The sequence below is a fragment of the Solanum pennellii genome, chromosome 4 (assembly GCF_001406875.1).
Source record: "Solanum pennellii chromosome 4, SPENNV200".
In the NCBI taxonomy this organism is placed as follows: domain Eukaryota; kingdom Viridiplantae; phylum Streptophyta; class Magnoliopsida; order Solanales; family Solanaceae; genus Solanum; species Solanum pennellii.
Genome location: NC_028640.1, coordinates 62,032,230 through 62,088,056, shown reverse-complemented (window position 1 = coordinate 62,088,056; position 55,827 = coordinate 62,032,230). Strand labels below are relative to the sequence as shown.

General features: G+C 34.5%; 3 protein-coding genes and 1 pseudogene across 3 annotated transcripts in view; 3 read left to right on the top strand and 1 right to left on the bottom strand.

Annotated features, from left to right (window-relative positions):
• The first annotated feature begins 7,585 nt into the window (after positions 1-7,585).
• Positions 7,586-12,894, top strand: LOC107017653 (ABC transporter F family member 5). The gene is made up of 9 exons (XM_015217852.2): positions 7,586-8,709; positions 9,193-9,534; positions 10,027-10,167; positions 10,287-10,466; positions 10,583-10,738; positions 11,506-11,607; positions 11,755-11,883; positions 12,252-12,356; positions 12,588-12,894. The coding sequence occupies exons 1-9, from the start codon at positions 7,873-7,875 to the stop codon at positions 12,681-12,683; spliced, it is 2,088 nt and encodes a 695-aa protein (XP_015073338.1). The 5' UTR covers positions 7,586-7,872; the 3' UTR covers positions 12,684-12,894.
• A 3,342-nt stretch (positions 12,895-16,236) lies between these two features.
• LOC107016892 (stress protein DDR48-like) lies at positions 16,237-17,310 on the bottom strand. The gene is made up of 3 exons (XM_015217212.1): positions 17,110-17,310; positions 16,604-16,760; positions 16,237-16,445 (listed from the first exon to the last, which is right to left on the bottom strand). The coding sequence occupies exons 1-3, from the start codon at positions 17,308-17,310 to the stop codon at positions 16,237-16,239; spliced, it is 567 nt and encodes a 188-aa protein (XP_015072698.1).
• A 25,814-nt stretch (positions 17,311-43,124) lies between these two features.
• Positions 43,125-44,370, top strand: LOC107016890 (annotated as a pseudogene).
• A 5,912-nt stretch (positions 44,371-50,282) lies between these two features.
• LOC107015759 (probable 20S rRNA accumulation protein 4) overlaps positions 50,283-55,827 on the top strand; it is a 6,458-nt gene continuing 913 nt past the window's right edge. The window contains exons 1-7 of the mRNA XM_015216159.2: positions 50,283-50,528; positions 51,788-51,880; positions 51,970-52,053; positions 52,160-52,257; positions 52,453-52,733; positions 53,757-53,985; positions 55,501-55,705. Coding sequence (XP_015071645.1) covers positions 51,788-51,880; positions 51,970-52,053; positions 52,160-52,257; positions 52,453-52,733; positions 53,757-53,985; positions 55,501-55,705 — 990 coding nt within the window. The 5' untranslated portion in view covers positions 50,283-50,528. The remainder of the gene's footprint in view (positions 50,529-51,787; positions 51,881-51,969; positions 52,054-52,159; positions 52,258-52,452; positions 52,734-53,756; positions 53,986-55,500; positions 55,706-55,827) is intronic.

The following is a 55,827-nucleotide window of genomic DNA, read 5'->3' as shown; positions in this document are numbered from 1 at the left end:
GGAATGTGACACCCGATCCATTACTATCCTGGTGTCGGAACGTGACACTCCGATCCCCTAATACTACCTGTCGGTTTGTGACACCCGAACCCATTAACCTCATTCTTTTAGTTCATCAAGTCTTCTTTTATGCGAAGACATCATCATTAACAAAGAGGTTTTAAGGTTTTAGATTTAACAGCCTCATCATGCTAATTCATTACAATTATATAATCACATCATGCATGCACACAATTAAGCATATAGGAGACTTTACATTACTACCCAATACATATCATTCGCTATTAAGAGTTTACTATGAATAGCATAAACCATAACCTACCTCCACCGAAGAATCGCGATCAAACAAGCTATCTTCCCAAAACCTTTGCTTTCCTCTGCGTTCTTCTCTTTCTCTCGTTCGTTTCTCCCTTTTCTCTCTGTTCTTTCTATTTTTCTTATTTCAAAACCCTCTTTCTTTTACCCTAATTAGCATATAATTAAGTATAAAAGATGATAAAAATAACCCACTATTTATTTCAAGGTTATCTCCTTTAACCCCCAAGTATTTGAGTTATTAACATTTAACCACTAACTTTATAATTATAAGCAGGAATAGTCCAAAACGCCCCTTTAAAAACTTTAACAGAAATCCGACCCAGTCAGGGTTACGCAGCCTGTGACGGCCCGTCGTGCCTGCGACGGTCCGTCCTGCTGCTTTCGTCACAAAGTTCAGAGACTAAATTTCACTAAAGGGTCTGTGACGGTCCGTCGTGCCCACGACGTTCCGTCCTGCCATGTCGTCGCGAAGTTCAGAGAGTTGTTCTCAGTACCCAAATTTTCATAATCTAAGTGTTTTGGAACGAGACCCCCTCGACGGTCCGTCGTGCCCATGACGGTCCGTCGTGGGATCCGTCGACCCAGACAGTTATTACCAGAATAAACTCTACTGCTCAAAACGACTAAACAGGTCGTTACATTGAAGAAATCATACTCATCTTAATTAATTTAATTATTAATGAAGTGTTGTAATATTGTTGTCTTGATCCTTTTTATGTCACGTCCTACAACTAATCACTTTTTGTAAGCATTTGAAGTTAATAAACAGTATATCTTGACTTATTTTTTTTAGCAATACTATATTATTCCAAAAAGGGAGAGAAGAAATTTAAAAAAGAGAAAGAAGAAGAAGAATAAAGTCGTAATTGATAGTTGATGAATATTAATATCTTCTGAATAATTTGTAAATATTTCTTTCAAAACAAGTATGAAATGTAATGTTTGTAAAAAAATGAACATTTCGAGCCAGACGTATACGACATTTAGGGGCCGAGACTTCTTTATTGTAAGGTGTTTAGATGCCTAAATAAGTACTAGTACATGTTGCTCATTTTTACAGCTATCTAGACAGGTTCAATAGATGAAATATTTATTCATCACAAAGACCGGAGCTAAAAGCACGGGTGTGGGTTGAGTCAAATTTTATCAACTTTTACTCAAATAATATATTTATATTGAAAAAATTATTATTTTTTATATATATAGAAATACTAAATTTAAAACGTTGATTACTAATTTTTGGGAAAAAAGGACAAATATATCCCAAACTTTCACAGATGGTATGTGTATATCCCTCGTTATACTTTTAGAACACCAGGACCCTTACCGTTCAAATTTCGGAACATATATATCATTTACACTAACGGAGATACACGTGTCTCAATCTTAACGGCAGACCCGGTATTTGTTGAACTTCTATCTAAAATTGAAAAATCCACCCAAAATTAAAGTAAAAATCCACACAAATACATATACCCACAACCCAAAAATATTAATTCAAATCTCCCAAATTAATTCACTTAATATCAGATTAAGCAATTTAAACATTTTTTAAAAATAACATCTTTCCCCCAATCTTCATCCCCAAATCATCCTCAACAGTCAACACTAAATCCTCCAATTTCTCATCAATTTCATGAGAGGAAGACCCATCCAACCATCTTCATCCCCAAATCATCCTCCATTTTCTCTTGAACTTTCTCACATATTTCTTGACTCATTTAACCTTTTCTTTGACTAAATCAATTATTTACTCATTACCATCATTATACTTTTGTATTAAATTTGATCATATCTCACCGGAAGCACTGTTGGAAGACTTTTTTTTTAAGAACACAACAAAGAATATAGATAGCAACATGAAACATGATTAAATATCAATTCTTTTTCGCAAAATGCAGAAGAAAGACGTAAACAACTTCAATTTCAGTTACCAAATACACCTACATACATTACAACAAAAATTTTATTTTTCAATCTCCATTAATTGCTTGTGCATCTTAAGCTTTGGCTAATGAAGTTATCCTTGTCTTCAATTTTTTCTTCTCAACTTGAAATCCTTTACCATCTTTCTTCTTCTTGTCCTTACCATCCACCTTCATCTTGTTAGATTTGTAGGAAATTTATTTGGGGAAGAGATAAAGGAGAAAGAGAAGAAATTAAGAGAATTGTTGATATGGGTTTTTTTGGGTGGGTATTATGTATTTGGGTGGGTTTTGAAATTAATATGGGTGAGTCTTTTAATTTTGGATAGGAGATTTAACAAATATTAGATGGACGGTTAAGATTGAGACACGTATATCTCCGTTAGTGTAAATGATATATATGTTCAAAAATTTGGACAGTAAGGATACTGATGTCCTAAAAGTATAACGAGGGGTATACACATACCATTTACGAAAGTTCGGGGGTATATTTATCTTTTTTCTCTTAAATTTTTATGTAGCCATTCATTTTAAATAGAGCTATTTTATGCCAATTAGTGAGCCAAGTTGATATGTCGTACCAATTTCTCTAAGTTTGTATGTTAAAAGGTCAAAGTCATGGAAGATTATATATAATGACAAACTAATAAATCAAATTAAATGCTATAACTATACTTTGATTTAATTGTGCCCTGTAACAAACTGTTTGCCAATCACCTCTCTCCCTCAAACTCTCGTTCGCCACTCTCCCTCTCTCGCTTGCTCCCTCTCGCTTTTATACAAACACAAATGTATAAAATGCATTTGTGTTTGTATAAAGCGAGAAAAAAAATCATATATATACATATATTTTCGTTCCACTCTCTCCCTCTCCCAGATCTCGCTCGTCACTCTCCCAGATGTCGCTCGCCACCGTCGTCTCTATCGCTTATACAAACATAAACAAAATATATAAATTGTGTTTCTATTTGTATAAAGCGAGAGAAAATTGTATATACACATGCAAATACATATATCTTAGTCATATACACTTATAATTATACAATACAAATATTTCCCTGCCCAATTTTCTTTTTTTCTTTTTCTTTTTCTCGTTTTATACATACACAAATTATACAATTGATTTGTATACATCTACTTTCTTTTGTATATATATAGCGAATTATACAATTGGTTTCTTTGTATATGTATAGCGAATTATACAATTGTTTTTTTTATATCTATAGTTAAATATACATATTTATGTTTGTTATGAAGCACAATTATACAAACTTTATTATAACATACAAATATAATTTTTGTGTTTGCTATATGTGAAAGTTGCCCAAATATCAATGGGCTATTAACATTTCCATTTGAGTTGGGCCAAAATTTGTTGTCTACATTATGCAAAACTTGGTTAACTAACGTATTAATACCAACTTGACTTTTGTTCTAGGAGAAACTAGCGATATTTTTAAAATATTATTCAACATTGCTATACTTAGAATTTTATAGAAAAAAGTTCTTCTCTTCCTCTCGCGCTCTCACTTGCCATTTTCTTCTCTCCTCTCACAGTTCCTTTTTGCCCTTTCTTTCTCTCTTTATAATTCATTGTGTGAATCTCTCTTCTTTTACTTCTCTATTTTCAATATTAATACGATACACATTGATTCATTTTTATTGAATTAATGTCAGATATATAGAATATTTTCATTTTGGGTGATTTAGTGTTCAATGTTTGAATCATAAAACTTAATACGTAACCAATATCCTAAATGTATATGTGGATCACAAAAATTGATACACCTGTTATCAAATGTGGCTTCTCTAATTGATACAATCAATTATATTTAATTATAAAATAAATTGTATCTATGTATCATAATAACTAATACAACTATTATCAAACATTATTTGTGTATAAAAAAATGGAAGGATACAAATATTATCAGAACAAGCTGTATATGTATATTTATTTTAGGAGTGATACAACATTTTTATGTATATTTATTTATTTTAGGAGTAGTGCACTACATGTAATGTTATCAATCAGCTGACTATTATTACTATCAGATTCAGAATTTGAATAACGTATGTTTCCACGTCGATTTTAAATTATAATAACAATAAGAATCAGCGAAATTTCACATTAAGTAATCGATCCGAGGATCAGGGTAGAATATATGTATTCCATATTAGTATTTTGTAGAGATAGAGAGAGTTGTTTTTGGAAAACTCTTGACTCATTATAAAAAAAGAAGAAGCCAATGAAGAGAAATATAGAATATATAAATAACAAGAAACATTGCAGAAATAGCTAAAACTACAATAAAATCAGGTGGTTAATGAAATACTCCCTCTGTTTCTATTTAATTGTCTACTTTAGAAGTGACACACATATTAATGCACCAATTATTATCATATATTAGTTACAATTTTACCCTTTAACTTAAAAGATTATGCAAATTCTCAAGTATAATAAATGTATTTTCTGGTTCCAAAAAACATACATTACAACTTAGTAGTACTAGAAATTTTCTAGAATTAAATAAGGACATATAAGGAAAAAAATTATTGTCTTTTCTTGATTTGTTAAAATGGACAAGTAAAGAGGAATAGATATAAAAGGAAATATAGACAAGTAAATAAGGACAGAGGGAGTACCATAAGCAACATTCTATTTTAAAATAATAAACAAAAATAAAAATTATAGTAATACAACTAGTTATACTTCATAAACACCAGTCACCATAAGCAAGACAACACTACACTACATATTACCCTAATACGTGTCCTTCACACTCTTGTATCTAGGGTCATGTCATCGGTAACTTGAAGTTGCATCATATCATGTCTTAATATTGCCTTTCTCAAATTCTTCTTTGGTCTACCTTTACCTCTCCTCGTAACCTCTACAACCAACCTCTCGCATCTTTTGAGTAATATGTATGCTTTCATTGTCTATTAAATAGTTAAATTTGCCACATAAAATATGACATCTCCTATAATTATACACATCTCATGACTTATTGAGATGAATGCATATAATTAAATGAAATATCATATTTTATATGGTCAACTTAACTATCGAATAGATAAATGAGAAGATATTAAAAATTAGTCTAAATTATTTAATTACACACTTTATATATTATAAGTTCAAGGTATTTAATTGAATCAAAACTTAATTCAGAATACTTATACGAGACATCCCAAAAAACTTGGGATATTAGTTAGGTATTAAGCTTTTAACAAAATTATAAAATTAGATAGTTAATTTGACCATATAAAATGTTGATTGCGTATGGTGACCAATAACCAATCATAAAAAATTAGATAGTTAAGTTTGACCATACAACCAATTATATCTATGTATCATAAAAATGTATATGTGTATAAAAAAATTTATACACCTGTTATCAAATGTGTCTTCTCTAATTGATACATATTGATACAATCAATTGTATTTATGTATAAAAGAAATTGTATCTATGTATCATAATAACTACTACAACTATTATCAAACATTATTTGTGTATCAAAAAAACTGGAAGGATACAAATATCATCAGAACAAACTGTATATGTATATTTATTTTAGGAGTGAAACAATATTCAAACACTGCATTAGTATTTTTTTAATTTGTGTATTACGAAAATTTTTACAACCTATATGTATTTATTTTAGGGGGTGATACAATGTATATCCATGTATCTATATTTCAGTTTCAGAGCTATTTTGTGTGTCCCTATGCTTATGTGAGTGAGAGATGCGAGTGAAATTTGAGATATAAGATTATATATATATATGTGTATATATCGATTTTGATTGAGATATAAGTTGTATCTAAGATATAACATGCTCGCTTCTCTCCTGTACATTCGTTAATCTCACTGGCTTCTCTCTTCTCTCTAAAATTATTTCTATAAATTTATTTATAATTATAATCCATACTACAAACTATTTATGAAAATTCTTCTTGATTTTAGTGAGAAAGAAAGACAAATAGTGGCCTTTGTTTGACTTATTATAAGCCCAAAAAAATAAGCCAATGTAGGAAAAATGTTAAATGGCCATGAACCACACACTTGGATATTCTCATTCACATAAGTTTGTCAAAAAAATTGATGTCTTTATTTAATTAAAATTATTATTATTCATATCTATAACTGCGTGGTCGATGCACCATCTTGCATTTTTTTCTCCACGTGGCACAAAATGACAGGAGGAAATCATTGTCTTTGGCTTTGGAGAATAGTCTCTATGTGTTTATGTACCACAAATTCCTTTCTTCCCAAAATCCAAATTTTATCTCATCCCACACCTTTAGGTTTTTTTCTCCAAATATACCACACATTTATTTATTATTTGTATAATATATATATAAAAAAAACAATTCAATTCGTACCCTTTTCGTGTTCCAACTTTTCTCAATTTTATTTTTATATTAAGATGATATTTAATAAAAAATATATTGATAAAATTTTACAAGTTTGATTGGATAAACTAATTTTTGACTTTACTAAGTAATTTTGTTCGATTGACCTTCTTTTTTTTATATTTGATGAAAAAAAATATCATTTAGCATTAGTTTTTCTTTGTTTGAATGAGCAAACATAAGTCATTTAGTATTTACTTTACTTTGTATCGATGATCATAAAATTTATTGTAGAAGTAGATATTACTCAATACTCACTCTAATGAAAAATCTCAAAAAGTATCCCAAGGGAAGAAGAGAAGTTCAATTCTTAATCACACAAGAAATCAAAGATAAGGTGGTAGACAAACTTGAAACTTCTTCATTTTGAAAGGTAATTTTTTTTTTTTTAATAATGATATGAAAATATAAATTTCTTTTTGGAAAAGTTTACAAGTATGTCTTCTATCTATATCCGAAATCAAAGAGACTCACTTATATTATACTAAAGTTCTATTACCCCTTGAACTTATTTTATAAGTAATTTTCTATCCCTTTTCATCAAATGTGACACTAAAACTTAAAAAAATCAACCAACATTAAGCTTATAAGATAATAAATTTACGTGACAAAGCTTGATATAGAGAAAATAAAATAATTTTGAATTTGAAAACTCTAGTTCAAATTTTTTTATGCCAAACCAATTCGATTGCCTTTATTAGTACATTTTAAATGACAACAAAATAATAATATAACTAAGACGAAAAAGGAATAAATACTTGAGAAAAAATTATAAAATAGATGAAATTGTTTCTCTTCTTAATTACAAATCTCCATTCGAGCTTTGATGTAATTAATCTCCATTCGAGCTTTGGCTTTTCTCGAATGAAATTCTACACTATATTAATTCAGAATAATCAAGCTCTAATAGTGATATCATTCGTTAGATAATTTCTTTTTGGTTAAATTTATTTATTTAAATCCTCTCCACAAGTTTCTTTTTTCTTCCCCTTCTTCATCTTCATGGGCTGATAAGAGAAAGGTAGTTTTCTACAGAGTGAAAACTCTCTCTTCTCTTCTCCCATTTTCTTCACACTTTGTATAGAAGAGAAATCTCATTCACCCACAAACCATCTTTACCCAAATTCTTCATAACAACCCTAAAGTTTCTTTTTCTTTTTTTTTGAAAAACAAATTTACCCATACAATTTTTTTGAAATATCCTGAACAATGGACCTTGCTACAAAGCTCCAGGTAATCGACCTTCGTTCCACTTTTCTCACTGGAAGAACCAATCTTCTTTGCCCTGGTGGTGTGAAAACCACTGCAGTTACAGTTTTCAATAACCCCAGAAGAAGAAAAGTTCTTAGAATTTCATCGAAATTGCAAGCTGTAGCTGTTGAAACTGCTGAAACTGAGGTAAAAGAAGATATAGAGTCATTATTTTCGAGTAATTCTAGTGATGAATTTGATTATTCCAGAAGGGGTAATAAACAATCAGGTAATGGGGCTTCGAGTATTTCATCTGGGGTTAGGCTAGAGAATGTTAGTAAGAGTTATAAAGGTGTTACGGTGCTGAAAGATGTGAGTTGGGAGGTGAAAAAGGGTGAAAAGGTTGGTTTAGTAGGTGTAAATGGTGCAGGGAAAACGACCCAATTGAGGATTATATCTGGTTTGGAAGAACCAGATTCTGGGAATGTGATTAAGGCAAAACCTAATATGAAGATTGCATTTTTAAGCCAAGAATTTGAGGTTGAGTCGACAAGAACTGTGAAGGAAGAGTTTATGAGTGCATTTAAGGAGGAAATGGAAGTTGCTGAGAGACTTGAAAAGGTTCAGAAGGCAATTGAGAAATCTGTTGATGATTTGGAGTTGATGGGGAGGCTGTTGGATGAGTTTGATTTGCTGCAGAGGAGGGCACAAGCTGTGGATTTGGATGTGGTGGATGTTAAGATTAACAAGATGATGCCCGAGCTAGGATTTGCCCCAGAGGATGCAGATAGACTTGTGGCATCATTTAGTGGTGGCTGGCAAATGCGGATGTCTCTGGGCAAGATCTTGCTGCAGGTATGAGATATTAGATTTTTTTCCTTATTTTTTCATTTAATGCACGGTTAATGCTGTTCGGCAAGTGATTCACGCGGAAATGGTACCTCATTTATGTTTTGTTCATGTGTCTCTTGGAATTGTTATGCTGTAACATACCTACTTTGATAGTATATTGTGATTTATGAGGCAAAGATCATGTTTTAGTGTCTGTAAGCAAAGAATAGGGTGTGCAAAATGACCAGTTGTAGATCTTGAGTAATTTGCTTTCTGAGAAGGGGTTTATTTTGATTTTTGGTAGATACTGCAGAACCTAATTTATTTGATGAATCAAGGACATGTATATCTCAAATTTCGACTTGATTACATGTTGCAAATTCCTCGTCAAAGCATATTAGTCCACTTATCCCTTGATACATCTTTGGTTGATTGGTCTTAGACTTGGCTTATATTTTGTGTAGTTATTATTTTTGCTTGGGGGAATAACATGTTTGATTTTTGCAGGACCCAGATTTGTTACTACTGGATGAACCGACCAATCATCTTGACCTTGATACAATTGAGTGGCTTGAGGGTTATCTTAATAAGCAAGAAGTTCCGATGGTCATTATATCTCATGACCGAGCTTTCCTTGACCAGCTGTGTACAAAAATTGTGGAGACTGATATGGGTGTATCTAGGACATATGATGGAAATTACTCGGATTATATTATTTCAAGGGCTGAATGGATTGAAACACAGAATGCTGCATGGGAAAAGCAACAGAAGGAAATTGAGCAAACGAGAGATTTGATAAGTAGGTTAAGTGCAGGAGCAAACTCGGGTCGTGCATCTACAGCTGAAAAGGTAAATAAAGATGTCTCCATTATTGATCTGTAACTGCAGTATGTTGATTTTTGCACATGAGTGCATCGTTTTGTGTGTTTTTGTGGATAAAACTATTGCTCTTGCACTGAATGACAGAGATGTATTAATTTGAGCAAATCAGCTACCGGATAGCTGATGAATACAGAGTTTAATTTTTATCATCTACTGTCTAATCCTATAGGTGATTAAAGGACATATCTCTTTCTTGGTGCCAAGGTATATATTAGCAGGCGGCAGCATGTCAAATCCCATTACTCTGCCTCTTTTATTATGTTAGTTGTTCTGAAGTGATTAGGATCCTAACATGGGACTATTGTTCTGCAAATTAAACTACTGAGATTTAAGAAAAGGAGGGGCACACCTGATCAATTTTTCCAACTTTTGTCATATCCATATTTGTTATCTATGTTGTACCTTGTCTTTCAGACTTTGGGATACTGATTTCTTTCTCTTTCCTTTTGGTGATAACAGAAGCTGGAAAAACTTCAGGATCAGGAACAAATTGATAAGCCATTCATAAGGAAACAAATGAAGATTAGATTCCCAGAACGTGAAAGAAGTGGGAGAACAGTTGTGAATGTTAAAAATCTGGAATTTGCTTTCGAGGATAAGGTCAAATACAAAAAATTGATGCTGATATTTCAATTTGCTTCTTGTTTTGTGGATATGTCACCATTGCTTCTAAAATTTATGGGGTTGGCTTTTAACTTACATGCTTGTTTTTCTGGCAGGTTCTTTTCAAGAATGCAAACTTGACAATTGAGAGAGGAGAAAAAATTGCCATTATTGGTCCTAATGGGTGTGGAAAGAGCACCTTTCTTAAACTGATTATGGGTTTACTGAAGCCAACAAGAGGTGAAGTTGTGCTTGGGGAGCACAACGTCTTACCAAATTACTTTGAGCAGAATCAGGTGTGTCAAGTCTTTCTAGTTTTCTCTTGATCTTTGGCGGCTGTTTTTATCCGTTTTTACATGTGATAACGTGACCAAGATTGTGTTAATCTCTGTTTGTTTTTCTTTTGATGAAGGCTGAAGCACTCGATTTGGAAAAAACTGTCCTTGAAACTGTAGCAGAAGCTGCTGAGGATTGGAGACTAGATGATATAAAAGGACTCCTTGGACGTTGTAATTTTAAAGCTGACATGCTTGACAGGAAGGTTTCCTTTTTGAGTGGCGGTGAGAAGGTAAGAATATAAACAGATCTTCTCTGCATATTCTTGAGAAAGACAGAGGTTCTCCTTTGTCTGTTTTTGTGTTTTTCTTGGTTATTTGATCTTTTATCCTTTTGACTGTAATAATTGCTTTTTCTACTATTTCTTTCTCAAATTTAAAGCCATGTGATCATTACCCTTTCACAGATTACCATTTTCATCTATAAACTTGTACAATAAACTGTTTTAGCTGTAAACATGACTTGGCATCAATACAGTCAATATCTGCTGTTGCTAATTTAGCTTTATGGAAATGCCAAGTATTACCTTTTTTACCTATGAGCTATCTCACACAAGTCACTATTGCATGTGATTACCTTATGATTGTACTTGCAAGCTTATTTTGGTTTTGTGAGCTCTAATTTGAAATGTACAATCGTGGTTTAACTGTCTATACTTCCAAGATTACTTTTACTTTTGACCGACAGCCTTCGGGGAAGAAAAGCCAGTTATTTCATTTTATTGAGGCTCCCGAATTAGAATCTTAACTGATAATTTATCTAGGCATCTGATAAGAGTGTCTGTTAGTTGTGACCTTTAACCATCTAACAGTTTCCATTTTAACTTTAATTGTCAGCAAAACTTATATTTACTAAATTGATATATGAATGGTTTGTCTCAATTGTGACAACCATTATTTCTTACAAATATTTTCACCCCGTTATCCTCTGCTTAAGGCTTGCTCTTAGATTATTCTCTTGTTCTTTTTTTGAACTTATGCGTCAACCTTTTTTGTTTAGGCACGTCTGTCCTTCTGTAAGTTCATGGTGACCCCTTCAACTTTGCTAGTACTGGATGAGCCAACCAATCATTTGGACATACCAACGAAAGAGATGCTTGAGGTACTTTTTTCTTCTCATCAGTTCTTACCAGTATTTCATGTTACATTATACATATATTTCTTTGATAAAGTTAAAGTATGTTGCATTATACATATATTCTCGCGGGAAACTTATTTACCCCCAAGTTTCTTTCCAATTTTTCTGTAGGAGGCAATTACGGAGTATCAAGGCACCGTGATAACTGTTTCTCATGATCGGTACTTCATAAAACAAATTGTTAACAGAGTATTGGAAGTAAAAGATGGCACTTTACATGATTATGAAGGAGATTATGATGTAAGTTCTTAAACCTGGCATCTTATGACCATTATTAGCCTTTATCCTCAGTGTTGTGATCGCTCTTTGAAAACTTTCTAAACATTGATTACATGTTTGGTGAAATAGTCACATGTAACAGACATAAATTGTTTGTTGTCATACTGTGTCTCGTTAAGTTGCTTATATTGTTTACACATCAAATTTTGAAGTTCCAAACGGAAAGTTGTCTCTGCTTACTTTTCTGGAAACGTCTTCTTGGGGGTCTGATTGTGAGAAAAAAAAAAGATTTTGAGTTGGTTATTAGCAGTAACATTACACGCTTATTACTGACCTTTGTTTTCAGATTGTTTTTATTAGAATAAATGATTTATTTACGTGTTGCACAGTATTACTTGGAGAAAAACCTTGAGGCCAGGGAAAGAGAGCTTGAACGAGAGGCAGAGATCGAGGATAAGTCTCCAAAAGCTAAAGCCAAATCCAAGATGTCAAAGGTAACAATTTTGGGTTTTCTCTGCCAGATCACTCAAAACTATATAATGAAATATACATTTTGGGAGCTTTAACGTTCTGCCAGATAGATGAACTGTAAATAATCAATAGCATATTCTATAATGAAATATACATTTTGGGAGCTTTAACGTTCTGCCCGATAGATGAAGTGTAAATAATGAATAGCATATTCTGAGAATGATGAATGTATGTATGGTTATTGTGACTGACAGGCGGAAAAGGAAGCTCGGAAGAAACAGAAAATGCAGGCATTCCAAGCTGCAAAACAGAAGTCTAAGAAATCAAAGAACTCCAAGAGATGGAACTGAAATGGTCTTTTTAGATGCTCCCATTCAGCTCCTTTGCTCTCTGTACAAAGCTCTAGTGAGCTACATTATCCATCCATCTTATTGTTGTATATAACATAACAAATAGATAAATATAGTAGTACTAGTTGATTATTATTCTTGTCAAAACGAGCAGTCTAATTCATAGTCTCATGATCTATCAGAACACAAGTAATTTATGTTTTGCTTCTTCTGTTCTGGGCCTTAAGTTGATATGACAAACTTGAAAGAGCAATACATAATTGTACTCTTTCTTGTTTCTCAAATTCTTGATCTTTACACTCCAATTATTCCAATCGACTAGTGATATTATCTGCTTTAGATTTAAGTTAGACACCACTAGTTGCATAGCTATGAAACATGGGGGAAAATATTTACCCAACATAACCAACAAGTTGAGTAGTCAATGCCATCTCTTGTGTCTTACGTCTATTAGATATTTGATTTTTTTTATGTAACTAATGTTTCTTTAAATTATATTTACATTTGAGAAATAAGATATCGTAAATTAAGTAAGTATATTAATATATGTCCATTTTTTAACTTGAAATTTCAAATTTCACTAATTTTATTCTATGCATATCATTTTTAAGTATTTGATAAATTTATTTTTATAGTTATATTTTTATTTATGCTACTTTCCATGTTTAATAAGGTTGTGAATTTAGTGTATGTAACTAATGTTTCTTCAAACTATATTTAGATTTGATAATGAAGTAGGTATATTAAAATATTTCCCTTTTGTCTAAAAATTTCAAATTTCACCAACTTTATTGAGATGCATTTCATTTTTAAGTATTTGATAAATTTCTTTTTATATTTATATTTTATTCATGCTACTTTCCATATATAATAAAGTAAGTTTTTTTTTTTAAATGTTACTAATTTTTCTTCAAGTTATATTTATATTTGATAATTAAGTTAGTATATTAAAATATTTTCCTTTTTAACTCGAATTTTTAAATTTCACTAATATTATTGAGTGCATATCAGTTTTAAGTATTTGATAAATATATTTTTATAATTATATTTTAATTCAAGATACTTTCCATATATAATATGGTAAAAAAATTAATTTGTTTCTATTGAGGGAAGAATTTTTATGTATAAATATCATGGTAAATATCAAAACTGATGAGTTAACTCAGTTTGAAGTTTGGCTAAACCTTGCTGATTTTCAACACGAGATATCGTCTGAAACAACTGGAAAATGAAGTTACATCTAATACTTCATAGATTCATGATTTCTACATTAATTTTTAAATTTTATTATCCGTTCTGCTTTTGTTTTTTATTTATTTTGTAATTTTATATTTATATTCTAACTATTACATGTACTCTACAATGATATTTATTATGAAATATTATTTCCATTAATATTAATATAGTTTTTCTCATATATGTTTGATACCTTATTTTAATTTCTTATGTATTGTTCTATAAGTACTTTCTTAATTTATTGTGTTTTTACACTTTTTTGTGATATAAAAATAAGAAATGTTATAGGTTTAATTTTTACCTTCACTTACAAATACTTTTTTTTACATGATATATAAAGGAAAAATGCACAAGTACCCCCTCAACCTATGCCCGAAATTCCAGAGACACACTTATACTATACTAAGGTCCTATTACCCCCTTGAACTTATTTTATAAGTAATTTTCTACCCCTTTTTAACCTACGTGGCACTAGTTTAAAAAAAAAAGTCAACCATCGTTGGGCCCACAAAATAGTGCCACGTAGGCTAAAAAGGGATAAAAAAATTATTAATAAAATAAGTTCAGGGGGGTAATAGGACCTTAATATAGTATAAGTGTGTCTCTGAGATTTCGGGCATAGGTTGAGGGGTACTTGGGCATGATCCCATTTATAAATACAAAAGTTCAATTAAATATTAGACTTTTTAAGAATATATGGTAAAAAATGTAAGAGAAAAAAAATATTGTTATTAATGGAAGTAATATTATTTCATAATAAATATTGTTGTAGAGTACACATAGTTGCATCTTCAATACAATGTTTAAGATTAAATAAAAAATGAATCGATAATAAAATTTCAAAAATTAATGTAGAGATAAATCTATTTATGACGCATTGGATAAAACTTCATTTTTCAATTGTTTTTTTGAAGATGTTTCATGTTAAAATTAACAATATTTATAATCAAGCTTCAAATTTAAGTAACCTATCAGTTTTGAGTTTTTCAATACTCTACTACCAAACAATTTTTCTTATCTCTTTGATCAAGTATAATTGTTTGCTTTCTTGCAACATCTTCTCTAATTTTAAACTTTGTATATTTATATTCGATTTCATTTTCCTTGTTTCAAATATGTGTCATAACAAGTTGTGTAGTGTCACTTAATTTTATATTTGAATTTAAAAAACGCTGAGCAATTGTTTCAATGGTTGGATGGAAAATAAGACTTATTCATAGGAGAAGAAACTATTCCTATGTCAATATTGTGTAGTTTAACGGATTCACCGACCATTTATATGAACTTAATCGACGTTTTGAAAAGGAGGCATATCGAGTGATTTTTTTTTTAATCTTTGTCATGAAATTTTTTTGACGTCCGACAATATTCTTACCCTTCATTAGTATATAAAATAATTTGTTGATAAACTAATTTCATGAAATGATATTATAAGAGATAGAATACCATGATACGTATACACATATATTCTTCCCTCAATGTAAGTTAATTAAATCTCTTATCTTATTGTTTCTTTTTTGATAGTGCATCTGCTACTTTGTTCTCAACTTCTATCTTATATTGAACCTCATAATCAAGGCGTAATAACTTAGAGAGCTCTTTGTTGTGTAATTCTGAATTAACCTTTAGTTCTATCAAATATTTCAAGTTATGATAGTTCGAACCACAACATGCTTGAACTGAACTGAAGGTAGTGCCTCCTGTTTATCCACACCATTTAGCAAGACCATGAATTCATTTTCATAGATATATTTTTCATATGCTTAGGTGCTAGTACTTTACTGAAATAAGCTATCAGTGTTCTTTCTTGCATAAGTACGACACAAATGCCACTATGACTTATACTGATGTTGAGGACATAACATATTTGAGAGTTGAAAATGACAAATCAGCTTCATCATTCCATTTGAAAGCATCCATTTTAGTAGATTAGTGATAGACTTGGAAAATGTAACATAACCAACTACATACTTCCATTGATACCCTGTCAACCCCAAGAACCCCATAAGATCCTTCAAGGACTTAGGAGTAGGTCAGTCCACCGTTGCTTGTATTTTAGAATAGTCACTCTTTCTCTAGTAATAACATGACCTAGGTACTTAACCTCAGGTTTCCAAAAGAACATTTAGATGTTTTGTCATACAAAGAGGCCTCGCCTCGGGGGTGGGGATGGATAAGGGGGTAAAGGCCCTTGCCTAGGGGGTGGGGTGGGGTGAGGGTCGTTGGCCCTCACCTCGGGGATAGGGTGAGGTCTTATCTTCATTCAACACCAGGAAGTCATCATCATCGTCATCTCTCAATGAAGCCTTATCTTCATTCAATATCGAAAGTCATCATCATCGTCATTGCCTAGTGATGCCTTATTTTCATTCCATAACGAAAAGTCATCATCTTCGTCATCACCTAGTGAGGGTTTATTTTCAGTCAGCACCGGGAATTCATCATCATAGTAATTTCTGAATGAGGCCTTATTTTTATTCAAGATCGAGAATTCATCATCATTTTCATTTCCCAGTGAGGCCTTAACTACAGTCAGCATCAGGAAGTCATCATCATCGTCATCAACTAGTGAGACCTTATTTTCATTCAACACCGGAAGTCATCATCGTCATTTCCAAGTGAGGCCTTATATTTATTCAGTACCAAAAAGTCATCATCATCGTAATTGCCTAGTGAGGCATTACCTTCATTCAACATTGAGAACTCATCATCGTTGTCATCGCTTAGTGAGGCCTTATCCTTATTCAGCACCGGGAAGTCTTCATCATCATCATTTTCTAGTGATATTTTATCTTCATTCAACACTTGGAGTTTATTATCACTGTCATTTCCCAGTGAGGCCTAATCTTCATTCAACATCATTGTTCAGTGAGGCGTTATCTTTGTTCAGCACTGGGAAGTCATCATCATCGTCATCGCCCAGTGAGGCCTTATCTTCATTCAAAAACAGAATTCATCATCATCATCATCATTGATCAGTGATGCCTTATCTTCATTCAATAACAGAAGTCATCATCATCACCGTAATTGCCCAGTAAGGCCTTACTTTTATTCAGCACCAGGAAGTCATTATCATCGTCATTGCCTAGTAAGACCTTATCTTTATTCAACATCAAAAAGTCATCATCGTCGTTTCCCAGTGAGGCCTTATCTTCATTCAACACCGGGTAGTCATCATCTTCGTTATTGCCAATGAGGCCTTATCTTTATTCAACATCGGGAAGTCATCATCATCTTCATTGCCAATTGAGGCCTTATCTTCATTCAACATTGGGAAGTAATTATCATAGCCATTGCCTAGTGAGACCTTATCTTTATTCAGCACTGGAAAGTCATCATCATCGTTATTGTCCAATGATACTTTATTATCATTCAACATCTGAGAATTCATCATTATCATCATCGCCCAATGAGGCTTTATCTTCATTCAACACCGTAAATCATCATCATCATCGTTGCCTAGTGAGGCCTTATCTTTATTCAGCCTTAGAAAGTCATCGTCATCATCAAGCAACGAGAAGTTATCCTCATCGTTATTTCCCAGTGAGGCCATATTTTGATTCAACATTGGAAAGTCGTCATCATCATCAATGTCCAGTGAGGCTGTATCTCAAATTCATTATCGGGAAGTCATCATCATCGTCGTTTACCCGTGATGCCTTATTTCATTCGGTATCGAAAAGTCGTTATCATCCTTAGGGATATCAAAAATGAATCCAAACATAGGTAATTCACCCAAGACACCCATCATTTTAAGGTCTGGGCTTAAGATAATTGAATTGGGTTCAATTCAACTCATTCAAGCCTAACCCATTTCATGAGAATCCTCAATTGACCCCAGTTCAATCTCCAATTTCAACTCATTTTAAACTCTTTACAATGATATGTTCCTATATTAAAGGTATGAATTGTTATCTATTAACATTTTTTAGCATTTATCTATCTATTTGTTACCTTTTTTTTAAAGAAAAATCTTGATCTGTAATTTGAATTGTGATTATAGAAGTTAAATATCAATATGCTAAAATTATTTGAGATTAATCGGGTCAAATTGGGTGGGTCAAGATCCAACCCGTTTTTAGCCCATTTGAACCTAATACATTTGAGCCCAAAGTAAACTTGGGAGGGTCAAGACCCAACCCGATCTCTATTTCAACACATTTTAATATCTCTAATTTCAACCCAACTCGCGCATTTGACACCCCTAATCATCCTTGTTGCCCAGTGAGACATTAACTTCATTCCGTCACAAGAAAATTGTTATCATTATCATTGACCGGTGAGGCATCATCATTATCTTCATTGCAAGATTGTCATCAAGAAAGCCATCAACGAGGTTGATGTCTAGTATTTGAAGGGAGAAACTAAGTGTCCATATGACGTCTTAGTATTTTAAGGAAGCAACTAAGTGGCGACATGATGTCTTAGTATTCTAAGGAAGCAACTAAGTGTCGACATAGTAAAATACACCATCTCCCCATTATAATACATTTTATACCAATGATTTTTACCTCACTCAGAGCATCCTAGAGGATGAATTCTCAAACAAATCATAGGTGTGGATGACATAAAAAAGGATGCAACACAACATGATATTTTTCTTAGGAGCGAATTTGGACATAGTCTGAAGATGAATATCAAACTCTTAGGGCACGAGCCTAGGAGTGAATTCCTCCACTATCAAACCACCCCTAGTGAAAGTCATGTGGGTATTTCTTTAGGTTTATCGATTTCAATTTTGCATTCGGAAAATTTTGGTTTTCACTGGAGGCAACTTTCCAATTCGAGTGACAATATACCAAGGTTTTTGGAAATTATGTCTATGAAAATTCTTAATTATGGGTGTGAACTGCACCACATTCATAACTAAGTGGTTGCATACCTCTTTTTCATGTTTGACTTATTTTGTTACTCTTTCCAACCAAAGGTTATCTTGCATACTAGATTCCTGTTCAACCGGTCGAGTTAAACTACAAAGAGCCTAATTCCTTAGGTTTAAGGATGTATACGCGGACTCAATGTTGAAAACTCGACTATATTCTGACATCTTCTCTTAAATCTTATTCTTGAGCATTTTGATCTCTTCATAATTTGATATTAGGATCACTTTTAAATTTTTCATAATCGTGTGTCAAATAAAAAATATTTCGAACTACAAGTGTCATGAATTCTCATATAACTTGAGATATGTTGGAAACCCGGTTCGAGGGTTCGACCTTAATTCGTAAAGTCCGTAGAAATATCCCTTTCATAAAGGATGAAGATATGATCGGTCAAAATTGGATTCGTCAATTTCATTTGTTCGAATTTTTTCCCATCAATCCAAGTCAAACGAGAGACAATTGTTGACATCCAATTTTTACTCTCACAATATAAATTAATCATCGAACTTCTTAAATTTTTGAATGATTTGAAACAATTCGTTTTTATATAGTTGATAATATTTTTTAAAGTTATTTTACAAGTATTCTGTCTTATTTTTATATATATAATATTTAAATAATAAATATATTTTATATAATTACGTATACAATTAGTATATTTTATGAATATTCAAAATCATCCCAAAAAGATTTTAGTTTTACATAAATATTTTATTAAATTAATTTTTGTCTAAATTAATAGTTTATATTTTTAAGTAATAAGTTTAATTTATTTTGATAAGATTAACAACCTTATTAATTAATTGAGAACAATTCATGTCATTTTAATTTTGGATTGAATGTAACCAATTTGGTAAAATTTTTATTCATGCGTTTATTTTTGTTAATTTAAGTTGATTTTTTACAAGACCCCACAATTGCTTATACCTTCAAATTCTATTGGGCAATTTTTTCACATATAGCAAACACAAAATTTATATTTGTATGCTATAACAAAGTTTGCATAATTTGCTCCATACCAAACATAAATATGTATAATTCACTATACATATACAAAGAAACCAATTGTATAATTCGCTATACATATAAAAAGAAACCAATGTATAATTCGCTATACATATATAAAGAAACTAATCGTATAATTCTCTATACATATACAAAAGAAAACTGTTGTATACAAATCAATTGTATAATTTGTGATGTATAAAACAAGAAAGAGAGAGACAAAAGGAAATTGGGCAGAGGAATATTTGTATTGTATAATTATAAGTGTATATGATGAAGATATATGTATTTGCAAGTGTATATAAAATTTTCTCTCACTTTATACAAACATAAACGCAATTATACATTTCGTCTCTGTTTGTATAAGCGATAGAGGCAAGGGTGGCAAGCGAAATCTGGGAGAGGGGAGAGAGGGAAACGAGTATATATATATATATATACACACACACATACATACATACATTTTTCTCATTTTATACAAATAGAACCGCATTTTATACACTTGTGTTTGTATAAAAGTGAGAGCGAGCGAGCTATAGATGGAGTGAGAGAGGGAGAGTGGCGAGCGAGAGTTTGAGGGAGAGAGGTGACAGACAAACAATTTCCTACAGGGTATAATTAAATTAAAGTGTGGTTATAACATTTAATTTGATTTATTAGTTTGCCATTATATAAAATTTTCTCAATTCTATTTGCTACAGAGAGAGCAACCCACCAAAACACCCAGCCCGATTTTCTCTTAATACTCCGCTCAACTAACCTATTATCAACAATTTGCATACTATATCCCAACCGAATGATCTAGCTGTCGATTAATTCAACATCTCTAAGTCACATTGTGGATTAATTCAATTGAATGACAATTTCACAATAAATTTCATATTCTATGTTCTTGTAGCTAGAAGCAGTTAACAACTCGCTAAATGTATAAATATAACATGGTATTAAAGCATCTCGATCTCTGAATCTCATGGACAAAATAGCCATGACGACTGTCGATAATGAGTTGAATCAGAAGCTTGGCCACAATCATCCTCTATTTCTCAGCTCGATTAATAATTCAGGTCCTATACGCTCATCTTAATTCAACTGATAGGAGTAGAAAACTTCTCAGTATGAAGTCGTGCAATGCGAATTGCAATTTTAGGTCGAAACAAGCTAGGATTCATTAGAGGAACATGCTTGAATTAGGAAGCCTATATCCCTAACTTAACTACTCTATGGAATGATGTAACAAAATTGTACTCTCACGGATCATGAATTGTGTATCCAAGGAGCTCTTTGGAGGAATTGCTCACTCAACTAACACAACAATTGTATGGAATGATCTCAAGAAAATATATGACAATTTCAGCTGCACAAAGAAATTGCTTCAACAAGTGAAGGTACCAACTCAATCTCTATTTATTTTACTTGTTTGAGATATCTTTGGGTAGAATTTGACAGCATCACCCTCGTGCCTGGATTCGACTGTGCTAAATCAAGAGATTTATCCTATTTATGGATAACCAATAGTTGTTAAAGTTCCTTACGAGTTTGAATGATACTTATGAACATGCTAGGGGTCAGATTCTTATGATGACCCCTTTACCAACCCTAAACAAAGCCTACTCTATTTTAATTGAATGAGAAAGTCAAAGGTCTATCTCACAATCTCACAAGTTGGAAATCAACCTGAGATCACTGCACTTGCCTCCATTAGAACTGGTTCTAATCCTTTGAATAAATTGAAGAAACCTTTTTCTCATTATAGTTAGGATCCTAATGTTGTACGTCATCACTGCAAGCATAAAAGTCACATCAAGCAATATATTTTCGATAAGTTGGGTACACTCCTGATTTTGATACAATAAAAATATTAAGGGCAACATACTAACAGAGGCAGTAATGTTCATGCCGAAAGAAGTGGTAATTTTCACACAACTCATAATGTTGCTAATAATCTAGTGAGGTATCAGGATAATGAACCTAACTTCACGGGGAATATGGACTACTGTAAAGGTATGAAAGTCATCCATAAACAATATAATCATATCTTGAATATACTTGGAAAGTCTAATCTGCAAGGAACATCAAATATGACTTCTACCTCACATGGTCAAAACACTAGCAATGCTAACTCAATCCAGAGCTCCTCATCAACAAATACAATAGGTAACACCATTAATCTCATAGTAGGGGTTCATGATTGGATAGTGGATCAGAGGGCAAAAAATCATATGACCTCTAACCCAAACATGCCAGTACAAAAGAAGCCACTCTCTCTTGGAACCCCTAATCAAGTAGACCTACATAATAATAGAAGTTAGCAAAGTTAGTTAATAGTTTGTTATAAAGTTGGTTAGACAAGTTAGTTAGATAATATTGCATATAACAATATCCGTGAGTCACATTGTGGATCAATTCAATTGAGTGGGAATTTCACAGTGTTCTTCTAGCTACAAATAGTTAACAACTCCCTAAATGGAGAAATCTAACATGGTATCAGAGCATCTCAATCTCTGAATCTTGTAGATAAAATAACCATGGAGACTATCCATAAGAGTTGCCAAAGAATCTTGACCACAATCATCCTCTATTTCTCAGCTCAATTGATCATTTAGGTACTATACTCATCTCAATTCAACTGATAGGAGCAGATTACTTCTTAGTATGGAGTCGTGCAATGCGAATTACAATTTTTGATCGAAACAATCTAGGATTCATTGCATGAACATGCTTGAAGGAAGCCTATGGCCCTAACGTATCTGCTCCATGTGAACGATGTAACACAATTGTTCTCTCATGGATCATGAACTATGTATCTAAGGAGCCCCTTAGAGGAATCGTTTACTCGACAAACACAATAGTTGCATGGAATGATCTTAAGAAAAGATATGACAAAGTAGATGGATCTCGAATCTTTAAGCTGCCAAACAAATTGCTTTAACAATTCAAGGTACAAACTCAATCTTTGTTTATTTTGCTCGTTTGAGAGATATTTGGGTAGAATTTGACTGTGCCTGGATGAGACTGTGCTAAATCAAGAGATTTATCCTGTTTATGGAAAATCAGGAGTTGTTACAGTTCCTTATGGGTTTGAATGATACGTATGAAGAGTCTAGGGGTTAGATCCTTATGATGATACCTTTGACAACCCTAAACAAAGCATACTCTATGTTAATTGAACGAGAAAGTCAAAGGTCTATCTCACAATCTCACATGTCTGGAAATCAACCTGAGATGACTGCACTTGCCTCCATTAGAACTGGTTCTATTCTTTGAATAGATTGAAGAAACCTTTTTCTCCTTATAGTTACAATCCTAATGTCGTTTGTGATCATTGCAAGCGTAAAGGTCACACTAAGGCAATATGTTTTTTATTAGTTGGGTACCCTCATAATTTTGAGAAGAAAAGAAGGGAGAATCAGAGTAACAATCAAACATATAAGGGAAACTCTCATACTGACAAAGGTGATAATTTTCATGCGGAAAGAAGTGGTAATTTTCACATAACTCATAATGTTGCTAATAATCCAGTGAGGTATCAAAATGATGCACCTAACTTCATATAGGCTACAGTAAAGGTATATAAGTCATCCAGGAAAAATATGATCATATTTTATATATGCTTGGAATGTCTAATCTACAAGGAACATCAAATATGACTTCTAGCTCACATGATCAAAACATGGCAGTCCTAACTCAATTCAGAGTTCTTCATCAACTAATACAATAGGTAGTACCATTAATCTCACAATAGGGGTTCATGATTGGATAGTAGATTCTGGGGCAAAAAATCATATGATCTCCAACTCAAACATGCTAGTACAAAAGAAGCCCCTCTCCCATGGAACCCCTAATCAAGCACACCTACCTAATAATAGAAGTTAGCAAAGTTAGTTAATAGTTTCTTATAAAGTTAGTTAAGCAAGTTAGTTAGATAGTATTATATATCACATCATTTGTAACTCACATTGTATATCAATTCAATTGAATGACAATTTCACAATAAACTTCATCTTCTCTATTCTTGTATCTAGAAGCAAACAACTCCCTAAATGAAGAAATTTAAAATGGTATCAAAGCATCTCGATCTCTAAATCTCGCGGACAAAATAGTCATGGGACTGTCGATAATGAGTTTTCAGAGAAGCTTGGCCACAATCATCCTCTATTTCTCCACTCAATCGATAATTCAAGTGCTACACTTATCTCAATTAGACTAACAGGAGTAGAAAACTTCTCGGTATGGAGTCATGCAATGCCAATTGAAATTTTATGTCGAAACAAACTAGGATTCATTGGAAGAACATGATTGAAGTAAGCCTATGGCCCTAACCTACCTTCTATGGGAACGATGTTACACAATTGCACTCTCATGGATCATGAACTATGTCTCCAAGGAGCTTCTTTGAGGAATTATTGACTCGACTAATGCAGCAGCTGTATGGAGTGATCTCAAGGAAAGATATGTCAAAGTAGATGGATCTCAAATCTTTCAGCTGCTCAATGAAATTACTTCAACAAGTCAAGGTACTAACACAATCTCTATTTAATTTGCTTACTAAGAGATCTCTAGGTAGATTTTGACATCACCCATGTGCCTGGATGCGATTGTGCTAAATCAAGAGATTTTTCCTGTTTATGGATAATCAAAAGGTGTTAAAGTTCCTTATGGGTTTGAATGATACGTATGAACAATCTAGGGTCAAATCCTAATAGTGATCCCTTTGCCAACCCCAAACAAAGCCTACTCTATGTTAAATTGAACGAGAAAGCCAGAGCTCTATCTCACAAGCTTGGGAATCAACCTGAGATGACTGCACTTGCCTCCATTAGAACTGGTTCTAATCATTTGAATAGATTGAAGAAATTCTTTTCTCCTTATAGTTATGATTCTTTACCATTACAATTGCGAGAAGTTGATGTATGGTGTCCATTCAAATTTCCTACACATTGTAAAACATGTTATTTGTTACCATTGTGGATGATTTTACAAGAATGTTATGGTTGTTTTTCATAAAATTGAATAGTGATACTTGTGTCATTTTGGGAAACTTCTTTACTGTGGTGCTTACACAGTTTTGAGTAGTGGTGAAGCCTATTCAAACAGACAATGGTACAAAATTTTCAATGTTGAATGTCAGAAGTTGTGCGCTTCCTTAGGGATTATGCACCAAGAACTTGAATACATACCCCTCAGCAGAATGGTGTTGTTAAGAGAAAACACAAACATATTTTATAGGTAGCCAGGGCCATCAAATTTCAAGGACACATTCCTCTTAGATTTTAGAGACATTGTATATTAAGTGCTGCCTATATTATTAACATGTTTCCTACTCCTATTCTGAGTGGAAAATCACCTTATAAAGTCTTTCACAGGTTCAAGCCTTCTCTGCAATATATTAGAGTCATTGGTTGTTCATGTTTTGCCAAAAGTATTTACATCAATGATAAATTTCAGCCTAAGAGTGTTGTTGTTATTCATATGGGATACAGTGATCAGACTAAAGGTTATGTTCTTTATGATTTGAAAGACAAACATTTTTTATCAACAGCAATGTTATATTCAAAGAGTCTACATTTCCGTTCTCACTTCCACCATCCACTACTTGGAGACTCTTTAGTCCTCCAACAGTACCTTTATTCTAGCTCATACATCACCACCTATTCAAAGAAGATTTCATTGGACTACTACAACACCTCTATGGATGAAAGATTATGTAGCTATTGTTCAAAATGCTCCCTCCACCTCCAAGCCTTTGCACTCTATTGATCAGTACCTAGGTTATGACAAGTTGACTACCCCTTACCAGTCATATATATCTTCTTTTGGAGTTTATATTGAACCATCCAACTTAGAAGCAGCATGTAGGGATTCCAAATGGATTTAGGCAATGTAGGCTGAAGTTATTGCTTCAAAATCTAATAACACTTGGCAGGTTGTTCCTTTTGCCTGCTGATAAGACAATTATTGGTTCAAGTGGATCTTTAAAATCAAATATGAGGATAATGGGCAGGTTGAGAGGTTTAAAACCATACTAGTTGCTAAGGGGTTCAGTCAGAGGGAAGGGTTGGACTATCAGGAGACTTTCTCTCCTGTTGTGAAGATGGTGACAGTAAGAATTGTCTTAGCCTTAGCTACAACTGGTATATGGCATATACATAAGATGAATTTGTACAATGCTTTATTACAAGGAGATTTATATGATGAAGTATATATGACTCTTCCACAAGGTTTTCAGCTTCCACAGAGATTTAATGGGCAGGGGGAGAAACCAGTGTGTAGGCTGATCAAATCCCTCTACGGGTTGAAGCAAACACCTAGACAATGGAATGTAAAACTGACTGAAGCACTCAACAATCAGGATTCTTACAAAGTCAGCTTGATTATTCTTTAATCACCAAAAGAGTTGGTTGCCATGGCGATAATCTTGGTGTATGTTAATGATATGATCAGTGGTATTGATATCAATCTCATTCAGGAGATCACAAAAATGACTTTGCAAAATACATTCAAAATGAAGGACCTTGAGAACTCAAGTATTTCCTAGGAAATATATTTGCTGGATCTTAAAAAGGTATAGTGATGCACTAGAGAAAGTACACTCTTGAGATCATTTCTGAAGTTAGGCTTAGTGTTGCAAAACCAACAACTACACTACTTGAGCCATATGTACAATTATCGACTAAATAGTATGATGAAGCCAATGATAGAGACAATACTGACAGCTTACTGAAGGATCCTAGTATTTACAGAAGACTGATAGGGAAACTCTCGTACTTGACTCTTACCGGGCCAGACATCTCTTTTGCCTCACATACTTTAGCTCAGTTTCTACAACAACTAAAACAGTCTCATCTTAATGTTGCAGTAAGAGTTTTAAAGTATATAAAGGGACAAGCAGGGTTGTGAATTTTATCGTCCAGCACATGCAACAAACAACTTCAGGTATATTTTGACTCAGATTGGACCACATGTCTACACACAAGGAGGTCAGTGACAGGATTACTAGTAAAACTAGGAAATTTTCTCACTTCATGAAAGTCTTAAAGGCAATGAATTGTCTAGAGAAGCTCAACTGAAGCAGAGTACATGGGCATGGCTACTTCAGTGTCTGAGATAGTATGGATAGTTGGAATGTTCAAGGAGTTGGGAGCAGAAATTGAAAAACTAATTATCATAAATAGTGATAGCAAATCAACAATACATAGCAACAAATCTAATGCATCAATAAATAACAAAACACATAGAGTTGGATTGTCACTTCATAAGAGATAAGATACATCAAGGCATAGTTGAAACAAGATACTTAAACACCAATGAGCAAATAGCTGATCTACTGACCAAGGTCCTAATTATAAATCAACATGAGATACTTACTATCCAAGTTTGGAGTATTGAATTTATTTATAGCCTCAAACTTGATAGGGAGTATTGGACAAAGGATTACTTAGAAGTGGTTAGAGATGTAGTGTAAATTATAGAAGTTAGAAAAGTTAGTCAATAGTTTGTTATAAAGTTGGTTACACAAGTTAGTTAGATAGTATTTTATATGACAAGTGTAAGTCACATTGTGGATCAATTCAATTGAATGAGAATTTCATAGCAAACTTCATCTACTGTGTTCTTCTAGCTAGAAGCAGTTAACAACTCCTTAAATGGAGAAATCTAACAATTTCAATTTACCATTGGCTTAATACATAACTATGCCCTTTAACTTGGCCTCATTTTATGTTTATGTCCTTCAACTTTGGATATGCACAAGTAGACACTTAAACTTGTAAAAAGTTGGACAAGTAAATACACGAGTCCTACATGATACAATATACGCAGGACACCAGGTAGGACAAAAAATGACATTGAGGATGCCATGTAGGATGTGTGTGTCTATTTGTTCAACTTTTGCAAGTGTAAGTGTCTATTTGTGGTCACCCAAAGTTGAAGGAAATAAATGTGATTTGAAGCCAAGTTAAAGGACATATTTATGTATTATGCCTTTACCATTTAAATTCATCCTTATCTCTTGAGGAATTCAAATTCCAAATTTTGAATTCCTATCCAATTTCCCTCCAAGCTTAGCCTTAAATCTCCCCTTATAAATATCCATGTTGTGTTCACTATATAATAAGGGGGATGGACAATTATCAAGAAATAAAGAGTGTTGGATAGCCAAGATGACATTTTAGAGGAAAACATCATCCTTTCTTCCAAGTAGTTCACCGGAGCTCATCTTGATTGGTGGTGTGAGTTAGTCGCCTTCAAGATCGTCGTCTGCTCCAAAAAAGGTAAACTCCTTTCTAGTTTTCATTTATGTCTATTATGATCTAAATTTATACTCATTGTTATTATTATAGAATGTACATAGACATATATTCCTATAGAATACATAGCACAATATCAACATAATCATAGATAGAGATATTTAAGGATTTTCTGATTTTGTTTCCTTAGATAGATTATAGGGTGGTTACAATTGTTGGTAATCCTGGTAATTACTGATTGTTTGTTGATTTCCGTATTATATTGATTCTTTGTAGACCAAGAACAACCGACACGAATTAGATGATTGTGTAATGTATGTTTTTTCTTGCTTTATTATGATACATGTATATATGTGAATGCTGAATTATTGATCACACTTGTTGTAAATAAGATAGACCAATTACTGTATGCCATGAATCACAACCTAATTGTATGATCTTGAGTATATACTTGTGATTGTGATTATGGTGTGTTGAAGGGATCGATTTCCACGTTCTGACATAACTAACTGGGATTGGTTGTCACGTTTCGGCCTAACTATTGGATCGGGTACGACATTCTGATATGCTAACAGTTTGAGTTTGAGTTCCACGAGAGGACCAACTACTAGACATAATTGTGATATTTGAGAATTATGAAAATGTATGTTGTTCATAAATATTGATGATATTGTATACGTTCGGTATATACATGTGATTGTATGTTGTGATTACTTATATGTGTTGCCTTAGTAGGATAGTCGCGTGATCCTATCAGTACACTGTGGTAGTAAACTGATATTGCATTTGCTCTTATTTTTTAGTACATGACATCTTCCGGTGGCTATTGATATACTTCGCTTAGAAGATCAGTGATTGTTCAAGATTCAAGGATGAGTTAGTTCTTCCGGACTGCTTTGGATTCTCTCTAAGTCTCTTCCACATTTTTGGACTTAGACTAGTTCTATAGATATTTCTTATATTGATTTGGTTGTACCATTTTCCTTTTATACTTATGGAGCTTGTTAGAGTTATGGTACATTGACTTTCAGGTTCTAGGTCATTTTCTTACGCATTATTTAGTTAGTTGTTAGATTCTTGTTGATGTTTATGAGAACTTCGTTATTTAGTTATTTAAACCTGTTTTCGTAGTTTAAATTAATTTGTTGGCTAGTAGTTATGGTTCTTCGATCAGTGGGTCAGTGTGGGTACCACTCACAAAGATTGAGATCATGACATTGTTGAAATTTTGAATATAGTTCGGGATGGTACTTGTGTTTTATCCCTTCTCAATAATTCTTTAAAATATGTAAATGATGTTTCTTACAATTATTTTATATTTAATAATTAAAATATGATAAATTTAAGTAAGAACAATAAAATATTTCCCTTTTTAACTCAAAGTTTCAAATGTAAATAATTATATTGAGTACATATCCTTTTTAAGTATTTGATAAAATTACTTTTATATTTATATTTTTCGTCATGCTACTTCCCATATACAATATGGTAAGACTTTTAATTTATTTTTAATTTTTTTATTGACTAATGCTTTTTCAAATTATATTCATTTGATAATTAAAATATGGTAAAATTAAGTATATTAAATATTTCCCTTTTTAACTAGAAGTTTCAAATTTCACTAATTTTATTGAGTGCATATCATCTTTAAGTATATGATAAATTATTCTTTTATAGTTAGATTCTTATTTGTGCTACTTTCCAAATATAAATATGGTAAGAAATCTAATTTATTTATATTGGGGGAAGAATTTATGTGTATAAATACCATGGTAATGCATCATCAATAAGTACCATTTCTTAAAATTAGTTCACCAACAAAGTTTATGTTATTCTAGTAATGGAGGGTAAGAAGACCGCCGAACGTCAAAAAATTCCCATGGAAGAAATAGAAAATGAAGCTGCTCGATCTGCCTCATTTTTAGAACATCAATTGAGTTTTTTATAAGTTGGCTGATGATCTCGTTCAACAAGATGATGTTGATATAGGAATAGTTCTTTCTTCTCGGATGAATAAGCCTTACTCATTTTTCATCCAACAGTTGAAGTAGTATCTCAGCGTTTGTTTAATCCAAATGTAGTATTAGGTGACACAACAAAATTTGATGCAACATGTGTTCGAAACAATATCAATGAAATAGAATGTAAACTAGCAGAGTTGAAAATCAGGGAAGATGTTGCAAGCAAACAAAGCGTTATACTTGACCAAGCCAAAGAGATGAGAGAAATCAGTTGGTGGAGGATGCAGAAAAACTCAAAACTGATGAGTTGACTCAGTTTGAAGCTTGACTAGAGGTTGCTGATTTTAACATGAAAAATCGTCTGAAAGAATTGGAAAATGAAGTGGCATTTACTGCTTCATAAGTAGATTCATCTCTCAATTAGTTTTTGAAATTTTATTATTTGTTTGCTTTTGTTTTTTAATTAGTTTTATTTTCTTTTGTATTGATGATGCTAGCTATTACATGTACTCAAAAATGGTATTTGTTATGAAATATTATTTCTATTTCTATTAATATATATATATATTTTTTCTCCTACATGTTTGGTGTCTATTTTTTATGTTTTGTTTTAAAAGTATTTCAGGTAAAGCATATTGCTTAATGTATTGTGTTTTTGCCTTTTTGTGATATAAAATGTATAAAAAGTTATATCTTTCTCACTGATAAGAAAATTACATATATTTAATACTTTAAAATATAAATTTAAAAATTTAACTAAATATTAGATTTTTGAAGAATATATGGTCAAACATGTAAGAGAAAAACATACTATTTAATGAGAATAATATTATTTCATAATAATTATCATTGTAGAGTACATGTAACAACATCATCATTATAAAATGAGAAAATACATAAAAAACCCTGAACTTGGCACGAAAACTCGCTTTAGTACTTAAACTACACGGGTGTTTATATACCCCCCTTAACATGTTTGATGTGAATTTTTTTAACCTTCCGAGCTCCAGCCCAGTTGAAGGCTGGGCATTGTTACGCACACGCGTTGTTAGTGGTCCACGTCGCCTAAGGATTTAAAAAATATCTTACCCGTTCCCAAAATTCAACCGAACCAACTTATAAACAAATATCCCTAAATGTTTAAGATCCGTTCCCAAATACAACCCGACCCACTTATAAACAAATATCCCTAAATCCCCTAAGCACGCAATTCTCATTCTTTCTTTTCTCTCAAACCTAGAAGATCAAATTTGAAGATTTCTCTTCCATTAGCGTGAATGAGTTGTGGATTTCAAGGTTTTCGTGAAAGAAACAAAGGATCGCGTGAAGAACAGAGTTACCGGGTTAGTAATCTTCCTTTAGATGATTGTAGCATTTGACCGATTTTAGGGTTTTCAAGAAGCTTAGTTTTTTTTTGTCTTTTCAGTTTGAGGATGGATATGTACGTTACTTTAAGGTTTCACTATGGTGGAAAACTTCAACAAAAACCTCGTTGTAAGTATGAAGGAGTATGGTCACTGATTATTTTAACGTAGATGTTGATAAATTGTCCTACTTCGAATTTGTTGATATCGTTAAAGAAATAGGGTATAACTGTGCTGCTAATGTTGTTTATATTAAACCACCTAAATGTCGACATGTTGTTGAAGTTAAAAGTGATAGGAATATTATGGGTATTGTACCTAAATTATAAAATGGAGATATTGTTGAACTTTATGTGACTCATTTAGTTGAAGAAATTGTTGTGGCCCACCAACAATTGAATATCTAAATGATGTGGGTGGGGTGGATGGGGTAGGTAGGAAATCTAATGCTACTTTTGATAAGGAATCTAGTCAGACTTTTCAGGATAGTGAAGGTCTGGGGTTTGAAGAACCTGCGCAACCTATTGTGGGTGAATAGTTAAGTGAAGTGTTTGGTAGCACTTCTACTAGTGCTGGAGAGGAATTGGGTAGGGCTTCTGCTAGTGCTGGAGAGGAATTGGGTAGGGCTTCTGCTAGTGGTGGAGAAGACTTCGGTGGTACTTCTTTTGCTGCTGCTGCATCTGATATTCCAAAAGTTGAGTCTGAATGGGAAAGTGAAACAGAAGAAAGTGATGATTCAAACAATGCAGATTTGTCTGATGAAAGAGAAGATGAGTATGGTAGTGATGTTCATGAGGAAGTTATAAATCTTAGGAATGAAAAGAGGGCTGTTAAAATAAAAAAGAGAAAAGAAAAAGGCCCTAGAAGATCTGAAGGAGTTGATTTAGGAAAAAAAGGAGTTGATTTGGGATATGATGAATATCTATCCAAGAAACAAACTACTTTAGAGGGTAAGATAGCTGGAGATGAGCCCTACTTTGATTCAAATGAAGCTGTTAGTTTTGAAATAGATATTGATGATGATGTTAATGAGGAAAATGAGGTTGAACTGCCTATAAGAAGACAAAGAAAATCAAGAAGAGCAAAAAGAAACAAAAAGAAAATTGTATTTGATCCTACCTGTCAGTTAATAGTTTGGGAGACTGGTCTTGCTTTTGAAAGTGTTAAAGCAGTTTAGAGAAGCTATTACTAGATATGCAGTTCAAGAACATGTTGAATTAGATAAATATGTTAATGATGCAACTAGGGTGAGGGTAAAGTGTACAACTGGTTGTCCATGGTGGTTGTTTGGAAGTATTGATTCAAGATCAGGAGATTTTGTGGTGAAGAATTACAATCCAGCACATAAATGCAATGGCGTAACCAGAAATAAATTGGTGCATTCCAAGTACTTAGCAGAAAGGTACAAGGACATAATTATTTCTGAGCCTGGTATTAAAGTTTTTCAGTTTCAAATTTTAGTGAAGAAAGAATTGAATGTGTATGTGGGGAGGACTGTAGCAAGGAAAGCAAGAAACATTGTGTTGCAACAAATTATGGGTGATCATGTGTTTAAAAGAATTTTAGATTATAGAGATGAGCTCTTAAGGACTAATCTAGGCAGCACATGTGTGGTGAGACTTAGTGAAGAAACTTTTGAAGGTGGCAGAAAAATGATTCAATCATTTTACATATGTTTTGATGCTTTAAAGAAAGCATTCACAGCTGGAGCTAGGAGATGTATAGGATTTGATGGTTCCTTCTTGAAAGGTGTTTTTAGAGGTCAATTACTTGTGGCTGTTTGTAAGGATGGGCACAACCAAATGCTACCACTAGCATGGCAGTTCTTGAGGTGGAAAACACATTCACTTGGAAATGGTTTATCAAGATTGTAAAACATGATCTTGAGCTAGGAGATGGGACAAAATTGACAACCATTACTGATATGCAGAAGGTATTTTTATTTTCCTTCTCATTTATTCATTTATTTTCTTTTCCATTTATTTATCTATTTTCTTTTTCATTTATTTTCTCATGATATTCTAAATGTTGTTAAAGGGTCTTGACAAAGCTATTCAGGAACTTCTGCCAAATGCAGAACAAAGAATGTGTGCAAGACATGTTCTAGCCAACTGGTCTGTAACACCCCGTAGCCAAAACAGACCAAAAACCAGCTTTACAACAAAAAAATTTGCAGGTGCAACCAACGGTGGGATCGATGGACCGTAGCCTGACCCACGGTCCGTCCTTCACAACCGTCGATGGGATCAGAAACTCCCAAAAATTTCAGCCCAGAAAAATTGGTTAAGTCTTGGACGGAGGACAGACTTACGGTCCGTAAGTAAGAAGCAGTCCGTAGTCCGTCACCATCGATCAATACTCCCTTCACCCACTCTCTGACAAGAGCTACGGATGACCAGCACAGATCGTAGGTCAGACGACGGTCCGTAGTCCGTGACCGGCGAGCAATACATTCTTCACCCACTGTTTGACAAGAGCTAAGGATGAACGCACGGTACGTAGGTCAGACGACGGTCTGTAGTCCATGACCGTCGATCAATACTCCCTTCACCCACTCTCTGACAAGATCTACGGATGACCAGCACGGTCCGTAGGTGGAAAACTTGCAGAAAGTTAAGGGGAAATGCAGTTGGGTCAACTTTAAATGGTCATAACTCTTAGAACAAAATGAATTAGGTGTCCCATAAATTACTCACAGATAGATAATTGAGTTATCTTTCCATAGCCACCGACTTCGCTAAAATCAGACATACGAGTAAAAGGTTATGCCCATTTTAATAAAGGCCTGTCGAACAGGACCAGTCTACGGACCCAACAACGAGGCGTTGTTCAGACGACGGGGCGTCAGTCCTGGACGTCGTTTGGTCCAACAGCAAGTTACCTAGGGGTCTTTTGGTCTTTTTCCACTTTTTTTAAACCTTAAGTTACGTCGTTTTGACCCTAAATAATCATATTTTAGTCAGTTTAAGCCTAGAAACATAATTAAAACATATCTAAGTCAAATCATTAAATCAAAACTTAGAAAATTAGAAGCAAGAGAGGAGAAAAAGCTCAAGAACCCTAGTTCAAGAACGCCACAAGCTCCAGCAGTTCCAGCCCCGAAACTTAAGTATTTTTCCGTGGATTTCATCACCAGGTATGTGGGATTCACTAGTGGGTTCTTTTCACCCATTGGGTCCCTAGTTTTCAGTCAGATTCTTGATTCCCATATCATTAGATCTAGGGCTTCTACAACTTCAAGAAAACTTCATGAACTTATTAGTTATATGTTCCAAATCAGATTATTATGTTATTATTCAGTTTACTGCATGAATTTCAGAACCCTAACTATGTATATCTTTAGTTCTTGAATTACACATGCTAGGTCAGATATTTTAGATACCTCAGATATACATGTCTCAGTTATAAATGCATAATTACCAGATTAATTCTTGCATTCTCAGTTTGCATGTTCAGTTTCGAGCTATCAAGTATTTACAGAAATTCAGACATAATAAGTAAATTTACAGAATTTTATTGGGAGTAGCATCATACCGAGTTGGACTAGCGTTTAGCTTACCCAATAGCCCAGAACTACTAGCCAAGTAGGTTGTAAGTCTTCTGTGGGCAATCAGTTTAGTGATCACGCCAGCATGCCTTTATACCTCTGGCAGGGTATATTGGGTCCTCTCGATGGGGCGTATACATCGGACTCCACATTTAGCTCATGTGGTTTTATTATCGGTTATTAGTAGCTCCCACAGATCAGTCAGACTCTCTGCATTAACCATTTATCAGTATATTCAGTATTCAGTTTCAGCATGTTATAAATTGGTCATTGCATTCAGTTAGCTCAGAATTCAATTTATTATGTCAGATTATTATACTTGCTTTTATGCTTGTTCAGTTATATTTTATTTCAGCTTTACTCTATCCTACATGCTAGTACCTTTCAAGCACGTGCGCTACATCTTCTCGTGATGTAGGTTCAGGTTCTCAGCATCCAGATCACGCATAGATCGATTTTCGATCTCCAGTTCATCAGATTTAGTGGTGAGTCCTCATTCTCTGAGGACAACAGTTATGAGTTTGATTTCAGTCTTTAGTCATTTAGTTTCAGTTTTTGCTAGATTTAGTTGGGGCTTGTCCCAGTATTTCTAGTCCAATTTAGAGGCTTATTTCAGAATGGTTAGTTTCAGCTTAGTGTTGAGTTAGTAACTTCATTGTATTAAACTCATCAGTCTTCATATTATCTCAGTAATAGAATATGGGTATTCCCCATCTTTTCAAATTTAATTATGATTTAGCTTCTGCATCAGTTATTATCTTTAGTATGCTCATGATCATTCCAACAGGGTTAGCTTGGGATCACTTTGGTCCTAGGTTCCGTGTCCGCGTCTCGGGGGTAGCTCGAGGCGTGACAAAACTTGGTATCAGAGCACTAGGTTTAAGTGTCCTAGGATGTCTGAAAAGCCACACTAAGTAGAGTCCTTTTCATGGGTGTGAAGGGCACCACATCTAATGAGAGGGAGGCTATGAAGTGTTTTAGGAAAAACTTCACTTTCTTGTTACTCTTATCGTGCTAAGGTATGATTTTATTCCACTTTAGCTTGACGTTTTACGTTTCAGATCATGCCTCATCTTAGAACTTAGGCATGGACTTCTAATGCACACAATGCTAAAGTTCATCTAGTACCAGATAACGAAGTTCTAATGTAGAGTTTCAGAATGCCAGTTCAACTTTTGGCTAAAAATATGACAACCTAGAACAATCAGAAGGTTCGAGTTCTAACTAATAACAATGGTGGATCAGTGGCAGCTAGTATTCGACATTTGTTTAGAAAGATTCACCTGAGTTTCAAGGTCTCAAGTTGTGTGAGGACCCACAGAAATTCATTGATGAGGTCAATAAAATATTTGGAGTTATTCAAGTAACTAGTAGTGATAGGGTTAAATTGTCATCCAACCAGCTTAAGGATTTGACTCACATATGGTTTACTCAGTGTAAAGACAACAGAGTCTACTTTGTCTTTTGTAACTCAGTATAGCAGTCCAATTTAGTGTTAGTCCAGAAACTCTCTCGATACCTTTCTCAGTATCTACTCCAGTCGGTGACCCATTTATAGCTAGACGGGTATACAGAAATTGCCCTGTCATAGTCTCTCAGAAAGTCACCTCAACAGATCTAGTAGAGTTAGAAATGGTAGACTTCGATGTCATTCTAGAAATTGATTTGTTACACTCATGTTATGCCTCAGTCGATTGTAGAACTAGAATTGTTTGTTTTCAGTTTCCAGACGAACCAATCTTAGAATGAAGGGTAATAGCTTAGCACCTATGGGTCGATTTATTTCTTACTTTAAGGCCAGAAAGATGATATCTAAGGGTTATCTCTACCATCTAGTTCGGGTTAAGGATTCTAGCCTTGAAACCCCAACTCTTGAGTCAATTCTAGTAGTTTGTGAGTTTCCAGAAGTGTTTCCAAAAGATCTTCTCGGAGTCCCTCCCTGAAGGGAAATAGACTTTGGAATTGATATCCTTCCAGATACCCAACCTATTTCTATTCCTCCTTACAGAATGGCTCCTTTAAAGATTAAGGAATTGAAAGAGCAGTTGAAAGACCTTCTAGATAAGGGCTTCATTAGACCTAGTATTTGACCATGGGGTGCACCAGTGTTGTTCGTAAGGAAGAAAGATGGTTCTCTCAGAATTTGCATTGACTATAGATAGTTGAACAAGGTCACAATCAAGAAAAAGTATCCCATCCCCAGGATTGATGACTTGCTTGTCCAACTTCAGGGTGCTAGTCATTTCTCAAAGATAGACCTCAGATCGGGTTATCATCTGCTCAGAGTCAGAGATAGTGGCATTCCAAAAACAGCCTTCAGAATTCGGTATGGTCATTATGAATATGTAGTCATGTCGTTTGGACTGACTAATGCTCCTGCAACTTTCGTGGATTTGATGAACAGAGTTTTTAAACAATACTTGGACTTGTTCGTTATCATCTTTATTGATGATATCCTCATTTACTCTAGGAGTGAGAAAGAACATGCAAGTCATTTGAGAGTTGTTCTGCAGACTCTCAAGGATCACCAGTTATTCGCTAAATTTAGTAAATGTGAGTTCTGGTTGTAATTTGTTGCTTTTCTTGGTCATATTGTATCTAGCGAAGGGATTCGAGTGGATTCGCAGAAGATAGAAGCAGTGAAACAATGGCCTAGACCTACCTCTGCTATAGATATCAGTTTTTTCTTAGGTATAGCAGGTTATTACAGAAGGTTTAAGGAAGTATTTTCATCCATAGCCTCACCATTGACTAGGTTGACTTAGAAGATGGTCAAGTTTCAATAGTCAGATGATTGTGAGAAAAGCTTTGCAGAATTGAAAACACAATTGACTACAGCTCCTATCTTGACACTACCAGAGAGTTCAGATGGCTATGTGATCTATTGTGATGCATCCAGAGTTGGCCAAGGTTGTGTGTTGATGCAGCGAGGTAAGGTGATAGCTTATGCCTCTAGACAACTTAAGGTTCATGAGAAGAACTATCCAACTCATGACCTCGAGCTTGCATCAGTGGTGTTTGCACTCAAGTTTTGGAGACACTACTTTATGGTGTTCACGTAGATGTGTTCACTGACCATAAGAGCCTTCAGTATGTGTTCACCCAGAAAGAGTTGAATCTTCGCCAAAGGAGATGGCTAGAGTTCCTTAAGGATTATGATATGAGTGTACATTACCATCCTGGTAAGGCGAATGTAGTAGCAGATGCTCTTAGTAGATTATATATGGGTAGTGTAGCCCATGTTGAGGAAGAAAAAAAGGAGCTAGTGAAGGATATTCACAGGCTTGCTCGCTTGGGAGTTCGCCTTATGAGCATATCAGATAGTAGTGTAACAGTTCAGAATGGGGCAGAATCTTCTTTGGTAGTGGAGGTTAAGGAAAAGCAAGACAATGACCCAATTTTTCTTGAACTTAAGAATGCAATCCATAATCAGAGAGTGGAGGTTTTCTCCTAAGGGGGAGATGGTGTACTTCGCTACAAGGGTAGATTGTGTGTTCCTGATGTGGGCGAGTTGAGACAGCATATTCTCGCAGAAGCCCATAACTCTAGGTATTCTATTAATCCAGGTGCCACTAAGATGTATTGCGATCTGCGGAAAGTCTATTGGTGGAATGACATTAAGAGGGATATAGCAGACTTTGTGAGTAAGTGCCCCAATTGCCAGCAAGTCAAGGTAGAACATCAGAAACCAGGGGGTATGACTCAAGAGATCGATATTCCTACTTGGAAGTGGGATGTGATCAATATGGACTTCATCACAGGATTATCGTGTACTCGCAGACAGCATGACTCCATTTGGGTGATAGTTGATAGGATGACTAAGTCTTCTCGCTTCTTGGCGGTCAAGACTACATATTCAGCAGAAGACTATGAAAGACTTTACATTAATGAGATTTTGAGGTTGCATGGGGATCCTTTGTCTATCATCTCAAATAGAGGTTCTCAGTTTACCTCTCATTTCTGGAATTCATTTCAAATTGGTCTTGGTACTCAAGTTAACCTTAGTACAGCATTCCATCCACAGACGGATGGGCAGGCAAAGCGTACCATTCAAACCTTAAAGGATATGTTGAGAGCTTGTGTGATCGATTTCAAGGGTAGTTGGGATGATCACCTTCCTCTTATTGAGTTTGCCTACAATAATAGCTACCATTCCAGCATTCAGATGGCCCTTTATGAGGCTTTATATGGGCGTATATGTAGATCTCTTGTTGGTTGGTTTGAAGTAGGTGAAGCAGCTTTTATAGGGCCAGATTCAGTCTTTTATGCTATAGAGAAAGTGAAACTCATTAGAGATAGACTTAAGACAGCCTTAAGTCGTCAGAAATCTTATGCAGATGTAAAGAGAAGGGAACTAGAGTTCCAAGTTAATGATTGGGTTATTTTGAAGGTCTCACCTATGAAAGGGGTGATGAGATTTGGAAAGAAGGGGAAACTCAGTCCTAGATATGTAGGCCCTTACAAGATATTGAAAAGGGTTGGCAATGTGGCATATGAGTTAGATTTGCCAGCAGAATTAGCAGCAGTGCATCCGGTCTTCCACATCTCACTCTTGAAGAAGTGTGTGGGTGACCCAGTCTCTATACTTCCATTAGAGAGTGTGGCAGAGAAAGATAGTCTTTCTTATGAGGATGTACCGGTTGAGATTCTTGACCATCAGGTTAGAAGGTTGAGAAATAAAGAAGTCTCTTTAGTCAAGGTTTTATGGAGGAGTCAGTCCGTAGAGGGAGCTACTTGGGAAGAAGAAGCAGCCATGAAAGCCAAGTATCCTCACCTCCTTCTTTCCTATTCCACTCCAGCTTGAGGTAATAGTTCCTCTTCAGTTTTCTAGTCATTCATGCATGAATTCAGTCTTAGAATCATGTTCCCTCAGTTTGTACTTGCATTTTCAGTGTATTTGCATGTTATCGAAACTCAATTCAGTCAGAAACTCAGTTCTCAGTGTTTAGTAGTAGGGTTTGCAGCTCTCTCCCTCTAGTTCAGCTAGTTTAGTCTTCATTCGAGGACGAATGTTCCCAAGAGGGAGATAATGTAACACCTCGTAGCCAAAACAAACCAAAAACCAGCTTTACAGCAAAATTCTGCAGGTGCAACCAACGGTGGCATTGACGGACCGTAGCTTGACGCACGGTCCGTCCTTCACAAACGTCGATGGGATCAGAAACTCCCAAAAATTTCAGCCCAAAAAAATTAGTTAAGTCTTGGACGACGGAAAGACTTACGGTCCATTAGTAAGAAGTAGTCCGTAGTCCGTGACCGTCGATCAATACTCCCTTCACCCACTTTCTGACAAGAGCTACGGATGACCAGCACAGATCGTAGGTCAGACGACGGTCCGTAGTCCGTGACCGGCGAGCAATACTCCCTTCACCCACTGTCTGACAAGAGCTAAGGATGACCGCACGATACGTAGGTCAGACGACGGTCCGTAGTCCATGACCGTCGATCAATACTCCCTTCACCCACTCTCTGACAAGATCTACGGATGACCAGCACGGTCCGTAGGTGGACCTACGGTCCGTAGGTGGAAAATTTGCAGACAGTTAAGGGGAAATGCAGTTGGGTCAACTTTAAATGGTCATAACTTTTAGCACAAAATGAATTAGGTGTCTTATAAACTACCCACAGATAGATAATTGAATTATCTTTCCATAGCCACCAACCTCTCTAAAATCAGATCTACGAGTAAAAGGTTGTGCCCATTTTAATAAAGTCCTGTCGAACAGGACCAGTCGACGGACCCAATAACGAGGCGTCGGTCAGACAACGGGGCGTCAGTCCTGGCCGTCGTTTGGTCCAACAGCAAGTTACCTAGGGGTCTTTTGGTCTTTTTCCACTTTGTTTAAACTTTAAGTTACGTCGTTTTGATCCTAAATAATCAGATTTTAGTCAATTTAAGCCTGGAAACATAATTAAAACATATCTAAGTCAAATCATTAAATCAAAACTTAGAAAATTAGAAGCAAGAGAGGAGAAAAAACTCAATAACCCTAGTTCAAGAACGCCACAAGCTCCAGCAGTTCCAGCCCCGAAACTTAAGTATTTTTTCGTGGATTTCATCACCAGGTATGTGGGATTTCACTAGTGGGTTCCTTTACCCATTGGGTCCCTAGTTTTCAGTCAGATTCTTGATTCCCATATCATGATTAGATCTAGGGCTTCTAGAACTTCAAGAAAACCTCATGAACTTATTAGTTATATATTCCAAATCAGATTATCATGTTATTATTCAGTTTACTGCATGAATTTCAGAACCCTAACTATGTATTTCTTTAGTTTTTGAATTACACATGCTAGGTAAGATATTTCAGACACCTCAGATGTACATGCCTCAGTTATAAATGCATATTACCAGATTAATTGTTTCATTCTCAGTTTGCATGTCCAATTCGAGCTATCAAGTATTTACAAAAATTCAGACATAATCAGTAAATTTACAGAATTCATTGGGAGTAGCATAATACCGAGTTGGACTAGGGTTTAGCGTGCCCAATAGTCCCAGAACTACTAGCCAAGTAAGTTGTAAGTCCCTTCTGTGGGCAATCAGTTTAGTGATTACGCCAGCATTCTTTTATACCTCTGGCAGGGTATATTGGGTCCTCTCGATGGGGCGTATGCATCGGACTCCACATTTAACTTATGTGGTTTTATTATCGGTTATTAGTAGCTCCCACAGATCAGTCAGACTCTCTGCATTGACCATTTATCAGTATATTCAGTATTCAGTTTCAGCATGTTATAAATTGGTCATTGCATTCAGTTAGCTCAAAATTCAATTTATCATGTCAGATTATTATACTTGCTTTTATGCTTGTTCTGTTATGTTTTATTTCAGCTTTACTCTATCCTACATGCTCAGTACCTTTCAAGTACGTGCGCTACATCTTCTCGTGATGTAGGTTCAGGTTCTCAGCATCCAGATCACGTATAGATCGATTTTCGATCTCTAGTTCATCAGATTCAGTAGTGAGTCCTCATTCTACGAGGACAACAGTTATGAGTTTCATTTCAGTATTTAGTCATTCAGTTTCAGTTTTTGCTAGATTTAGTTGGGGCTTGTCCAAGTATTTCTAGTCCAATTTAGAGGCTTATTTCAGACGTGGTTAGTTTCAGCTTAGTGTTGAGTTAGTAAACTTCATTGTATTAAACTCATCAGTCTTCATATTATCTCAGTAATAGAATATGGGTATTCCCCATCTTTTCTAATTTAATTATGATTTAGCTTCCACATAAGTTATTATCTTTAGTATTCTCATGATCATGCTAGCAGGGTTAGCTTGGGATCACTTATGGTCCTAGGTTCTGTGTCCGCGTCTCGGGGGTAGCTCGGGGTATGACATGGTCTATCAATTAGAAAGGCATTGAAAGAAGAAATTATTTTGGAGATGTGCCAAATCTAACAAAAATTGAAAAGAAATTTGGATCATATGGAGAAGTTAGGTACTGGAATAATTGATAACTTATTCTACTACAATATAGAAAAATGGTCTAAATTATACTTTAAGATTTTTAGCTGTTGTGATAGTGTTGACAACAACATGGTTGAAAGCTTTAATTCATGGATTTTGGGGGCAAGACACAAAACTATCATCACAATGCTTGAAGAAATAAGGGTCAAAGTGATGAGAAGAATAGCACAATTGAGGGAGTTCAGTGATACTTGGATAACAGACATATCTCCAATGGCCTTAAAGGTATTAACAGAGAACACAACAAAGTCGATGCAATGTAACCTTAAATGGAATGGTGAATATGGTTTTGAGGTTAAAGACAGCTGGGGTAACACATTTGTTGTGAATCTAGGCACACAAACATGTACTTGTAGATCTTGGATGCTAAGAGGAATACCTTGTTGTCATGCTATAGTTCCACTTCATTTTAGAAGATTGGAGCCCATTAACTATGTTGCACATTGGTATAGCAAGGAGACTTATCTCAAGGTCTATAATTATTACATTCAACCAGTTACTAACATGGAAATGTGGCCACAATCGACCAACCCTTTTGTATTACCACCTGTTATCAAAACACTACCAGGAAGGCCTAGAAAATGTAGGAGAAAGGAGCAGAATGAAAATAAAACAGGAAAATTGTCCAAGAGAGGTGTTGAGATGACCTGCAGTCTCTGTCACACAAAGGGTCATAATAAGAGGGGTTGTCATTTGAATAATCAAGCTAATGCAGGCAGAGGAAGAGGAAATGGGAGAAGAACAAATACTAGTTCAACTAGGTCAAGTGTTGGATCTTCTACAACACCAACTGAACCACAATCAAGCACAAAGAGAGGGAGAGGTTGACCAAGAGGTTCTACAAAATAGGTAATGTTTATAGTAATTCATGTAGCTGTTATTTTACAGTTTTATCACTCTAATATTTTTATTAATCAACTTATGTTATAGGCTAATGCTACTAGAAGGGGAAGAGTTACTGAAACTGGTTTAGCTGGAACTGGAAGGGGAAGATGAACTACAATTGGATTTGTTAATGAAACAGGGATTGGTGGTGCTGTCAATGGTTTTGGTCCTACTGGAAGGGGTAGAGGAACTGGAACTGGTATTGCTGGAAGGGGAAGAATGAACTGGAACTAGTGTAGCTAGAAGGTGAAGATGAAAAAACTTCCCCCATCGCATCATTAACCGGTGTAGGATTCAAGATCAGGTCCAGGATTCGAGTCAAATCAACCTTCCCTCTCATCTCAGGGTGAGGCAAGGAATTGTTTCAAATGTTCGTTGTTCAATATCTCGGCTGCTCAAGAAGTTTGACTAGCTGCTACTGCTACAAATGTTCCTGGTGCTACTGGAGGAGTGAAGAGTCCAAGAATTGTTGGAATGGGGATTCTACATACACAAAGTGGTTTTACAATCCACAATGTAAGTTGTGTTAAATATTTACACCTTTTTTTCAGTTGTAACTTATGAAGCATCTAAGACAATGTTTATGTTGAGAATGTAGCCTGGAATGCCTATGAACTCTTCAATAGTGACTGGAAATCTTGGGCATCATAAATCAAGATCAGGCTTAAAATGGAAAGGAAAAGATGTTGTAACTCAACAAGGTCTTCAAAAGATGAGAGAAAACAAAAAAAGGAGAACAAGGTCTAATGCAGATGATGTTTGATATGGAGACTGCTTTAGTTTGATATTTGAGCTGTTTTTGAAACAATTATGCAGTTGTGACTGCTTTAGTTTGATATTTTATCTGTTTTTAGAACAATTATGCAGTTGTGACTGCATTAGTTTGTTTAATGTTTGTTTTTGAAACAATTATGTAGCAACTGCGATTCCGTTAGTTTGAGCTATGTTTGAAACAATTATGCAGCTATGACTGCTGCATTAGTTTGTTATTTTAGTTGTCTCTTTTTGAAACAATTGTGCAACCAGTTTTGCATTACTTTTACGTATACAATTATGCAGTTGTGAGTGCAATAATGTCAATGCAGTTGTAAATAAAACACAAACGAAATACATAAACCAACAAGTTGCATTAACAGAATAAGAACACATAATTCATTACAAAAGAGTCTTGCACCTAATTGATTACAACATAAACAATGCTACATTACTCCAACATTGATCTCAGATTACAACATAAACAGTGCTACACTACTCCAACATTGATCTCACTACATCAAGAGCTTAAGGTAACTTCATTGAACCTTTCTTCTTATACATCACCCAGAAACAAAAGCTTATAGCTATTACCATAACACAACAACAAGCTACAACAAAAAAGAGCACATTCTGCCATGTTCTTCTCCATCTATTCTACATTACTTTCATCTTCTCAACCTCTTCTTCCAACATTTTTAATTTCATTCCTAGACAATCATCATCTTGTTTGAAATCTCCCGGCTTGTCAACTTCTTCATTATCCTCAAATGCAGTAGCTGAGGTTTGAGATGATTCTACTATATTCTCAAGCTCACTCAATTTCTGTATTAGTTTTGGAATAACAAATTTTCACCTCGAATCAATATTCTCTTTATCCTTCCAACACCAAAAGTTGAAAGATCTAGGACCCTTCAGTAATGAAAAAGCATGAAGGAATTAGTAATCAAATTCTTAATCGGCTAAAATAAAATAAACAAAAATGATGTTTACCTCATTATAAGGACATGACCAATATCTTCTTCCGGTGTTATTTAAAGTCCAAGATGTTTTCAAACGCACCACAAGTCCATGATTACAATAAACTTTTTTCTTTGTAGCATAATCATCTTCTTCCATACAAAGATTTGTCAAATTAATTGATCGCATTGTGTGCTACAATTTTGTGCAAGAAGTAACAAGAATTTGGAAAAAAAACCAGATAATAAGAATAAGGGACGAAAATCAAAATAATAGATTAAGAAGAATAGGTTTGAAGCTTACATTTTGAAGAACAATTATTCCTTCAAAGATTCAACTTTTTGGTTTGAAGAGCTAAGATTTGAGGTTTGAAGAGCTAAGATTTGAGAAAAATAAAGAAAAAAAGCATGAATTAGGTCATTATTTTAGGATGATTGGGTTGGTGAGGAGAAGATAAAATTAGGGTTCTTCAAAAGAGAAGAACCCTAATGGGTCGGACATTACCGTTGGAGGGTCGAATTTTATTTTTAAAAAATGCTAAAAGAGCCCTCGTAAGGCCTCTCTCATCCCTTGCTTATGCTGAATCGAGATTTTATTGGTCTTCTTTGACCCGCGGGTGCGAATCGGTAGCTGTGAAACTAGCTCTGGCTTGATGACTGCTTTACTTTTCGCAAACTCCACTTCTGAAACAAGAGAAAAGATCATATCGGCAACAGCAAGTAATTTACGCGCCCTACAAAGCTGTATCAACACGCGCAGGAGGCTGGAGCTCAGAAGGTTAAAAATAATTCACATCAAACATGTTAAGGGGGTATATAAACACCCATGTTTTAAGTACTAAAGCGAGTTTTCGTGCCAAGTTCAGGATTTTTTTTATGTATTTACTCTTATAAAATTAAAAAGTTTCTAAAATAAGTTGAAACAATAATAGAATTTTAAAATATAATGTAGAGATGAATCTATTTTTATTAAAAATTGATTGAGCCCAAGATCATTTTATTTATAAAAAAAGAAAACAAACACTTGAAAAAGTTTCAAGTCCCTAAAAATTAAAATAAAATAAAAGCATTAAAATAGTAACTAAATTAAAAATAAAACAAAAAAGTCAAAAGAGGAAAAGGAAGAGTCTCCAATAGAGATCTTCCATTTTCTTTCACTGTTAATGGCTTTATCTTCTTCGTTGTGCACATGGTTGATTTGCACTTTTTACAGTAAGACTCACTCCCTCATCATTCATTCCTTATCAATTTATTTTTCATTTGAGTGTTGCTATTTTTTCTCTTATTTGAATTTCAAATCTGTTTCAGCTTATTTCAAGACTCGCGAATCTCCATTTTTCTACCTTTCTTCGTCCATTGACCGCTTCATCTTTCTTGTACGGTTCATGTAAGATTTCTCGTCTTCGTAATTTATTCTTGAGAATAAGTTATTTTTGGTGATGTTTTCTTTGTATTTTTTTTTATGTATTTGTGTTTAAAGTTGTTGGTTTTTCCTTTACTAGGTTGGAATGTGATTGTTGAGTTCAAGCCACCTTGTTCTATCTGTTTGTGTTTTTCTTGTGTTGGATCTGAAGTTAGGAACTAGAGTTCTGTCCATGTTGACTATACACTTTTCTTTACTTGTTAGTTCTGTGAATTCCCTGAATTTTTGTTTTCCATTTAAATCTAATGTTAAATTGGCCATGTAATATGCTAGTTTGCTACCTTCTTTGTATATGTGATGTACTTATGTTTCACAGTGATTAATAAATTCCTTGATATCCTCAATTATTATGTTAATCTGCCAAGGTGTCTCCCATTCAGCCTCTAGGATTTTATACGGTAATAGAGAGTTTGTCTTTATTATGCATCTCGTGTGTTCCTCTGCGACACCATATGCTATCGCCTTCCTGATTGCAATTGTCACTGTCTCTGTATTGATAGTTTTAGGTATTATGTCTGATTGTGCAAAAATAAAGTCATCTGTACTAATTCTGATACAAAAATTATATGAGCTTCTTTCCGGCTTTCCCCTACTTGCACCCATCAGTGTTGACTTGATTGTGCCGATATAAGGTGGATGTCACTGGACCATCTTGTAGTGCATTATAGTTTTGAAGTTAGCTAGGACTTCCACTATATTTGGCCATTGGGATGGTAGATTCCTCACCTTTGGAAACTAAAACTTTGTCAATTTTCATATATTAGTGTTTACCTTATGTACTAATCAGTTGAAACTGATTGTTCCTCCATGCTTCAAGTTATTTCTTCTTTTTCATAATTCCCATATAATGATATTAGGCACTTTTCTTAGTTGTGTCGAGCCAGGCCATGTTCACCATTTAATTATGAGTTGTGATAATTGAATTCCAGCATGATTGATACCTGCACACATTGAAAACTTCCTCCGCAACCTTTCAGCAGCATAAGAGGTTAGGAAAACATGAGACATAGTCTCTCTTTGAGGGTGTTGGCAGCAATGACATCTCAAAGGAAGACTAATTTTCATTCTTTGCACCACCTCATTAATAGATAGTTTGAACTTCCTTGCCCTTCATAGTGTGAAAGTCATCTGAAAGGGCAATTTGTTGATCCACATATTCTTGAATACTTCCTGTTTCTCATCCTTTTGTTTGATATAATTCCAACATTTAAATTGGTTTATCATGTTCGTCAACATTTTGGGTAGAATTAATGGTTGTGGTTATATGTTGCACAATCTCTTCTGGTAGGTGTTGATTTAACAAATCTAACCTCCATTTCCTTCCTTGGTAAATTGTTTCATCTCAATTTCTTTATCTTCCAATACATCTGGTAGCCAATAATATAGAGCGCCTAGTGATGTCCAATTCTCATACCAAAAATTAGAGTCTCCGCACTTGACCATCCACAATATTTGATGCCCAATTAGTTCTCTAACTGTCATCATCTTCTTTCATGTTGTAGATGCTCCTCTTGCAGTAGCAATAATAGGGTGTAACTTTTTGCAATACTTGTTTGCCATGTAGGAACTCCACATTGATGGTTTGATTCTAAACTTCCAACATAGCTTACGAAACAAGGCATTAGACATATCAAATAAGGATGTGAAACCAATACCACTGACATCCCTTGGAAGCACAAATTTTCCCATTTGACCCAATGCCTTTTCCTATACTTTGTACTGTTATCCAAAAAATCTGTCAAAGAGTCTATTCAATTGATTAATAATTCCTTTTGGTGGATTCAAATTTGACATTAGGTGCAGTGGTATACTTTGTAGAACATGATTAATCAACACTACTCTTTCTCTAAAGGATAATTGTCTGCCTTGCCAAGACTGAATTCTAGTAAAAAGTTTCTTCACTATAACATTGTCATAGTGAGAAATTTTCTTTCTTCTGTAAGAAATAGGACATCCTAGGTACTAGAAAGAAAACCTTCCTTGCCTAATTCGTGCAACATGTTTGATTCTATTCACAATAGCTGGGACAGTCTTCTCATGCACATAGAAGACAGATTTGTGTAAGTTAATTAACTGACCAAAGGCCTTTTCGTACCTTCTGAGGACTTTGATCATCATCTTCATTGATCTTTCGTCAGCATTGATAAATAAAATAATATCATCTGCATAAACTAGATGGTTTATAAAAGTACTCTACTTAGGCAATTCATAACATTTATACCCTTCTCTTCCATGTAGATCATTCAGGAATCTATTTATGAAGCATTAGATGCAATTTTATTTTTCAAATGTTTCCGAAGATATTTCATGTTATAATCGACAATATTTAATTAAGCTTCAAACTTAATTAACTCATTAGTTTTGAGTTTACAAATATCCTCCCGCCAATCAATTTCTTTCATATGTTTTATTTGTTCAAGTATAACTATTTGATTGCTCGTAACATCTTTTCTAATTTTAAACTCTGTAAATTAATATTCGATTTCATTCATCTTGTTTCGAACATGTGTCGCAACAAATTGTGTAGTGTCACTTCATTCTATATTTGGATTCAAAAAACGGTGAGCAATTGCTTCAATAGTTGAATGAAAAAATGAATAAGGTTTATTCGTTGGAGAAGAAAGAACTATTCCTTTGTCAACATCGTGTTGTTGAACGAGTTCACCAATCAATTTATATAAGCTCAATCGGTGTTTCAAAAAGGAGGCATATCGAGTTACTTTGTTTATATTTTTTCATGAATTTTTTTTGACATTCGACAATATTCTTACCCTTCATTACTAGAATAAAATAAACTTTGTTAATAAACTAATTACATGAAATGATACTTATAAGAGATAGAATACCATATTTGTACACATATATTCTTCCGCCAATATGGATTAATTGAATCTCTTACCTTATTCTTCCTTTCTTGATAGTGCATCGCTATTCTATTACTAGCTAGGATTGGGCATAATATGGTTAAACTTGAAAACAAGATTAGATCAAATTTTTTTAATTTTGATTTTTCAGTTTTTTCGATTGATTTCAGTTTCAAAGTTCAATATTTCAATTTTTATATTCTTGAGTCTTTACACCCTAATAACTATCGGAAAAGGGTCAAAATTGCCCACAAACTACGCGAAATAGACCACTTATACCCCCATTACATTTTGGGATTAAAAAATACCCCGTTGTTATCCTAGGAAACCACAAATACCCTCTGAGTTAACACCCAAATTTTTAAGTGACGTGACGATCCACATGGGACTAATTCCTCTACCTAAACATTGCCAACTAAGATTCACTACAAAGAACTTCACCTTTTAGTGATGACAAAGTCGCCGCAAAATCTCAAAATATTGTCACTAAAGGTTATGAGTAATTTTTAGTGGCAACTAAGGCTCCAACAACTATTCGCTAGTAAAATCTATTTTTTCAATAAAAAATATGACAATTAATTTTCGATTACAACCTAAATTTTAAAAATAAATAACTTGCAATATCAATATTAAAAACATCAAATATTATCACGAAAAATCATGAAAATTACTTCTCGATTCACATCTCCTTATTATATGATGCATCATGTACATTTTATACATATGACATAAAAATATAATATGTAGTGTCGTCAAGCTCCTACTTAATTAATATCATTTTTGTTTTTTAAAAATAATAAAGAAAAAAACATAAAATTAGAATTTAATGTTAAAAATTTTTAGTGAGATTTTTTGGACTTTTGCGGCGACTTTCGTCGCTACTGAAAATCTAGTTATTTTGTAGTGAATATTAATTGACAACACTTAGATAGAGAAATTAGTCTCATATTGCTTGCACGTCACAAAAAATTAGGTGTTAACTCTTTAGGGCTATTCGCATAGTTCAGACTTCAGAGGCAATTTTGCCCTTTTCGAATTAACTAATCATTGTAAACTAAAATCCCTAACGCCCCACGCAACTCATCTCTCAAGTCTCTAACTGTCGTCAGTCACTCTCAGGCCAGCCGGCGTCCGCTGCTCGGTTCTCGCAGGCGTCGCAACCCACAGCCCTCAGCCCGCTACTCACTGCCCGCAGCCCGCAGCCTGCAGCCCGCTGCCCACTGCCGACACTCGCTAGTCGCGCCTCGAAGGTACTAGTTTGTTTTCTTTGTGAATATACTGTATTACTACTTTGTTTTAACCATTTGGTTCTTAAATTTTATTGACTCGATTAATTTGAATTCAAATTTAAATTCGTCAGCGGGATAACTCCAGTAAACTGCAGGGATACAATGTTTTCCACCTAAAAGTTATCAATATACTCAGATTCATAATCTTTATTTTGATGATAAATTAATAACGGAATCTAATAAACTTGTGGAAAACAACGAGTAGCACTTTAGGAGCTCAGATTAGAGTTTTTTTATTCATTGAATGGAACTATGTGATTATTTGTGTGTTCTGTGAACTGTAAATGGTAATGTACTGTGTAATTCTGTAGTTAAGTTTTTTATAGGCAGCTCTGTTGACATTTGTGTTTAATGAGTATTCATGAAGTAGCTTTGAGTCATGAGTGTTTATCATCCTTAGAATTAGTTTTGTTTGAATATTTTAGTCAATGACAGGTAAGTTGCAAGTTGAATGCTTGTTGAAATTTGAAGGCAAAAGCCAAACCGAAAACAAACCGAACAAACGTCCGTTCCTACTTGTGAACCTTTGCGGGGATATTGTGACATAGCTAGGACTAGTGGTTAGGCAATTGTGCAAGTTCCAGTGGTTTGGGCTTGGACTTCCATGTTGGAAGTCTCTGGTCTGAAACCCCTTGCCAGCGAAAGTGAGGGTTTGCCTTCTGAGTCGAGTCCTAGTGCGGGTTACCTTTCTTTTGTGGTTTGTGAGTAATTGCATACGAGCGGAGTTTTAAGGGTAATGGCTTTGGATTTTTCTTGTCAGCAAATGTTGGTTACGTCTCGTGTGTGGTTTGCCAAGTTCTTGGGAGAAAGCTTGTTCCCAATTATCATGACGAAAATTATTTTCTCTCTGATGTTGAACACCAGTTAGGTATGAAACTGCAGGGCAAGGATATGAGATGGTTTATTGGCTGAGTTTCTCTAATTAATCCGTTTCCTTATAAAAAGGGGATTAGTTCTTGCAACAAGTTTTATGGTAAAGTTTGGTAACTAGTTCCATTGAGTTTAAAACTATATAAATCCGTCAATGCAATTTAATAAAGGTTATTTGCCTTGATGTTCTTTTCTTTATGCAAGAAGATTCCAGCTATTTAAGACCTGAACTTTGTCAATATGGTTGTGTTCTGGTGTATTATAATGCTTGTACTAAGAATCACATTGGATGGGGTCTCAGTTGAACTGCATTTCTCATTAACCTTGTTTTGTTTGTATTACAAAACAAGATGGGGGGAGTGTTTTTAGGTATGCCAGGAACGTGGGCAGGTAATATGCACGAAGCTGCTGACCATTATACAACAAAAATCGGTGGACTTCCTGTAAGAAAATTCTCCTGGATATGGTATAGTTCATTGTGCTTTGGTGTTTTTTTTGGTATTATGATGCTACTTTTTTTTTTCTTGAATAGGATTGGCCTATTCCTCTTCCTTCAGCAAGTGTTGATTTATTCAAATGCAGTTCTTGTAGAAGTGATTTGTCTCTTCTTGCACAGGTTTGTACTTGAAACTGTTTGACTAACTTTGAATTACCCGATTACTTGGATGGTTTAAGCCTCAAGACACTTTGCTATATTTTTCTCCTTACATTTGTTTCCCTAGGTTTATGCCCCAATCGCACATAAGAGTTTGAACATTGAAGAGCGTGTAATCTATGTTTTTTGCTGTTTAATGCCAAAATGTGGGAGCTCTACTGTAAGGTCTTTATTTAGTTTTCAAACATAGTCTTTGTTTTTTTGTTTTATTGGAAATTGCCAAATTCTAGGAATTTTCTCTTTTTTTTATTATTTATTTATTTTTAAATCTATTTTTTTTAAGTCTTTTTATTATGCTTTGAAACTTAATAATCATTCGAATTTAACTTCTGTGGTCTATCTATTATATTTCTATGACAGCTGGAGAGCTCTTAGAATCCAAAAGTCTGTAAATAGTGAAGGTTTAAAGAGCCAGTCTGATAAGGCTGTCTCCTCGTCTGCATCTTTATCGTCATCTGACTCTTTGGAAGAGGATGATGATGAAGATGATGATGACATAGACCTTGCTGAGTTGGGTAGAGCACTTTCTGAAGCTGCAAGCCTAGCTTCGCAATCCAAGAAACAAAACCGTGGTCGTAAATTAACTGCCAAAACTTCATCCCCTGTCTGTGCAGACAGAGTAATTGATAAAAAGTTACCAGGTAATTTCCATTCTATTTTCCTCGACATTACCTGCACCTTGACATGATCTTTTGCTAGAGCCCCTTTTAGATGGTTCTACTTGATATGTTACTGGGCGGTATATATGAAGGGTTCCCATTTAGCTTTGCTTGATATAAGATGAGCGTGGAACTGTTCTTTGAATCCCCATGGAGACAAAAAAGCTAGGTGATTGTGAACTGTTTACTGGGACGATTGACCCCCCAACATATATCTAGCACTATGATAGAGAACATTACATTGATAAATGCTATTTATAGATACAGAAAGCCAACTTGTTCTTGTTATTAGCAATGAAACCTTTTAGTTGATAAAAAAAAATGGATACAGAAATGACATGTCTGATAAGGAATATGTGATCTGTTGGTTGCCTTCCTTTTGTGGGAGGCAGTTGGTGCTAATTCTTGCTGGTTGAGCGATACGTAGATCAGTCAAAGTGCCAGTGGATGTATTTACTTATTGTAAAAAAAGTGAGAAAGTGAAATAAATAATCCGTCCTATTTGGAGATTGATTTTAAATGATCCTTTAGAAGTCATTCTAAAAAAATGATCCTTCAAATATACACCTGAGTGGTTTTAGTTCTTTATATTTAATAAAATTGAGTACTTTTGTCAAAATGGCTTGTGAAAGAGAATGAGTCGTTTAAATGAAAGAAAACCATCCAGCTGAACGTGTCGGATTCATTTCCATATTCTTACCTTAAAAAAATCTTATTTGTATAGAGACCAGAAAAATCTTATTTGTACAGAGACCAAAATTGCTCAGCTGCATATTAAAAGGACTACTTTAAACCAACCCAAACATAAGAAACTAATTTGTCATTTTCTCTAAAGAAGTCATTGTGTTACGAGAAGTTGACAGCCTACAAAAGTTTAGGTCTTCATACCTTTTAGCAAGTGTTTAAAGTGATACATGGGATCTGCAATTATCACTGGGTAGCATTTGAATGATTATCTTAGCTTTCTGTATTCTCTGAAAGAAACTCTGTTTTCTTTGGTCACAGTGGTTCCTTGCTTCTATATATATGCTGAGGAAGAGAAATTTTCAAAAAATGATGCTTCTGTCTGTTCAAAAAATATCTCATCTCCAATCAAGGACCATGAAAGTGATCCTGATACTAAAGAAGAAACATGGGAGGTGGAAGATTATGAGTACGATAGGGCATTGAATGCTGACAGGGTTTACCTTAAGTTCAAAAAGCGAGTAGATGCATATCCAGAACAGTGTTTCAGGTACAACTTCAAAAAGCCAGCCTTTGTTTACCATGCATAATCTGTACCTCTAAATTTACTTTTAAGTATCGCCTCCTGGAACTTAACATTTTATTTGGTGGAGTAGATGACTTTTGAGAAGCAAACTCTCAGTTTTTTATTTACCTTTTAATTCCCCAAAGCAGCAAGTGAAGTCCAAGTTTAATGTTTTAATGGTTTCTTGATGTAGTGAACTTTCAGCCTGTTCTGCTTCTGTACAAGCTTTCTCTTTGATTATCTTATTCATCTCCAACTGTAGCATATTACTATTTGTACAACTTTATGCATGTTGAAGTGTTCTCATGTTTTTCTGCTGTGGCATGTGTGAATTTATAGATGCTTCTTAGAGTAGTTGTTGTGACCTTCTCTTTGTTCCCAACTCTTTGAATGCATCAACTCCTCGTCATATGTGAGAGAGTGTTGACTGGTTGGTTTCTAATGAAAGGCATTTAAGTCTTTTCCGAGTGACCCTAAGGAGTTTCAGCTCCGTTCAAGAAACTTATAATTATGGACAGTGATTCTTGATTAGTCTGGGTTTGGAACTTGGATCAACTGATCCTGGTACGTCTTCCTTGCCAATCTACTGGTTTTGCTTCTTCTTACTTCAGTTTGGCTGAATTTGTCCTGCTGGGTTTCTCGACTGATCTTGAGATACGTCTCATCACTGATGTCCTTTCTCCCCTTTTGTTTGCTTGGTTCTGGGCTTGAGCTTCAAATCATCTCAATATTGGGGTAAAATTTTGAGAGTCAATGACTCCACCTTTTCAAACTATATTCAGCTTGTTTCTTGTGACACCCGTGACACTCGAGATACGTAAGGAACTGTACACAGAGTTCGGTCATACTAATCCAGTCAATCCATATCCTAGTAGAATCTCCTCAAACTACATATGGACTGATTTCTTGTGAAACCTGAGATATGTAGACAACTCAAAGTCCGGAGTCTGGCCATAGCCCATTCTTCCAATCTAATCCAATCTACACGCGGAGATATAATTGGCTACTACATCAACATCTTCGCCGGTCTTGACCTTGCTTCCATCAACACGTGAAAACTGCCATCAACTACTTATTTTATGAGTCTGAGTGTTAATTTATCTTTCATCATAAAGCACATCTTAATGCTAACAGTTGGCTGACATACTGGGAGATTGATTAGGATTACACACTGGAAACCACATCTTAGGTTGTACATTCAGTTTTTCACCCACTCCCACTGAGCTCAAGGTTACTTTTATTCTTTTGTTTACTTTATTGCTTTCTTAGTCAACTGCTAACGCTAACTGTCATTTTATGGAGACTGTCATTATCCAAAAAGAAGCTAAATAAAATAAAATATAGAGAGAGAGTTTCATATAGTTCTCTGTTGGTAGGTCTTAGGGTTATTTTTCCATTTCTATACACGCAAGATTTCTTTTATTTGACCTCCTTACATTAGTTAATCATTAACATTCTCTCTCCTTACTAAAAAAATCTATTATTTACTTTTACATGTAGATACTCATATGGTGGAAGGCCGCTTTTGGCTTCTGAAGATGCTGGTGATCCAGGGATGTGCAGGCTTTGTGGTGCAGCACGTCAATATGAAATGCAGCTGATGCCCCCATTGCTGTATTTTCTGCAGGAAGCCGTGAGCGAGAAAGAAAAACATGCCTTGGATAACTGGAATTGGATGACTTTAATAGTGTATACTTGCTCACAGGTCAGCCTTTAACTGGATAGGGATTATAGGGTGGAAAGATACTTAGATCCGTATACTTTTCTAAGCCAAAATGGTCATCTTTTAGCTGATGCATCATGAAAGGCATGTGGGGGGGGGGGGTG

Excerpts from the sequence above, each read along its gene's own strand:
- LOC107017653 (XM_015217852.2), top strand. The coding sequence starts at position 7,873 with ATGGACCTTGCTACAAAGCTCCAGGTAATCGACCTTCGTTCCACTTTT. Across the intron at positions 10,168-10,286 it reads AATTTGCTTTCGAGGATAAG|GTTCTTTTCAAGAATGCAAA; the intron begins GTCAAATACAAA and ends TTTTTCTGGCAG. Across the intron at positions 10,467-10,582 it reads ATTACTTTGAGCAGAATCAG|GCTGAAGCACTCGATTTGGA; the intron begins GTGTGTCAAGTC and ends CTTTTGATGAAG.
- LOC107016892 (XM_015217212.1), bottom strand. The coding sequence starts at position 17,310 with ATGAATTCTCAGATGTTGAATGATAATAAAGTATCATTGGACAATAAC. Across the intron at positions 16,761-17,109 it reads ATAAAGATAAGGCCTCATTG|GCCTCACTGGGAAATGACAG; the intron begins GCAATAACGAAG and ends AATGAAGATTAG. Across the intron at positions 16,446-16,603 it reads GTTCTCAATGTTGAATGAAG|TTAAGGCCTCACTGGGAAAT; the intron begins GTAATGCCTCAC and ends TGCTGACTGTAG.